The 65,011-nt window shown below is 45.6% G+C and overlaps 5 protein-coding genes across 5 annotated transcripts in view; 3 read left to right on the top strand and 2 right to left on the bottom strand.

Moving 5' to 3' along the window:
• reck (reversion-inducing-cysteine-rich protein with kazal motifs) overlaps window positions 1-3,301 on the top strand; it is a 33,863-nt gene extending 30,562 nt beyond the window's left edge. The window contains exon 21 of the mRNA XM_079754438.1: window positions 2,241-3,301. Coding sequence (XP_079610564.1) covers window positions 2,241-2,450 — 210 coding nt within the window. The 3' untranslated portion in view covers window positions 2,451-3,301. The remainder of the gene's footprint in view (window positions 1-2,240) is intronic.
• Window positions 3,302-7,064: 3,763 nt separating this feature from the next.
• On the top strand, window positions 7,065-36,576 carry tgfbr1b (transforming growth factor, beta receptor 1 b). Its single transcript, XM_079754407.1, has 9 exons — window positions 7,065-7,198; window positions 21,107-21,355; window positions 23,519-23,776; window positions 24,057-24,287; window positions 26,862-27,029; window positions 27,358-27,514; window positions 29,095-29,219; window positions 29,892-30,022; window positions 33,564-36,576. Exons 1-9 carry the CDS (start codon window positions 7,129-7,131, stop codon window positions 33,687-33,689), a joined length of 1,515 nt encoding a protein of 504 aa, XP_079610533.1. The 5' UTR covers window positions 7,065-7,128; the 3' UTR covers window positions 33,690-36,576.
• Window positions 36,577-42,136: 5,560 nt separating this feature from the next.
• Window positions 42,137-50,074, top strand: lancl2 (LanC lantibiotic synthetase component C-like 2 (bacterial)). Its single transcript, XM_079754333.1, has 9 exons — window positions 42,137-42,335; window positions 42,861-42,978; window positions 43,144-43,351; window positions 44,306-44,453; window positions 44,767-44,913; window positions 45,786-45,968; window positions 47,683-47,859; window positions 48,099-48,171; window positions 48,588-50,074. Exons 1-9 carry the CDS (start codon window positions 42,171-42,173, stop codon window positions 48,662-48,664), a joined length of 1,296 nt encoding a protein of 431 aa, XP_079610459.1. The 5' UTR covers window positions 42,137-42,170; the 3' UTR covers window positions 48,665-50,074.
• A 1,617-nt stretch (window positions 50,075-51,691) lies between these two features.
• Window positions 51,692-59,232, bottom strand: vopp1b (VOPP1 WW domain binding protein b; the record flags this gene model as incomplete). Its single annotated transcript, XM_079755068.1, has 5 exons — window positions 51,692-51,897; window positions 52,142-52,275; window positions 52,824-52,901; window positions 55,303-55,361; window positions 59,182-59,232. 5 exons carry the CDS (start codon window positions 59,230-59,232, stop codon window positions 51,692-51,694), a joined length of 528 nt encoding a protein of 175 aa, XP_079611194.1.
• A 5,464-nt stretch (window positions 59,233-64,696) lies between these two features.
• The window catches only part of LOC307089102 (E3 ubiquitin-protein ligase HECW1-like), a gene marked incomplete at both ends in the record, with an annotated part of 27,980 nt that continues 27,665 nt past the window's right edge, over window positions 64,697-65,011 (bottom strand). The window contains one exon of the mRNA XM_079755219.1: window positions 64,697-64,808. Coding sequence (XP_079611345.1) covers window positions 64,697-64,808 — 112 coding nt within the window. The remainder of the gene's footprint in view (window positions 64,809-65,011) is intronic.

The raw sequence follows: 65,011 nt of genomic DNA, 5'->3' as shown, positions 1-65,011 counted from the left end.
TGCGGTGTGTTTGGCCCTAACTCTGTACTGTATGTTTGGCCCTAACTCTAACCCTAACCCTGTACTGTTTGTTTGGCCCTAACCCTGTACTGTATGTTTGGCCCTAACTCTAACCCTAACCCTGTACTGTTTGTTTGGCCCTAACCCTGTACTGTATGTTTGGCCTTAACTCTAACCCTAACCCTGTACTGTTTGTTTGGCCCTAACCCTGTACTGTATGTTTGGCCCTAACTCTAACCCTAACCCTGTACTGTTTGTTTGGCCCTAACCCTGTACTGTATGTTTGGCCCTAACTCTAACCCTAACCCTGTACTGTTTGTTTGGCCCTAACCCTGTACTGTATGTTTGGCCCTAACTCTAACCCTAACCCTAACCCAGCACTGTCAGTGTGACGTCCTCAATGTGTTGGACCTTAGACCAGAGTAAAGAGTGGATACACTTATGTTCATTGACCTTCACTTCCGATTGTGTTTCCGTTCCACTTTAATTCCTTACATGGATTTGATCAATGTAAAGTTTACAGATTAACGTTAACATGAAGTCCTCCTCACCTATCAAGGTTGGAGCTGCTACTACAGCAGTGTCTATACTGCCAGCTGTATTTCATCCTGCTTGACTTTGTTGTGATTCAAAGGCAGCCTAACAGAATGTTAGGCTGCTTTTATAGATAAAGTAATCTTATGAAAAGAAAATGTTTTTGTTTTGAACAATAATCTACGCCTCACAATTTTCAAGGCTAGATATTTCCCAGAGTCTTTCAACATAAATGACAATGGGTTGCATTTGTACCGTTGGCTGATGCCTAGCTACACTCTACCTCTATATCTAGGTACATACCTATACCTCCACTATGTACCCAGGTTTGTCTAGGGAATCGAATGTCAAGACGTTAGATAACAGACGCTTTTATTTTGACAAGTTTGATGTTGTTGTAGACCAAGATGTGAAGTTGAAGGTCTTTTTTGGTATCACAGTTTAGATTGTCAAGATGAATATACACTCATTCTTATGCCCTTGAGAAATTAACAATTACAGTATATGAACCTAAATATTGATTCAACAGTGTTTTAGGGTTACATTTCTCTCAAATTCTTACTGGCAACCATGAGCATGAATGTACATAAAATAAAATGTATTATTGATATTATTATTATTTTATGTTTATGTTAAAAAAATGTTCATGTTCAGGTTAAACACACATCGCATACTTTACAAAAATGTGTTTCACTGCTTCTCAAAACATTAATTTGAAGTAAAATGTTACATATACAATCTATTAATTAAAATGATTTGAATGCTAAATGATTGAACTATGTTCTCTCTGATGAAAAGGCTTTTCATGAAGCCAAGTAGTGTTCCAACCCATTCCAGGGTCTCATTCGACAGACTGAACATCACAACATGGCTCTAGGCAAAGATAAATGAAATGTCATATGTTGTAGCGAAGATGGCAGTGATGATGAGCTGGCAGCTTTACATTCCCAGGTACATTTAAGATTAGGGTTAGGACCTTTTGGCTGTGAATGCCAAGTGTACTTTGGAGAACCAGTGGGTCCCACGCAGAACTACCTGTCAACGTGATGGATGCTAAAGGACAGATGGTTCATCCAATCATCTGCCAAGTATATGTTAAAGTGCCTGCCCTTTTCCAAACACTTTCCAAGGACAACTTCCAAAAGTTCTGTGAAACAAACTATCTGGGGCCTTCCACCTCCTCCATAACGGGTGGGTCAGGTGGGATAGGTGGGTCAGGTGGGCTAGGCGGGTTAGGTTTAGGCTCCACCATCCTGAATCCTATTCCACTTGGACAACATGATTCACCGGGGGACACTTAACCCCCAGCACGGTGATCTCCTCATATGGCCGTGGGCACAGGATTATCCTCCCTGTCTTCTGCCACAAATGTCAAGCTACGTTCTCCCTTTCTCTCTCTGTCTTGTCCTCTGTCCTCTGTCCTCTCCTCTAAGCTCTGTCCTCTCCTCTCTCAGACTGACGCAACCTCAGCTGTGCCCCTCCAAGTGTGTTCCTGAGTAATATTGTTACTCAGGAAGTAACAATATCAACTGGGGCAAATCCTCTCAAACCTGTTTAATTTTTTACTTTGTTTTTCAGTGTATTTAAAACAGTTTTTATTGTGTGGATCTTTTGAGTCTCTTGACTCAGCAGCGAGACCCAAAACACAGAGAATACATTCAGAGTCTATTGTAACATGTCGCACCCCTACTCTGCTACCCCAACAGGTGGAGGCCTGCAACAAGGAGGCGGAGAAGATGGACTCGCTCATCAACTACGGAAGCCCCACGCTGGTCTCCCACGTGCCGCTCTCCGCCTTCCTGTCCTCTGAGACCAGGGTGCCCGTCCTGCACCCGTCGGGAGCCACCACCTGCTCCCCGCCCTCACTGCTCAGCATGTTGCTCCTCCTGGGACTCCTCCTGTCCAGCACCATGTGACCGTCCACCTCCTCCTGTGACATGTAACCGTCCTCCTCCTGTAGGCCATGTGACCCTCCCCCCTCCTCCTCCTCCTCCTGTAGGCCATGTGACCGCCCTCCTCCTCCTCCTCCTCCTCCTCGTCCTCATGTAGGCCATGTGACCCTTCTCCTCCACCACCTCCTGGTGCTCCTCCTGTAGGCCGTGTGACCCTCCTCCTCCTCCTGTAGGCCATGTGACCCTCCTCCTCCTCCTCCTCCTCCCCCTCCTCCTCCTGTAGGCCATGTGACCCTCTTCCTCCTCCTCCTCCCCCTCCTCCTCCTGGAGGTCTTGTGATGGTCCTCCCCCCTCAGGGACCTTGGCTCTGCTGGACCACTCAGCCTCCAGGGATGGAAACAGACTGAGAAGATCCAGGAGACTCGGTTTCCATGGCAACGCGCTTCACACCAGACAGACCACAACGTTGAATATTGAAGGAACTGCAACAGGATGAAGTATTACTGTTACGAACATCCCCCAGAACGTCCGCAGTGCAACCTCAAGTTCCTTCTTATTTTGCTTTTATGGAGCAAGAAAAAATACCAAAACAACACCACCACCATCAGCTACGCGGAGCTTCAACTCTCCCTCTGATGTGGACTCGCTGGCGTATAACACAATCAAGTTTTATGATTAATAATAGAGCTGTTATTGCTGTTATGAAGAAGGGGATGCAGGACAGTTTCATTCAGAAACAAATGGTGTGTGTGTGTGTGAGTGTGTGTGTGTGTGTGTGTGTGTGTGTGTATTACATGTTGGTTCTTGTCCTCCATCTTTGTTTTACTGTCAACCATCCTTAATTCTCCTTGCATATGTGGTTGTTTTGCAAGAAACTTCCAAAATGCTGAATACAAATCTTCCCAGGGAATTTGCACATACAGAGATAGAAAAGCTCCCTGCAAACAGAGAGATGTTAGGAACAAATTTTTTATTTACGGTGTAGCAAAACAAATGTAACTACTTTTCATAAATGATATATTTGATTGTTTGACCTATATTGCCTAATGTAAATACGCGTAATGGCCGGATGTCTGAACCTCTAACCTCATCAGTGTTATTGTCCCTGGTCCAGGGCTTCTAGTGAAGATGCCAGATAGCTCAAAGGAAACTCATGCTGTAGTCAACCTTTGCTCTTTGGTTGCAAAGGTGAAAGCAGCCTTAAAATCTACGTATAAGAGGCATTCTTTAAATTGCTACTTTGCATTATTCCTTGCTTCAAGAGAGTTGTATTGTTGGCACATTTGAAGTATTAAGAAACAGCCGTTAAACTTTGTATCAAAAGAGGATCCACAGCCATTCAATGACCAATGACAATCACTTAATTCCTCTTATAGTGCAGAGGGGTCTCCAAATACATGTTTTATGAGTCATGAAAATGCAATACATTTTTACCGCTGTACTTTTGGTTTCTAATCGGTGTGTCTCTGAAATGGACAGCAAAAACAATCACCTATTTGCCACCTTACTTTTTTAAAATATAATTAGTTCTAATTGATGATTATTCTGTATGCATTGCAACAGTTATGAAATAATATTTTCCCAGAATGTATAATTTTGTGTTCATGCCCGTCCTCCCAACAGTATTACAGAGCTGCACAGTTCCCTAGAAGTCCAGCTATTATTGCTGTTTTTATTTTTGTTATTGAACTATGACCTGTGGTTTGTCCAGTATTCAAGCTGAACTGGATTAATCTAGTTGTACTCCATACAGTGCCTGAGTACATTCCATACAAAGTGAACTCTACTGAGAACCATCTTGCTTTAGCCAGTGAACAGCCCAGGAGCGGTTTGCCCTCCACATGTTGAGACAGTGCTTTAGCGGTCTACGGTTTTGGATTTCTAGCTTTCATGCGACCCGATGCAAATGTAGCACCAGTGTCGGCATTCAAGTCCATTCAGAAAAGAACAGTATGTTACAATATTGTACTTTACAGTGAAAGGTACAATCTGTAACCCAAATAAAAGAAAAAATAAATGTACTCAAGCGATGGATATAAGTATATTAATAATTGCAATGAAAAGACGAAATGGCATAAAGTATTCTTTATCGTTCCCTGTAAACAAAGAGAGGTACGCCAGCTTTTCATATTTTCTAAATGTATCAGGTATACTATATGATTTTATTGATAACATCATAGAAATCGTTATCGATTAGCATTGACTACAGAGATAAAACAACTTTTTACCTGTCACAGAGATATTCTAATGGTCAAATACTCCAGAAGTGGATTAAAAAGTGTATTTCTACAGTGGCCTGTCCAAATGTTGATTATTTTACACTCCAGTGCACTAGGGCTGGCCGAGTCGGATCTTTGAGAATACTCATCAATTTATCGTAGAGATCAATAAAATGAAACACGGTGACCCATTATGACAAATGAGGGATACAAGCCTCCGAGTGAGAGAAACACAGAAAGTTAGTGTTCATATTTCCTTTTGTGGATGGCAACGACCCATAACAAAGTATCTAGGTCTCCTTTTCTTCAGAGTGACCTTGAGCTGGACGTTAGCATTGGTTAACCACATAACAAGAGATATTCCCAAAGTTAGAGCACAGAGCCGTTATATCATCTGGCCGGCCTTGGCAACGGTCATAATGATGAGCTTGGGCACATACGCTGATATGCATGTAGGGTTAAGGTGTGTGTGTGTGTGTGTGTGTGTGTCTGTATTTGTGCGCGTGTAAGAGGGTGTTTATTAATTTCCGGAGGACATCTGTGTATATTTTGCTGCACACAATGAACAGCAGTACAAAATCCTGGTACTGAGTGCGTATTGTAAGAAAACCTTTTTTAAAGGGACTACACAAGTGATGATTAGGACGGTCATGAACTGTGCTGTCTGGTTTAGAATACTGATTCGTAATAACAAAATGCTGCACACAGTGTTCCCAGTCAATGTTTTATCTGGGTTTCTTACTAAAAGTTAGCAATTCCATTTGACAGGAGAAGGAAAAGAGGACGTTTCCGTCAGTTAATAGCTTTCTTAAATCTATCTATTCATATATCTATACCACCATCATAATCAATATGCAAAAGTAGACGTCTTCATGCACAGGTCCAAGATAATGTTCAGAAGTGCTGGTGACATCCAGGTCTCACTTCTCCACACTTGTTTCCTTTCATTCCAACATGGCTCAATGAAATATGCCAATATGTCCAGGGGGTTCCTGGGAACCCCTGGGGTCCAGACGGCGCTGTACGAATGAACATCTGATCCTCGACAGCCATTGTATCAGAAATGTGGTTGAAGATTGACCCTAAGACCTCCTCTTTAATGATGTGACCGGCACCATATCTGTAACATATGTGCTGTGTCAAGTTAATAATGAGATGTTCCATACAGGACACCTGTCTTTCTTTCTATCTTTCTTTACAAGCTTAGCAACAAACCGTCCCTCCCTTATCTGGAAACACACCACAGAAACCACCATGTTCCACAACCGGCCCTCTGTACCAATGGAGCTCACTCTGAAGGCCTGACACCACAGTGTGTGTGTGTGTGTGTGTGTCTGTGTGCTTGTGTGTGTGTGTGTGTGTGTGTGTGTGTGTGTGTGTGCGTGCGTGTGCGTGTGTGTGTGTGTGTGTGTGAATGTGTGTTTGGTTGTGTGTATCTGTGTGTTTGTGTGTGTGTGTGTTTGTGTGTGTGTGTGTGTTTGTGTGTGTGTGTGTGTTTGCCAGGCTGTGATGATGTTGAAGATGTGTATAATTATTTTATAACATGCTTGATGGGTGATTCCCTGATAATACAGCCCCATGCTACCACTGGTCCTCTATATAATATATATATATATATATATATATATATATATATATATATATATATATATATATATATATATATATATATATATATATAATATACAATCTATTTGGAGTAGAGGGGGTGAAGAGGCCTGCAGCTCGCTGAGTCTGCGCATGCGCATCAAATAACGTGAGGAAAAGATAGAGACAGAAATAATAGGCCATCATCAATCTCTGTCACACTCCCCAGGGGTTTAGAGGTCGGTGGGGTCTCAGAGCTAGTGTGTGTGTGTGCGTGTGCTTGAGTGTGTATGCATGTGTGTGTGTGTGTGTGTGTGTGTGTGTGTGTGTGTGTGTGTGTGTGTGCCCGGATGATAAGGTCAGAATTTGGGAGAGACAAAGGAAAAGCGGAGACACAATCTGCAATATGTGTTTATTTGTGTATGTATCGTCTTACACAAATCATTATAAGTTGTATTGACACGATTGGTCAAGTACAATTTAATACTTTGAGTAGTAGTGAAAGAGACACCGTGTGTGTGTGTGTGTCCGGTGTGTGTGTGTGTGCGTGTGTGTGTGTGTGTGTGTGTGTGTGTGTGTGTGTGTGTGTGTGTGTGTGTGTGTGTGCGTGTCCCACCGTCCCACCGTATTCAACAGCCTGCATTGAACAGCAACACTTTGTTGACAGCAGTGCTGCGTCGTGCTGGGCGGGGCGTGGCGGCGCTCTCAGCCAATCAGCCGCCTCTCTCCCTCAGCTAGGCGGGGCATGGTGGCGCTCTCAGCCAATCAGCCGCCTCTCCCCTCAGAACCCCCCCCCCCCCCTCCCCCCCCCCCCCACACACACACATGCACACACACAAGTTAAGAGCAGAGAAAGAGAAAGAAGCGGAGCTGCCAGGCGGTCTGGAGTCTCTACAATGGATGCCGTACCGTTTAATATCGCGTTCGTCGTCCTTCTCCTCGGGGCTTGGATCCAGGGAACGCAGGGTGAGTGATCGGGACCAACACTCCGCCTCCCGGACCCGGGGCCGGGTCGGGCTAGGAGAGCCGCTCGCTCTTTGTTCGTCTGAAGGAGAGCCTAAGATGGCGCAGGTCGGAGGAAGGGCTGGCTGTGGGGAGGAACCACCGGGGTCCGGGTCCAGGCTCCTGGCTCCTCGGGGTACTTTGGGTTCCAGGGTCCGGGTCCAGGCTCCTGGCTCCTCGGGGTACTTTGGGCTCCGGGTCCTGGCTCCGGGTCCAGGCTCCTGGATCCTCGGGGTACTTTGGTCTCCAGGCCGATTTACCTCCAATCGGCTCGGAAAACCCCCTCGAATGAGTCCGAGTCCCTCCCTCCCTGTTTGTGGAGTCAAAACAAAGTTGAGAGGATCCCTGGGCTGTTATGGCTCTAGTCCGGGTCTGGTGGGTCTCTTTATTTGGCTCTAGTCCGGGTCTGGTGGGTCTCTGTGTGTGGCTCCAGTCCGGGTCTGGTGGGACTCTTTATGTGTCTCTAGTCTGGGTCTGGTGGGTCTCTTTATGTGGCTCTAGTCCGGGTCCGGTTGGGTCTCTTTATGTGGTTCTAATCCGGGTCTGGTGGTTCTCTTTATGTTGCTTTAGTCCGGGTCAGGTGTGTCTCTTTATTTGGCTCCAGTCCGTGTCTGGTGGGTCTTTGTATGTGGCTCTACTCCGGGTCTGGTGGGTCTCTTTATGTGGCTCTAGTCCGAGTCTGGTCTGTGGTTCAGAGGTCTGCTGAGTCGAGTCCTAACCCAACATAGTTTAGCTGCCCCGGGGTTAAGATATTTCTTCCTGGATATTCCGGCTTGGTTACCGTTATCTTTCTGCTCCACTTATTCCCTCTTTCCACGGTGCTCCAGAACTAAAATCACTAAATAACTAGTTGTAGTATTAATTCTCCTGGGTGGAGGTCATCTCCAGTTCACCTTTTCTTTATGGCCACAACAGGAAGCGTTGTGTCTGTTGAATACAATGCTAACTATTAAACCTCCATGGTGGATATGACTGAATAAAATAAAGCCAGAGACATGTACTTATGGTTAGCCTCCTGGCGACCAGAAAGCTGAACAAACACTTTGTTGACACACTGAAGGTAAGGGTAGGTTAGAAGGGGTAGTAGAGTGAGGGTTAGTAGGGTCAGGGTGAGTGGGGTTAGGCATAGTAGGGTTAGCAAGGGTAGGGTTATTGGGGGTTGGGTTAGGCATGGTAGGGTTGGTAGGGTTAGGGTTAGCTGTAGAGTCACGGTTCTACATACTGAAGAAGCCTTTCATTAGCCTAGTGATGTTAAAAGAAAACAAGTTTCCAATTCTAAACAAATTCAGGATAGCTCCTTCTTGGTGTGCAAGGAGCAGTATATTCTGCTGTTATGAGGACCAGTCTATTCTACTGGTATATGAGGACCAGTCTATTCTGCTGGTATATGAGGACCAGTCTATTCTGCTGGTATATGTGGTTCAGTTTATTTTGCTTTATGTGCAGGGTTCTGACTCAGAAGGATGATGGTTATGTTTCTACTTTGCTTGTGATTCACAACACCAAATATAATCTATTAAAAGGTTTTAAAATGCAGTTGTTGAAATGCATTTAGTTATTTTTTACTCTTAAATATTTATAATATTTCAGTCAGAGTCAGCATCAACTCCATAGTTCCCACTAAGCACTGCTGTTGGAGGTGTGCTGTGATGCTAATATCCATTCTCGATATGTTGGGGGAGCCAGCCTTTAATGACCACAGCAAAACGGTTTTGTACTGCCATAGGTTTCCATATTCTGTGTTCTCAGCCTCACAGGTCTCCTTTGTAGAGGCTGTGTTCACACACCACCAGGCCTCCGAGGCGACCACCTTCTGACCGTGGCACCTGAGCATTAAATGCCATTTAAGTTCCACTCATCGTATTACCGTATCCATAAAGGCTGTATTATTTGGTAATAAATAATGAATAGCATTACGGCCAGCCATGTATTTAATGGCTATGAGATGTGGTCGTACGCCCCTGGCTGTCAGTACTTCACCGGAGACCTGGGAACCAGCAGCCAAGGAATGCAACGGGATCCTAAACGCTTGTCCCAGCCTAGGGAACCACAACTAATTGGACAGTTTGTAGCCATGGTGCAGGCTGTTGGATCTGGGCTGCACATCAAAGAGGATGCATCACCATGTAGTGGTTAATGTGGCCGTGGTAAAATGGCTAACATAATATGCTAATTATTTGTAATGATTCTTTGATTGGTTCTCTTTCAGACCTAACCCTTTGAATGACTATTACCTGATACACAGGACTGTGTGTTTGGTTAGTTTGAAAGTGAGTCGATTCAACATCAACCAGTATTCACTACTATTGCAGTATGATGTAATTCTAATGCTATGTATTATTAAACTTACATATGTTAAACCTACCAACTAGGTTAAACAACTGTAAACCATAATTCACTACTTTATTACAAACTTGTACACCTATGCATGTTGAGGTATGACATGATCAGCAGGTAGTGTGTGAACTGGAAGTTAACTCAAACTTTATAATAAACGTTTATTTATCAAGGTTTGAATTTGGCACAATATACTGAAATCGATCTCCTTGGAAGTCAAGTGGCCATACTAGGCTATGTCTTTAATCCTGCACTATTCAGCTGTGAATAACAAGCCCAGGGTTGGTTGATGGTGTCCCCATGTGTGGATGGTTGCCGTTCTTAAGACAAATCATCTGGATTCATTTTGAACAAAAGTTGTGCAGTAAAAACTTTAAAGGTTGTTAATATTTGTGAACAAAACATGCAGTGCATTTCTGTAGTGCGTATGAAGATTTTCCACATATGAGGACCATGTATCCAGATTGAGCCTCCTATTGTATTCAAACTCAACATCAGAAAGCAAAGGAGTATTGAGACGCAGAGAGTAGTTTTAGTCCTATTTGTGCACTATGATGCATGCAAGCAAAACCACACCCTGTCTAGTTGTGCTAACTTAAGCTAGGTTGTCAACACACTGGGAATAGAAAAAAATACATTTAGGATTCCTTTCACCCCTACATCTCAATCAGCTCCTCCAAACAGATCTGTTCTGACCCTTATAGCATGATAACCGTCCTCTTTGAGCAGAGTGCCCCTCATAGGCTGTTCTCCGTACCGTTGGTCTGAGAATGTTTCTGTATTATTAAAGGCTTGTTGTCTTTCCGGCCAGACCTGACTGTAAAGTGAAAACATATTATCTTCTGTCTGCCTTCAGCTCACGATTTCCTATTACCTGAAACCTTTTCATGGCCAGGGTGGAAGTTTCTCTGTGTGTTTTCCAGGCTTCTGCATTTGCCTGCACATGGAACAAGATGTTTGTTTGCTTGATGGCTGAGACACTGCCGCCTGCTCAGGCCTTGAAACTGGCGTCACTTCTGCTCAATAGAATATATCCACATTCAACTATTCATTCCTTTTCAACTCTTGAGTATTCATGTTATGTGTAAAATGCTTCTATCTATCACTTGGTTGAGGGAAGGCAACTGGAAGCCATCACATTGGGATAAAATGTAAATCAACACTAACAAACCCAGCGGCCTCAGGGCTGAGGAACACTAGTTCTGGATTAAACCCAGTGGTTTACAATTAGGGCATTTAGTTGACGCTTTTATCCAAAGCATCTTACATCGGTTAATACACACATTGACACACCGACGGCAGAGTCAACCATGCAAGGCGACAGCCAGCTCGTCAGGAGCAGTTAGTGTTAAGTGTCCTGCTCAGGGACACATCAACACTCAGCTAGGAGGGGCTGGGTATCGAACTAGCAACCTTTCGGTTACAAGACAACTGCTCTACCTCTTGAGCTAAACTGACCCAGGTTTATTCCAGGCCACTGGATTAAACCCAGTGGCCTCAGGGCTATGGGCTGAGGGCCACTGGTTCTGGATTAAACCCAGTGGCCTCAGGGCTATGGGCTGAGCACCACTAGTTCTGGATTAAACCCAACGGCCTCCTCTGGGCTGAGGACCACTAGTTCTGGAGCGTTGGGCTCCAGGTGTTTTTGCCCTTCTCTTTTGTGTGCCTGGTGTGTGTCGAAGTGGATCTCAGCGAGGTGGATCTCAGCGAGGGACATCTGCTTGTAGGATGGAACCGCCCTCTACAGCTCACCGGGTCATCCTCCTCCATATTCATGAAGCTCCTATCCCAACAACCTTTGCCCCCTGGCCCCATCCCTCTGCCCCTTGCTCTTATTGTGGGACAATGTCCGTTATTCAAGTGGCTAACAAAGGCCTCCTGAACTGATCCAACCCTGAAACCCTGGTGGTCGTAAGAGATCCAGAATTCATGATGCTATGTTGGACGAATGGCATCAATAAGGAGATGATTTTCCCCCATCAATCTGTTCCGCATCCTGATGTCGTTCACACAGAAGATGTGAGTGGATCAGACTTTTATTGTTAAATGGAAAAGCCCCATCCTGAGCAGAACAGCGCTGGCTTCAGAGGTAGTCTACCAGCTAGGTGACCTACCACCTACCAGCTTGCTCGCCTACCAGCTAGGTAGCACACCAGCTAGGTAGGTTGCCACTTATCGTTGCTTGGACCTCAAGTGAGGCCAAATGGGGGAGCACACAATTCTTTTTATTTTTTGTGTGTTTCCATATCTCATCCAATTGGATAAGGGGGTGGGGCCACCACTGGTCAGGCCCCCTGGGACGGCCAGGGGCCCCTTTTAGCCAACAAACACAGACGGGGACTAACATCTGGTGTGGACAAAGAGGAAGTCATGGTGGGGGGAGGGGGCCATCCATCCACCCACAGAGGGTTCGGGTCAACTCAGTCCGGGCAGAAGGAGTCTGGATTCGCCTTGTGAACAGAATCTCATTCTGAACCGGCACAGATATCTAGCTACTAGTTACTGTGGACCTGCTTCTGTGTAGAACATATTTGGTCCCTCTGCTAACCCGCGAGGTTCAAGGCTGTGTGTTCTACTTCTCAAACGTTACGATCCAACACGCTGAGTGGAGAGTCTCCGCTCGCTGCTCGGTGTTCGCCAAGGACGCTACTTGTTATGATGCGCTTGTCTATATATTTGGGCCCTACTCTGTAGAAACGGGTGATTGATTTCCCATTCATCAATATCGACCGAACAGGCATGCATCAATGTCCGCATCCTGAGATCGCGAAGGGTGTGGTCACGATGAACACGATGTGGGCGGAGAACCACTTCTGGATGAGTTCTCCCTTTCGGCTGTGCAGCAATTCATCAAGGAGACAGTAAACAAGGCCGTGCCCAGGTGGTGATGAGTTTGTGGTTGCCTAGGATACTGAAGCAATTAATTCAGCACACGTCCTTATGCGAGAGAAAGGTCTGGTGTGTCATCAGTCGCCTGCACTTCAGGGTCTGCGGTTGGTTGCTTGAGTTACTCGGCTCGGCAGGAAGTTTCATCCAGCCAATCGGCATCTTGTAGGCGGGACTTGCAAAAGAATGCTGACGGAATCCAGGTGGCCATAGCAACCAGAAAAGTAGGGAACAGAGAAAAAGACATGTCCCATGTGGAACCGCTATCCGGTGAGCAGTTGGTTAGGTGGTAACCAATAGGGGACTCAATCTCTGAGAACAGACAAGCTGTGAAACTAATTCTATATTTAGGAGATTAGAAGGCAGTTCCTACAGGTTATCAAATATTAGTTCAACGCACAGCCGTGTTCCTGGCTATAGTTCCCTAGAGCCCCATGTGCTGTCAATGGTTATCTTTAGTAATATTTAGCAAAGATAGATTTGTTTGTATTTGGAAATTAACATGTGCGTGTGTGTGTGTGTGTGTGTGTGTGAGTGTGTGTGTGTGTGTGTGTGTGTGGGGGGGGGGGGTGGTTATATATAAGAATATAAGACGGATATAAACATGCAGGCAAGGTGGAACTATTTGATCATTTGAGAGATGGCCTTTCATTTTACAAGAGAGCCTGGAGGAAGACAACAATTAGGAGCTACAGATTATTAATTGAATCAATATGTTAGCCACAATGAATAAGCGCAATAACAATATCAGGCTAGCAATTATCCTTTGTGCCATAGTCTTGAAGCCCTATTATCAATGATCTATAGTTGTCTATAATTATCTATTATATCGTTGTGTTTGAGTATAAGATGCTGTTAAGCTTCACTGTCTGGATAAAGCACCTTCCGGCCATCTCATAGTCTGGGTGCTTTTCTTATAAACAAATGGGATGGTGGTTTTTATTTATCTTTCTTTGCGTGACTGTAAATCCATGCAAACGAGCAGTGGTGCAAGGAGTTCTCGTGTGTGTGTGTGTGTGTGTGTGTGTGTGTGTGTGTGTGTGTGTGTGTGTGTGTGTGTGTGTGTGTGTGTGTGTGTGTGTGTGTGTGTGTGTGTGTGTGTGTGTCATGTAATCTAAATGGCATTGACTTTGAAACGTGAAGCCTTTCAGACCACATCACTCCTGCCTCTCTTTGGTGTGTGTCGGTGGATTAGATTCCTCTTTTCATTACCAGTGTCCCTGGGGGCGGGCGGGAGGTCCGCTCTGACCCTCTCTGTCCATTGGAAGCTCTCTTAGTATAAGACTTTAACAAAAGAGACCAGCACTATTTTTAAATTGTGAATAGGATGTTTTATTGTTTATTCTTGACCAATGACTCTTCAAACTAAGTAATATAGTTAGATTGATTTGAAATCAGAGGGTTGAGTACTGAGCGTATTCTGATAAGATGAGTTTCCTCAGGTCCCCTCTGCCTTGGCGGCCATACGGGAACCCAGGGCCACACGTTGGTGGGGTTTGGTTGGCGGCTCTACGGGAACCCAGGGCCACACGTTGGTGGGGTTTGGTTGGCGGCTCTACGGGAACCCAGGGCCACACGTTGTTGGGGTTTGGTTGGCGGCCATACGAGAACTCAGGGCCACACGTTGGTGGGGTTTGGTTGGCCGCTCTACGGGAACCCAGGGCCACACGTTGGTGGGGTTTGGTTGGCGGCTCTACGGGAACCCAGGGCCACACATTGGTGGGGTTTGGTTGGCGGCTCTACGGGAACCCAGGGCCACCCGGTGGTGGGGTTTGGTTGGCGGCTCTATGGGAACCCAGGGCCACACCTTGTCTGGGTTTGGTTAATGGCCCTACACGAACCCAGGGCCACACGTTGGTGGGGTTTGGTTGATGGCTCTACGGGAAACCGGGGCCACACGATGGTGGGGTTTGGTTCCACACTACGCCTACTGCCTGAACACATGTTGATGCTCCTCTCCCCAGAATCCAGGGGGTTCCCTGTATGGTTAGAGTTAGGGTAAGGGAACAGTGTGTGGCTATGGGTTAGGGTTAGGGGAGAGTGTGGCTAAGGGTAAGGGAAGAGTGTGTGGCTATGGGTTAGGGTTAGGCGAGAGTGTGTGGCTCTAAAACCATATTGTGGAGAATAATATCTTGCCTGGATGAATAACTTGGATGTGTCCCTAGCTGGATGTGTCCTCACCTGGATGTGTCCCCAGCTGGATCCGTCTGGTTTTGTCCCCAGTGGCGTTAATGATTGTTACCGAATATCAGGAAGGCAACAGAGACACCAGCATGGGTTAATATTCTGTCTGTGTCGCTTGGTGTGAGCTGTTGCTATGTGCTTGTTTTGTTTTGTTACTGGCATTTCAACATTTCTCCTCTGACATTGAATCAACCCTTACCCTCACATTGAATAAACCCTTACCCTCACATTGAATCAACCCTTACCCTCACATTGAATAAACCCTTACCCTCAGTCATGGGGAAATATATGTCAACCCGTCAATCAGAGCATGAAACACAGAGCAGTGACGAAGAAAAGGTTATTTAACGTCCTTATTTATTGCTTATTTAGCAATATGAATAAATGTAAACCGGCCAGAATAAGTCCGAAACAGCATGCTGCTTATGGTATACAGCACCACCTCACCTGTGTGGGGGAGCTGTTCTGTTGTGCACACATGAAGAGGTGAACGAACAGTGTTTAATGACTCGTGCAGAGGGAGGCTGGCTGGTGAGCTCCAGTCAGGACACTGACTCATGCAGAGGGAGGCTGGCTGATGAGCTCCAGTCAGGACACTGACTCATGCAGAGGGAGGCTGGCTGATGAGCTCCAGTCAGGACACTGACTCATGCAGAGGGAGGCTGGCTGATGAGCTCCAGTCAGGACACTGACTCATGCAGAGGGAGGCTGGCTGATGAGCTCCAGTCAGGACACTGACTTATGCAGAGGGAGGCTGGCTGATGAGCTCCAGTCGGGGCACAGGCTCACTCTGACTACTGAAGGACTCGGCGCTCAGGCAGCTCTTCAGCTGAGTCATTGCATCCTGCTTTATACATTTAGTCACTGCCAAATGTAAAGTACCACAGCAAGCGGGCCACAGAGGTGCAGCTAGTCGACCGTCTAGACTGATCTTCTAGCTCATAGAACATAAAATTAAACACAAACAGGGGGAGGGAGGGTGGAGTGAAGGGAGGGAACGGACCACACAACGTGGTGGTGTGTGTGTGTGTGTGTGTGTGTGTGTGGGGGGGGGGGTTAGAGCGAGGCGTGATGAATGAGGAGGTGGTGTACTGAACTAACTGCTGACTGCTGAGCTCCACTCTATTGTCTCTGGTTAGCGCTGCAGTATGTGAACCACTCTGATGGATTAAGCACCGATGCTGCGCTACAGGAATCACATCGGGTGGGGAGCAGCGCTCTGCAGAGCCTGTCAGCGAGTAGAGTTAGAGAGCCTGCAGTCATAGCGCTACAGCCATTCTGCTACAGCCATACTGCTAGTCATAGTGCTACAGCCATACTGCTACAGCCATACTGCTAGTCATAGTGCTACAGCCATACTGCTACAGCCATACTGCTAGTCATAGTGCTACAGCCATACTGCTAGTCATAGTGCTACAGCCATACTGCTAGTCATAGTGCTACAGCCATACTGCTACGATCATAGTGCTACAGCCATACTGCTACGGTCATAGTGCTACGGTCATAGTGCTACAGTTATAGTGCTACCTACAGTCATAGTGCTACAGACATAGTGCTACATTCATAGCTCTAAAGTCATAGTGCTACAGCCATATGTGCCTGCTGTAGGTACATCAGTGTGTGGGCTGATAATTAGTGTATTGACCCACACATCCACTCAGCTGCCTTCTTGTCATGTCTCTCCTGCCTCCCCCTTGGCTGAAGGTCTAACCTATGGAAGGGGTTGTCCCAGGGAGTTTAAATGTAATGCATCAAAACAAAATGTCTTCTTTTCAATGACACACACGCACACGCACAGACCCCAGGTTGCTGCCCTGAATGGGACATGCTATGAATGTTATGAATGTTATGGTGTTGTTAGTCTTTTGGGAATACAGAAACTTGTGGCAGTTGTCACTGAGATGCTCTGTACTGTAAGGACTGTGTTTACTCCGTACAACATGTACGGTACAGACAGGTTGGTATCTGAAGGAGGTACTCAGTTTGGTGTACAGATAAGAGGAATGTTGGTGTCTACACACTGACTAAAGGAAGTATTCGTTCAACAGAGCCGGCCGACCAGTGTGTGTCAGCCATGGAGGGTAGCTGCTCACGATTTAGTTCTCAGGTCTTGGCTTTTAATAATAGAGGGACAAATTGAAATCCTCTGGGGGCGTTTGAGCTGCCTACTGGACATGATGAAGAGACGTTGTTATGTTGTTATATCATGTTAAAGCATGTTATATTAAGTTATAACATGTTATAGAGTGTTATAGTATGTTATAGCATTTTTGCAGTTGATTCCATTTCTAGTAGCAAATTCCGCGATTCTGTCTGCGATTTCCACATCATGGACATCCTAAGGGGCCTCATCCAGGGAACCTGAGCCATGTGTTGGTCTGTCGGCCTCCATTAGCCCCTCGTAGCGCCACCTGTCCTTCAAACACATTGCCCTGGAGACGTAAGGACGCTTTGTGGGGTTTGAGATGTAGATTTGTTTTGATCTCATGCTCCAGTATTTGCAATCCGTTCGGTGTGTGTGTGTCTGGGTCTCCTCCCCTTGTCCGAGGCCCAAAGGGCCGTCCTGCACTGGATCCGTAAATATCCATCACGCTAATGAAATGAATGAATCTGGCAAAAACAAACCACCGTATTTTCAGTTTTATTTTCAACATCTGGTCGAAAACATCAAGGCCGACGCTGGCTTTTGATTCTCTATCAGGATTTTCGCACCGGCACTCAAACACTGTATCATGAGGTCCCTGGCGTTTCCAGTTGCTTATGGGTTCATGTGTGTTTGGGGTCGAAAACACTATCTTCTTCTTTCCGTACAGGTCTTCTATACAGAGAACTGTAAATTCAAACTGAAGGACATTGTTGTTTCAGGATCCCTGATTGACAGGAGAGGACAGATTACAGACATGTGACTCAGTCTGAGTCTAGACTCCACTGAAGTCACGGCTGCTCCATTTCCTTCCTCCTTACGCTATGAACACACCCCTGGGTGTGCGTGTGTGTGTGCGTGTGGGCGCGTGTGTGCGTGTGTGTGTGTGTGTGTGTGTGTGTGTGTGTGTGTGTGTGTGTGTGTGTGTGTGTGCGTGTGCGTGTGCGTGTGCGTGTGCGTGTGCGTGTGCGTGTGCGTGTGTGCCCTACCCGGTTCTGCAATCTTGCTTTGAGCCTGTGGTATCAGCATCATGTAAACGCAAACACTATTTAAAGTAAAGTAGTATTTCCACTTAATTTTCATTTCCCTTCAGTACTACTTCTGCGTTTGCGGTACATTCCTGGGTTTTCTCCGTCCAAATTTTGTGCGTCCAATCAGCCAACAGAGGGAGTGGCTGAGAACGATGACGTTAAAGTCATGTTTACAGCCTGAGCGCAACGTGATTCCCGGCCAAACGTCAGCGATTGGTTATGGCAGATCCAGAGTGGCACTGGGCAGATCCAATAGTTTTAAACTTCAACAGACACCCGCCTTCAAGTGAGTTAACGTTAGTCAATGGAGTGGGTCCAGACTCTCTGTGCAAATGAAATGAAGTACGAGAGTCTGGTAGGGCCAGGCTAGCCCATCCCTAGATCCAGGTACAAAAACATATCGCTAGACCACTATATAGTTCCGTCTTTGTGTAGCGCCAGGCTGTGTTGCTGTGCTGATAGATACTCTTTCTGAATCGGGTGTTGTGCGTTTCCGAGGCCTTTCCTCTGAATCGCCTCTTCGGCGATCTCTTCTCTGAAGGGCCTTTTAATCTTGTGATTTTGTGTATTTTCTGTTCGTGCTCTCCTGGTTCTTCTGTCCTTCACTTCCCTCTCTTCTGGAGATGGCCTCTATTTACAGACGCACTAAATCGTGCAGCCTTGTCCGGCTATTGATGAAACTTTAAAGATGAATCAATCCGAATAAAGGTTCCTTTCATCACTTTCACTCCCTTTGCAATGCTCTGCTATGAGAACTTAATATATATTTATTTTGTCTTGTACCTTTCAAACCTTAAAGGAAGCTTGTGCACTCCTCCCATTCGGTAGCTATCTGATCTTCATTTACTGCCTAGAGTATAATGGAGCACTTTGAGTTGGACCTAAAGAAACTTAGTTGGAATGAGCTGCACACCTTCACGACCGTCCTCTCCATCTGTGTGGCATCAAGGCTCTAGAGCAGGGGCGTTCAGCGTTTTCCAGGCCAAGGACCCCCTAACTGATGGAGAGATGGAGCAGGGACCCCCTACTTATACATTGTATAAAATTGTGTTTTTTATTAAACTGGTCCTATAGTGCCATGTATTATAAATGTACCTTGTTATTTTGCATTCAATGCAAAGATATTCAAATAATACACAGGTTCATATATGAGTAGGGTGGCCATGCCACTGCCATTCATAAACATAACATAACTTAATAAACTAATTCCTGCCAAGATCACCAATGTCTGTCAATTGCATGTAATCATGCATGAAAGCTATTCAAATAGACATTTTTAAAACATAAATGTGGAAACGAAAATTAGTGATGTTTGTTTGTTGTTTGTCTTTTTTATCACTCCGCAATAGTCTGGTAACTTATCAACCGTGTCCGGTTGCTAAGCGACGTCAACGTCTTTGGTGGACTATTTCTCTGCTGATCGCTTATTTTCCCGTTTCCCGACGGCGTTCTCTACATTATCCCTTGCATAACAGCACTCTCTCTCTCCCAACAGTCTTGGCTGCGCACTCTCATCCAAATACGTATTGTTTGCGGCGGAGGAGGGGGTAGATATAAAGACCGGACGAGAAACTGACGTCGCTGTGCTGTCTTTCTTCTTAATTGAAGTAGCAGGCAGAGGAAAGCTCTCCCTGCTGGGCTTTCATTAAAATCAGATACATGAAAATGTCGCAGCCAGTCCTGATGTGTCAGGTGTGCGCAAGGGACATACGAACGTACGCCTACCACTTTTGTAAATGCCATATATATATTACATTCGGATCGCATGATAGTAATAGATCTATTCCGATTAGAAATCTGATCAAAAGTGTCCATGTAAACGTGGCTAGTGTGTTGGATTCATGTTAATGTGTATTTGAAGACATTTCGATTTGTGGAAAAAATTGCGGGGGGAATTTAAAAAAAAAAGTCTAATCAACTAAAACTTTCCCGACCCCCCCCTGCTGTACCTCCGAGGACCCCCTGGGGGTCGCGGACCCCCTGGGGGTCGCGGACCCCCTGTTGAAGACCTCTGCTCTAGAGAACTGCTGCCCGTTGTCTGAGGAAACATGAATCAACAGCTCTGTCCCCCAAGCGAGAGCAAGACAATAAGACAGTCATTACACTGTCAACAATGTTAAAGGGTCATGCACTATAGTGAAAACTAGTTCTCCAATCCACATGTCTTCTGTTAAAAAGCCCCACAATACGAGTGATATTATAGTGCGACACATTTCATTTAGTTGCATTCTTTTCCAGTGTGTTGTTGTTTCACAGTGGGCTCTTGTATTCTCTGTGCACAACTAGACCACTTCAGACAATTTGTACTTTGCATATTTCTATTTCAGCCTATCTTTATTAACTTTATCTTGTATTGTTGCTGCTATGTGGCTGTTGAGGAACCAAGCCTAATAATTTAACTCTTGTGTACTTGTACAATAAGATGTTATACAAGTAATTCTGATTCTGTTTCTGATTCAGATTCATGCTGTGCAGTGCAGTCCATCTGTAGGGTTAGGAACACACCTACATACAGTACATATGCCCCGGGATGGATTGCTGAACGTATGAGGCTGATGCTCTATCAATGGAAACATGTTGACTCATTGCCGTTCCTCTCTACATGTCAACGGACAGTTCACTGTCATTGAACCCTGAATGCATCACCGGGGGGGGTCAAACCTTACCTCCCACAAGCCAGGGGGCAATGTCGAAAGATTTGATGTAGATTGTCGATGGCATAACGCATGTTTTATGTATGCGTGTGTTCTAAAGGGGATCACTGGGGTAGAGTGCGTACCATTAAGGCACAATCCTGATCGCAGTGACCCGAGTTCGATTCCTGCCCGTGGTCATTTGCTGCACGTCCTCCACTCTATCTCCCATACCTTCCTGTCTTTCTCACTCTATCATAATAAAGCATATAAATGCATAAATAAATCTTAAATAAATAAATAAAGGGTACCACTGAAGTCCTCCCTGTGTTGTGACCGTGTCCTCTGAGTCGGGTCGTCAATATCTGGGCACCGTTGGACTAAAGCGTGGCTCCATAACCTCTGCCCTTAAATCATCAGGAAACATGAATCAACAGCTCTGACCCAACAACGTTAAAGTATACTATTGTGAAAACTAGTTCTCCAATCCAGACGTCTTATGGTAAAAAAGGCCCACAATACGAGTGATATTATACTGTGACGCATTTCATGTATATGTTATAAAGGGGATCACTGAAGTTGTCCCCGTGTCGTGGGTGTGCGTAGACCCGGGCACCATTGTACTAAAGCGTGGCTCCATGTCTCTGTCTCCCCTCAGCCCTGCAGTGCCATTGCGACCGCTGCACCGGCAACTCCAGCTGCACCACGGACGGCGTGTGCTTCGTGGCCGCCCGCAAGTCGGGTGGCAAGGTGGTGATCGAGCGCAGCATGTGCGTCCCGCTGTACGAGCTGATCCCCCGCGACCGGCCTTTCATCTGCGCGGTGGCCGCCCGTGATGAGAAGGGCATTTACCCCAAGTGCTGCACCATCGACTACTGCAACACGGCCGACCCTAGCATCTTCCCTGGTAGGGTGGAGGGGGGGGTTAGTGTGTGTGTGTGTGTGTGTGTGTGTGTGCGTGTGTGTGTGTGTACTTAAAGGTCTGGTTTGTAGAATTGCATCCTACGGAACGGACTCAGATACGGAATGTAACATTCATGTTTTAATTTGTATATAATCCCATGAAGATAAGAATCTTTGTTTTGTTACTTTTAGAATAAGTTATTTTTATCTACATAGGGAGGGGGTTGACTCGTATTCCATGGGAGCTGCCATGTTTCTACAGGAGCCCAGAACGGACAAATAGCGAGAAACGAGAAAACCGTTTTCAGAAAATTGGTTTTGGGCTGTATAATGGGTGGGGGTGGGTTATCCCCATGACTACGACCCAGTTGTGATTATTCTTTAGTACCGTAGTTGTGTAGGATTGATCTAATGAGTGATGTTGTTTACGAAATGCGCCACAAACCATAGTGTTACATGATGAGTGTTCTGGAAGCCTAACCCTCTTGGACACGGACATCCACCGCTGACGGGTTATTGTTAGGGAAGGGGCAGGGCAGGGCAGCCATGACGGATGGTGTGGGTGTCTTTAATCCATCATGTATTGGAAAAGTTAGTTTTTGAGGTAGTTTCCCTGTTAACTAAAAGAGGCCCTCACACTCTTTCGGATAAAGTCGGTATCCAAAAGGGAACAATTCTACAACGTCATGTTATCAATAGCAACCAATATTCACGGGTTAGTATATTATATTCACGTACCGCTGAGCATGTCTACGCCGGCTGGTAGCGCAGACTGCGATCGAGATACATGGTCGATACCTAACAGATAGTTCTAGCTCTATGAAGTTTACCACCAGGATGCAACTGGAGGACGTGAGGAACGTGGAAGGCTGTGAACCGTTACCTCCGCCGGGTCCTTGCATATTAGTTGTGTTCTGTAGGCTGCCGGTTGAGGTCCTCCACCGTAGCTCATGGGAACAACACACACACCCCCCCCCCCCCCTAAAGCCTGCTGCGTGGCGCTGTGACTCTAGCCAGATGTTGCTCTATGCTGTGGTGTTGCTTTATGCTGTGACTCTAGCCAGATGTTGCTCTATGCTGTGGTGTTGCTTTATGCTGTGACTCAAGCCAGGTGTTGCTCTATGCTGTGGTGTTGCTTTATGCTGTGACTAGCCAGGTGTTGCTCTACTCTGTGACTCTAGCCAGGTGTTGCTCTACGCTGTGTGGTTCTGTGACTCTAGCCAGGTGTCGCTCTATGCTGTGACTCTAGCCAGGTGTCGCTCTATGCTGTGACTCTAGCCAGGTGTTGCTCTATGCTGTGGTGTTGCTTTATGCTGTGACTCTAGCCAGGTGTTGCTCTATGCTGTGGTGTTGCTTTATGCTGTGACTCAAGCCAGGTGTTGCTCTATGCTGTGGTGTTGCTTTATGCTGTGACTCTAGCCAGGTGTTGCTCTATGCTGTGGTGTTGCTTTATGCTGGGACTGTAGCCAGGTGTTGCTCTATGCTGTGGTGTTGCTTTATGCTGTGACTCTAGCCAGGTGTTGCTCTACTCTGTGACTCTAGCCAGGTGTTGCTCTACGCTGTGTGGTTCTGTGACTCTAGCCAGGTGTCGCTCTATGCTGTGACTCTAGCCAGGTGTCGCTCTATGCTGTGACTCTAGCCAGGTGTCGCTCTATGCTGTGACTCTAGCCAGGTGTTGCTCTATGCTGTGGTGTTGCTCTATGCTGTGACTCTAGCCAGGTGTTGCTCTATGCTGTGGTGTTGCTTTATGCTGTGACTCAAGCCAGGTGTTGCTCTATGCTGTGGTGTTGCTTTATGCTGTGACTCTAGCCAGGTGTTGCTCTATGCTGTGGTGTTGCTTTATGCTGTGACTCTAGCCAGGTGTCGCTCTATGCTGTGACTCTAGCCAGGTGTCGCTCTATGCTGTGACTCTAGCCAGGTGTCGCTCTATGCTGTGACTCTAGCCAGGTGTCGCTCTATGCTGTGACTCTAGCCAGGTGTTGCTCTTCGCTGTGTGGTTCTGTGACTCTAGCCAGGTGTCGCTCTATGCTGTGACTCTAGCCAGGTGTCGCTCTATGCTGTGACTCTAGCCAGGTGTCGCTCTATGCTGTGACTCTAGCCAGGTGTCACTCTATGCTGTGACTCTAGCCAGGTGTCGCTCCTCAGTTCTCCTCTGTTGTGTCCCCAGTGCCCGCAGAGAAGGCCCCCACCCTGGGGCCCGTGGCCCTGGCGGCGGTGATCGCGGGGCCCGTGTGTGTGCTGTGTCTGCTGCTGGTGGTGGCCTTCTACGTGTGCCACAGCCACCGCATGGGAGCCGGGGGGGTCGGGGCCCACCACCACCGCGTGCCCAACGAGGAGGACCCCAACATGGACCACCCCTTCATCACGGGCGGGGCCACCCTCAAGGACCTCATCTACGACATGACCACCTCCGGCTCCGGATCAGGTGGGCCGCCCGTCTATCAGTGTAGCGTCCTGTTAGCCTGGTCCTGTTAGCCTAGTGCTATTAGCCTGGGCCTGTGATGCCACATGTGATAGCCCCTCTACCATCGCTGAATTGTAAGTGCGTGTTATCCGTTTGCCTGGACTTTAGACCGTTCTTCTGACCCTCCCCTGGTTCTTCTGACCCTCCCCTGGTTCTTCTGACCCTCCCCTGGTTCTTCTGACCCTCCACTGGTTCCACTGGTTCTTCTGACCCTCCACTGGTTTATGTCTGCTCCACACAGGGCTGCCGTTGCTGGTCCAGCGGACCATCGCCAGGACCATCATCCTGCAGGAGAGCATCGGGAAGGGGCGCTTCGGCGAGGTGTGGCGGGGGAAGTGGCGTGGCGAGGAGGTCGCTGTCAAGATCTTCTCGTCCCGGGAGGAGCGCTCCTGGTTCAGGGAGGCGGAGATCTACCAGACGGTCATGCTGCGGCACGAGAACATCCTGGGCTTCATCGCCGCCGACAACAAAGGTCTGGTCACTACTAGTTAAGGACAACTACGGTCTGTTCTCCAGGGCTTAAACTAGTTAAAGACAACTAGGGTCTGTTCACTATGGCTTAAACTAGTTAAAGACAACTAGGGTATGTTCACTAGTGCTTAAACTAGTTAAGGACAACAAAAGTCTGGTCACTACTAGTTAAGGACAACTACGGTCTGTTCTCCAGGGCTTAAACTAGTTAAAGACAACTAGGGTCTGTTCACCATGGCTTAAACTAGTTAAAGACAACTAGGGTCTGTTCACTATGGCTTAAACTAGTTAAGGACAACAAAGGTCTGGTCACTACTAGTTAAGGACAACAAAGGTCTGTTCTCCAGGGCTTGAAGTAGTTAAAGACAACTAGGGTCTGTTCACTATGGCTTAAACTAGTTATGGACAACAAAGGTCTGTTCACTAGGGCTTAAACTAGTTAAGGTCATCAAAGGTCTGTTCACTAGGGCTTAAACTAGTTACTAGAGGTCGGCAGATTTAAAAATATCCCAGAGGAACAGAGACTTTGTGAACTTGGTGATTTACGAGAAGTGGAGAATGAATCCCATTTTCTTATATACTGTCCCTTCTATGATGAACTAAGAGTACCTTTTGTAAATGAACTGTTTGCTCAAAGCCCTGAAATATTTTGGAGTAATGATGATGTCAGGATGGAATGCTTGTTTACCTTTTAATGTTTATAAGTTAGCCTCTTTTGTTACTAAAGCCTGGATGAAATGTCAGGATGGTTTATATTGTTGATGTTAGTATTGTTTAGCATCTACTTTTGGTTTTTGGTCTGTCTATGTTGTTTTATAATGGTTTCTTGTAAGCCCTTGTGGGCTGGGCATGCTAATGCATGACACAATAACAATTTAAATTAAAAAAAAAAAGTTAAGGTCAACAAAGGTTTGTTCACTAGGGCTTAAACTAGTTAAGGTCAACAAAGGTCTGTTCACTAGGGCTTAAACTAGTTAAGGTCAACAAGGGTCAGGCTTAAACTAGTTAAGGACAACCAGGGTAAGGACACAAGTTTCATGTTTACTCAGGCTTCCTACTATTTAACAAACGTTCAAATGTCAGCTGACAAGACAGGTTACCTAAACTCAAATTAATCCTCACATTCTGTCCTCGCTTTTGCTTCCCTGCGTATCGAATAAAGAATAAGTGAAAATTGCTTCCATAGTTTTTATATTCTAGCATTATATCCCTTAAAGTTAAGTTACTTTAAGGTTTTCAGTGATAAGTGGTTACTATATCTTTTAGCCGTAAACAGCCACGCTCTATTTCACATCTTACATCGTAGCACTTTGAGAAACGGTGAGGCAGATGAAGCCTTCAAGATTAGTTTTCACTGTGAGCGCTTTAACCTACCGCCTGTTTTATGCTAATCAGAACCCAGTTCTCTAGAGCTGATATCATCATTGATATCATCAGTTAGTTATGATGAAAACTATCAGTTCTGTTTGATCACACTGGCTGCAAATGCTCACACAGGCCCAGACAGCGTTGGATTTACCAGGATTAGGTGTTTAACTATTTAAATACAGCTTCTGAAAAACGTAACAATCATTGTTGGCAGCTTGGCATTTTAAGTATGCATTTGGGACAGCCCTCCCTTCAAAGAAAAGAACAAACATGAAACAGTTATCACCGCCAGCAATGAAAATGTATGAAGAACATTTAACTCCTCAAACCCAAACCAAGTTGATCAGTCTTCCCTAGCACACAGTATTTATGAAGGCATTTTTTTTTTTCATTTACATTTAGGGCATTAAGCAGACACTTTTATCCAAAGCGACCTTAAGCGGTTAATTCACACATTCACACACCGACGGCAGAGTCAACCATGCAAGGCGACAGCCAAGCTCGTAGGGAGCAGTTAGGGTTGGGAGTCTTGCTCAGGGACACCTCGGCACTCAGCTAGGAGGAGCCGGGGATCGAACCAGCAACCTTCCGGTTACCAGCCAACCAGCTCTACCTCCTAAACTAAGCCGACCAAGCTCATCGCCTCCCAGACATTGAGTTCTAGCTGAGCTCTTTGCAGGTTATCAGCTCTGTTTGAGTGGAGCGTGTGTGTAGGTGAGACATAAATAGACAGTTTGTAGACAGTGAGTGGGCACAGTTGGCTGGAGAAGAATAACAAGCGGCCCTGTTTCCACCAACACTACCGTCTGGCAGGCTGTCTGGATGCTGGGTCACAGCGACCAGGCTGTGGGGGGAATAGATGAAGTATGGATGCAACATTATCAACAGTTTCAGCTGTCTGTAACATTCGCTAAGAAAGAGCTTCAATAACTGGGATCTACAAGGTGAAAATACCAAACGTGATATAGCGCATTTAAAGGTGAAAGGGAATATAATAAAAATAATAATTTAAGATATATAATAATATAATAATATGTTTCTCTTTCTCTCTCTTCTCCTCTCTCCTTCTCCCACTCTCCGTCTCTCTCTCTTTCTAATGTAATAAGAAATATAAATATTGGACACATCCTTTTAGCTATTGTGGGTGTGTATTTATTTGATTGCTGTGACCTTTCCTTTGATGTTCTCCCTCTGATCCGCGCTGTAGATAACGGGACGTGGACCCAGCTGTGGCTGGTGTCAGACTACCACGAGCACGGCTCCCTGTTCGACTACCTGAACCGCTACACAGTCACCGTAGAGGGCATGATCAAGCTGTCCCTGTCCACCGCCAGCGGCCTGGCCCACCTGCACATGGAGATAGTTGGCACACAAGGTAACAGACACACTCACACACAGAAACGCGCACACAGACACGAACACACGCAGACATGATCAAACACGGATACGCACGCACGCACGCACACAAATACAGATATATATACACACAATATAAGTTAATACTTATTTCTCTCAATAAGGCCATAATGAATCATACTTATTGAATGTAATGATGACCTGGTCAGGAAATAACAACTCAGAATGTTCTGTAATATCTACTCTCTAATGATACTTGAGTGGGAATGTTTGTGTCACTTGTAGTCTGCTTCCATCTCCATCGCAGATGGAATCATGTGCATGATACTTCTGTCTCTGGTTTCCAGGAAAGCCTGCCATCGCCCACAGGGACCTGAAGTCCAAGAACATCCTGGTCAAGAAGAACGGGACGTGCTGCATCGCCGACCTGGGCCTGGCTGTCCGCCACGACTCGGCCACGGACACCATCGACATCGCCCCCAACCACCGCGTGGGCACCAAGAGGTACGCACACACAGATGGGGTCAGACCACAGAATGTCACCTGGCCCACAGCATTAAACGTTGTTATTGCAATAACATAAGGCTTGAATGTCTACTCTGGTCAAACCTGACCCATACTATTCTTAAGATGCTTCATGTTGTGATTGCTGTCTGTTAGCTTGTGCTAAGTTCAGTCAACCATCTGCTGATCTTCTGGGATCCTACTGCTCAACGAACACACCACTATGGACCCAGGGCTTTCGCACCACATGCTGTAGCAAACACTGAGCAGGCGCTCCGCTGACTCCATCCTAGCCTCGCTAGATCGCCACAGGCAGAGGCCTTCCCCACTGAATCAATCAGTGAAATAAGGGTTCTGATCCGGGAACCGAAGCTATCCTAGTGAGAGGAGGTATGTGTTGATGCAACCTCCGTGTTGAGCTTGATTAATTACCTAGGGGACTAAGAAGGGTTCTGTTCACTCTGTTGTTCCCTGCCCATCTCTCATCTCCTCTCCTCTCCTCTCTCTTCTCTCCCCTCTCCACTCGTTCCTCCCCCCTCTCTCCTCTCCTGTTTCCTCTCTCCCCACTACCCACTCTCCTCTCTCCTCTCTCCTCTTTCTTGTCTCCTCTCTCTTCTCCATTGCCTTGGGCTACCGGATGGATGCTGAACCACTAAATCATTCAGCAGGCTTCAGGTGTTGAGGAGACCAGTGGCCCTCAACGGAAGTTTATTATTGTATTATTTTATAAAAGTATATGAATAGTTAGATCCTCTCCACTCCCAATCCCCATGTTATTGCTCGTCAGTGCAGCCTGAATAGAACATGAGGCTAGCTGGAGTGGGGGCCATGTTTGGGTATTTTGATGGCTGCGATAACCTGCTGCCTCTGATACCCTCAGAGAGATCTAGCATGTGCGTAGTCGTCCTGTCAAAAGAAAGAGCTCCGTAAGGCGGAGAAGGGTAGAGCAACAGTGGGTCTTGATGCACGGTTGTAGTGACGTCCGGTAAGGTTGGTTTATTATTATCAACGCTGTTGGAATACTGCATAAGATCACCATTTGGTGACTCTGTAGTTCTGTCACTGGCTTGGAAAGTGGCAGGTGAACTGTGTGTAAAGGCCCCGATACACTTGGAATAAAACCAAAACTGGCGTGTTTGCATAGACTGACCCAACGGCTGTGGAATGCGGCGATTTGGACTGTAAATACAAATGTGCCTATCCCCTCACAATATCAGCCAGTCTTGCTTCGACTGGTTCACATTGAAATTAACAGATTAGGATGCAAACGTCCATTCTTTCCAATGGTCATAAACCGGCAGTTTTCCCCCCGTGAACAAAGAGTTTTAGATGAGGATTTGAATAAATTGTTGGCTAAAGGGTGCCGTCGGTAAGATCAAAGGCGTTTGGTGGGTAGAATGCGCTGTTCGGAGTGGACAGCTCATGCAGTCCTGTTGATTTGCAAAGCTCTTTTAATTGGACTCCAGTCAGTCTGAAGACCATTGTCTGCAATAAGACACAAATTTATCCAACCCTAACCCTCAGCCAACAGAGTGCTGCTCTAGGCGACCCCATGTTATAATCCTTTTGTCTCTCTTCAGGTACATGGCCCCAGAGGTGCTGGACGACTCCATAAACATGAAGCACTTTGAGTCCTTCAAAAGGGCAGACATCTACGCCATGGGGCTGGTCTTCTGGGAGATCGCAAGCCGATGCTCCATGGGAGGTATGACGGGAGCAACGCATTCGACTGAAGCGTTGAAGTGGCACTATCGGGGCGTTGTTGCTCTCATGTCCGTTCCTCACTTCAGACAAAGAGCTTCTAGGTGGGCTGGGTCTGTGGCGACCTCGGGCCGCAGAACGGCAGGCTGTGTCGCTGGCTATGCCTTCCCCTTCGTGGCGATCGTTCCTCTGCCAGCTCTGTCTCGCTGAGGGCCTCTGCCTCTGAACCAAAGAAGAGATCTTGGGTGTGAGGCCTGTGTGTCTTACGTGTCACATGGAATTAAGAGCAGGTCTTTTGTCAACTCACAGATGGTACATTAGGAGCAGGTCTTTGTCAGCTCCCATATAGTACATAAAGAGCAGTGCGTTGTCAGCTCTGAGATCGTGCATTAAGAGCAGATCTTTGACGGCTCAGAGATGGCACATTAGGAGCCGACCTTCGTCAGCTCCGAGATGGCACATGGCATTAAGAAGGCTGTCGCAGAAGCCATTTACATACAGTCCGAGCACGGGCCCCACGGGGACCACGTTAGAGATACAAAAACCGCCCAGGGGCCTCTCTACCCAAACACCCCTTGCAAGAGTTTGAACTTCAAACAACAGATGATTGCAGAATATAACCGGGTCTGGGATTCCCGGTGATTCTCTGTGATTCAGCCTGTTGTTTTTTCGACAGGCATTCATGAAGACTACCAGCTGCCGTACCACGACCTGGTGCAGTCGGACCCGTCGGTGGAGGAGATGAGGAAGGTGGTGTGTGAACAGAAGCTGCGGCCAAACATTCCCAACCGCTGGCAGAGTTGTGAGGTATGGGCGCGCCTGTAAAGGAGATCTAGATCTTTCTCACCTCTGACTAACGTACCAGTGGTGTGTGTAGCGTCTACTGGTGCTAAATGGCGTCAGACAGCAGTCTGCTGTGAGAAACAGTCTGGTTGTGCTGTTGTACTGTTCATGCTTTAGCCTTCTTTCTTGGCAGCTAGCTTGGCTGCTAGTTCCTTTAGCTATATTAGTTAGGGGTTAGGGTTAGCAATATATATTAATATTTTATGTGTGTGTGTGTGTGTGTGTATATTTATGTAAGTATATAGTAACACTCACTCTTTACTGTATAGTACTCTATATAGTGTATCATATAGTATAGTTACTTTATAGTAGTCTGTATAGTGTATCATATAGTACAGTTACTTTATAGTAGTCTATATAGTGTAGAATATAGTATAGTTACTTTATAGTAGTCTATATAGTGTAGCATATAGTATAGTTACCGTATAGCATGCACTTTATTCTGTTTTAGGCATTTCCTCCCAGTGCAAATATGTTTAAATGAGTTACTGAAAACAGTGTTCTGAAATGGGGTCAATTAATAGTATGTAGCCTAAACCTATGTTGTGAGTAATAGAGAAGAAAATATTTAAAATATTGTTGCAAGTGGCCTGTATGCATCGCCTTCACATGGTTTTGCAAAGCTTTACATGTCTTAAAGATATGATGTGGATGGTTCCAACATTCTCATATATTCTCGTTTTTTACATTTCTCACATAGCAAATATGTTTTTGAATGAGTTTCTGAAGGTGGTGTTTTAAGATGGGACATATGTAATTATAATTTGTAATCCCATGTTGCAAATATAACAACAACAAAAAACAGTATACAATTCCAGGTCTTCTGGAAATGTTTTTGGTCGCTGTGTCATACTTCAGCTTAATATTTAATATATTGTTGCTTAAGGCACACTCATTGATGAGAAAATTTCAAACTGGCACAGCATGTTGAAAAGGTTGCTGACCCCTGGTATAAAGTAGGCTCTACTGTTTGGTGGGCTTAAGGACTTTGTCCTCAGTACTTCTTTCTAGCTGTTGTTTAGTCTGGTTCAAACCTGTTCAACCTGTAGCCTGTCTGGTTGTGTATCGCTATTGTATCCCGACGTCCCAAAGGGTGGGTGTGTGTGTGTGTGTGTGCAGGCATTGGAAAACAAATCTCTTTATTTGATGAATCAGAAGACTTTGATTTGTGATCTGCTGTAAGAAACGGCCAGTAAATGTGTTGAGGAAGTGACACACACACACACACACACACACACACACACACACACACACACACACACACACACACACACACACACACACACACACACACACACACACACACACACACACACACACACACACACACAAACATATATACACACTCACACACAAATATATACACACACACACCTACACGCACACACACACCTACACACACACACACCAAATATACACACACACACACGTATACACACACAAATATATATATACACACACACACACACACACACACACACACACACACACACACACACACACACACACACACACACACACACACACACACACACACACACACACACACACACATACACACAGAGCTTAGAATGCAGTTCTTTTGTTGATTCTGCTGACTTCATCAAACACGATCCCGGCCTGTTGAATAAAGCAGCCTCTTGCCTCTGCGGCTTTACCCTGAACTGCATAGTGTCGAGTTTGCTGCCAAGACCGAATTATGAGAACGTTGCTTTAACCACATTCAGAATTCATGTAAATAGTAGTAATATTCATGTGCAGTGGACAGCAGGCAAATGGGCGGTTGTAACAACAGCCTGCCTGTCTGGCATCATATCGGCTAAAACCACTAACACAGACTCAATGGTTATAAAACCGTCTCCAGATCTGGGGAGGCTTGTTCTTTTAGATTCAACCTCACCGACCAAATGCTGTTTGATAAATAATAAATAAGAGTGTCTGACTAGAGAGAGGGATTGACATGGGATGACCTTAGAGTTAGGGTTAACCCTAACTAGTTAACCCTGAGTCTAAGCTCTAACTAGCCCTAACTAGTTTGGGTGTTAACCGTCACTATTTAACCCTAACTAGCTAGGGTTAACCCTAATTAGTTAATCCTAGTTAGGGTTAACCCTTCAGACCTTTGTCATACTGGAGAAGCTGTGTCTAATAGTTAGTAACGTGTTGGGTGGTCTTTCATGATGATAATAGTAACGTGTTGGGTGGTCTTTCATGATGATAATAGTAACGTGTTGGGTGGTCTTTTATGATGATAATAGTAACGTGTTGGGTGGTCTTTTATGATGATAATAGTAACCTGTTGGGTGGTCTTTTATGATGATAATAGTAACGTGTTGGGTGGTCTTTTATGATGATATTAGTAACGTGTTGGGTGGTCTTTTATGATGATAATAGTAACGTGTTGGGTGGTCTTTTATGATGATAATAGTAACGTGTTGGGTGGTCTTTCATGATGATGATAGTAACGTGTTGGGTGGTCTTTTATGATGATAGTAGTAACGTGTTGGGTGGTCTTTTATGATGATAATAGTAACGTGTTGGGTAGTCTTTTATGATAATAGTAACGTGTTGGGTGGTCTTTTATGATGATAATAGTAACGTGTTAGGTAGTCTTTTATGATGATAATAGTAACGTGTTGGGTGGTCTTTTATGATGATAGTTAGTAAAGCTGTTAGGTGGTCTTTCATGATAATGATAGTAAAGATGTTGGGTGGTCTTTCATGATGATAATAGTTAGTAAAGGTGTTGGGTGGTCTTTCATGATGATAATAGTAACGTGTTGGGTGGTCTTTTATGATAATAGTTAGTAAAGATGTTTGGTGGTCTTTCATGATAATGATAATAGTTAGTAACGTGTTGGGTGGTCTTTCATGATGATAATAGTAAAGATGTTGGGTGGTCTTTCATGATGATAATAGTTAGTAAAGGTGTTGGGTGGTCTTTCATGATGACAATAGTAACGTGTTGGGTGGTCTCTCATGATGATAATAGTATCGTGTTGGGTGGTCTCTCATTATGACAATAGTTACGTATTGGGTGGTCTCTCATGGTGATAGTAACGTGTTGGGTGGTCTCTCGTGATGATATTAGTTACGTATTGGGTGGTCTCTCGTGATGATAATAGTTACGTATTGGGTGGTCTCTCGTGATGATAATAGTTACGTATTGGGTGGTCTCTCATGGTGATAGTAACGTGTTGGGTGGTCTCTCGTGATGATATTAGTTACGTATTGGGTGGTCTCTCGTGATGATAATATTTACGTATTGGGTGGTCTCTCGTGATGATAATAGTTACGTATTGGGTGGTCTCTCATGGTGATAGTAACGTGTTGGGTGGTCTCTCGTGATGATAATAGTTACGTATTGGGTGGTGTCATGGTGATAGTAACGTGTTGGGTGGTCTCGTGATGATAATAGTTACGTATTGGGTGGTCTCTCATGGTGATAGTAACGTGCTGGCTGGTCTTTCATGGTGATAACCAGTGGACTCTCTCCTCTCCACAGGCCCTGAGGGTGATGGCCAAGATCATGCGTGAGTGCTGGTACGCCAACGGTGCGGCGCGCCTGACGGCACTGCGCATCAAGAAGACGCTGTCCCAGCTCAGCCAGCAGGAGGGCATCAAGATGTAGAGCCACACACACGCACCCCCCTGTTGTTTTTATTATTCAAAGCAATGTCTTATATTATCATGATCAACCTGTCCCTGCCCGGGAGACGACCTTTTCTTTCTTTACTGGGCAGATGTATATGTATATGTATATTTCCTTCATTTTTTTGGTTTTGTCTTCATTTTTGAGTAGCCACACAGCACCCGTCAGCACACACACACACGTGCGCGCGCGCGTGCGCGCACACACACACACACACACACACACACACACACACACACACACACACACACACACACACACACACACACACACACACACACACACACACACACACACACACACACACTCTGGTGTGGGCCCTCCCAGCCTGCGCGGACCACTGGGGCGTGGGCATAATGGATAGGCTGGGAGACTAATCCTAAAATCTTGTGAGAGAGTGAAGGCCAGGCCCCCCGGTCTCCTCCGCTCTCTGGAGAGGTCCCGGTGCCCCAGGACTGGGAGGGTCCAACAGAGACCCAACCAATGGTGCTCCAGCCTGAGAGCCAGTCCACCACAGAGACACCAGGGAGGCCTGGTCTCTCCTCATGCTGCTGACGTCACTCAGCAGCCCTTCATCAGCATGGGCAGCCGAGCTCCTCCCACTGGTGTCCCCTTCTGCCACTGGTGTCCCCTTCTGCCACTGGTGTCCCCCTCTGCCACTGGTGTCCCCTCTGCCACTGGAGTCCCCTCTGCCACTGGTGTCCCCCTCTGCCACTGGTGCCCCATCTGCCACTGGTATCCTCCACTGGTGTCCCCTCTGCCACTGGTGTCCCCTCTGCCACTGGAGTCCCCTCCTGGGAGGCTGGTGTTCTGTGTGGCGACGCCCCCTTGCTGTCCATTTTGTTATCTGAACCGCCATCAGTATTACCGGCAAGACGGGTCACTTTATATCATTTCTTTCTATGACAGAGTATCCTATTCCTCAGCATCTTATTTTGTTATTATTTGTGTTTCTCAATTTCTTAGCTACATTTGGACTTTTATTTTGGACAGCATCTCATCCATTCTCCGCTAACATGCTGCAACATATGCAAAATAATGATTTATGCTATACAACACAAGCTGACAACAACAATAGAACTACAAACTGAGATAACGACAGGACTACAACACTAAACGACAATGGAACTACAACACAGGTGACAACAGAACGACAACACTAGATGACAATTGAACTCCAACACAGGTGACAATAGAAACACAACACGAGATGACGATAGAACTATAACACTAGATGACAACAGGACAACAACAGGTGACCGCTGCCGCCATGCCTTCCAGGCTACCCTTCGAGTGCCACAGCTTTAACCGACAGCTCGCCCACCTCCAGCGTGCGGTAGGAGACTGTGTGTGTGTGTGTGTGTGTGTGTGTGTGTGTGTGTGTGTGTGTGTGTGTGTGTGTGTGCATGCACACGTGATCATGTATGTTCTGCCTCTTCTCCTGTGTTTCTGCTGTGGTGTGTGTGTGTGTCCACACCGTGGTGCGTGTGTGCGCATGGGCTCTGAGCAGCGACGGCCTCTAGGAGCACTGAGGAGCTCCCATCATTCTGCTGGCCTCACACTATGCACACCAGACGAGAGGGGCTGGCGGAGGAGTGACCAACACACACACACACACACACACACACACACACACACACACACACACACACACACACACACACACACACACACACACACACACACACACACACACACCAAACTCAACCTGAGCCCTCTCCCTGGTGCCATCAGCCAGCCTGCAACTCACCCAGCAGCTCACCCTGCGGTCTCTAGGGGCCCCAGCTCCTCCGCCAGGGCCGAGCAAACAGCCGCTCTGGCCCCGATCGCATTGGTGCCGTTGTTTACAAAATTGGGGGGGGCAGGCATGTTGTTTTCAAGCATTAACTTTTATCAAATGATAATCAAAACTTTAAAAAAAACTTGGAGTGATGTACATTCGTTTTAAATATAGCAAGTGGATATTTACTAAGCCATAGGTTTTTCCATTGATTTGGAGTAACGTGGTTTAGTTGATTTATGTTTTGTCCTTTTAACGGCAAGATCTTTTTCTACTAGAATGTACATTTCTGAAGATGCCACCGCAAAAACAAAAGAGAAAACTGCAACTTTGTCATTTCAGCTTTGCAAGCCTTAAGGGACCAACAAAATATGCTTTTGTTTCTTCTGTAAAACATATATATGAATGATTACTTTGTTTAAAACTGATCATATATAATCTTAAGGACAAAAAATGATATGTAGCACAGTCTTATTTATTGTCTCGGGGGCCATACTGCCACACAGCTAAACCAGTTCAAACCCGTCAAATACCATCAAATAACATTTAAATAACAACTACTTGGAATACTGATACACGGTCTGTGAGTTTGGTGTTTCTTCAAATGTCACTTAAAAGAATATCTGGTTATTCAGCAAGTGCACTTCACGGTTTAGATGTGTGGCCCTATGGACCTAGTCGACTAGTTAATTAGCTAACTAGTTAAGTTTGTCTTTATTTTCTTCTTCTTTGGTTTTAGACGATGTATTGATGTGCTGCTATGGAGTCTGGCCGTCCTGCTGAGAAGGAGGCCAGCTTCGGTTGGATGTACATATCCTCATTGCCTGACTTCAATCTGTGCCATGTCGCTATTCTGTGGCTCCTCAAGTTCACTTTTGTATCGACTGGAGCCCATAATAGTCCTCCATTTTGAAAGCCTGTTTTGTATGAAAGTTATCAAAATAGTCTGTGTGATTGAATAATCAACCACAGCAAACTCTCCACAAGTGCATCAAAACAAAAAAGTGAATTTCTGTGCCATATACACCTGTATAGAAATTGAACTCTCACAAATGTTGTTTTCCCATGGAATGAATTTCAACGTGTGTTGGGTGGGAAGGGGGGGGGGGGGGTCTACGGTTTTAAACCGGTTTGATATAAAAGAGAAGAGAACCGTCAATCGTTTGCTGCTATCTCAAAGCAAAAGAGGGTTCATTCATTGCCTCTACTGAACCCTGACCCTAACCCCCACTCCAACCCTGACCCTCACCCCATCCCAGGGGTCAGGGCTCACCCTATCCCTAACCAAGCCTTCAGGGTCCCAAGAGGGGGGGGGGAGGGGACAGTAGACTATCAACATTCATTCAGCTACAGTTCTTGATTGGACTGTGTAGTGTTCATGTTCTGCTAGTCAAGTCATACTCTGGGACATTAACAACAACAAAAGCTCAACTCAACAGCACCTCCCCTGGTACGCCTCTACCAGGGCACCTGTTCATTCTGTCTTAATGATCACCAGCAGCCTTCCTCTTTTCTTTCTTCACTTGTAAAAAGACTTCTGACTCTGGTTTTATACACCGCATTTGATTTCCTCTTCTAGTCACATCATGGAACAATCGGCTTTGTTCTCCTTCAGCCCTTCCTGAGGTCCAGGTCTCGGCCCGGGACCCCCAGGTTAGACTAGAGCTCCAGACTGCTGAGACCTTCCTGAGGTCCGGGTCATGGCCGCTCTAGACCGTGACCTGGACCCAGAGCGCTCTAGTTGAGCCCTTCAGAACCAAACTCGGCTCCAGTCTCGTGACTAACCCACCCACAAATGAAGTAGTATTATTTCAGTCTTCGGTTACTCTTTAAAGGACCAAACATAGCAAGCTTTTAAGTCAATAAATGCATATAGAAATGTGTGAACGAAATTAAGAAACATCTGAATACATGTCAGAAGTGAAAAGTTGTTCTCATAATCTGATGGTTTCTGTATTTCTTTTTATTCCCAATTATAGCAATTATTGGAGTATGTTTCGCTCAGTATTCTGTGTGTGTACTACCCCTATTTCTTTGTTTCCACACTCTGTATATTTGCATTCATTCATTTCCATAGTTCTTTGTGACGCATAAGAGAGAAGCTAGTGATGAGCTTCACTGGAGTATGTACGTTTAAAGGTTCTTCAGAGGTACCTTCTCTGTAGTGGAGAAACGGTCTTCAGTAGGAATCCAGTAGAGCGAGGAAAGCAGAGGTCTGCACATGAACGTCCGTTCAGCAAATGGACTCATCGCTGGTTTACTGACACAAAGAAATACTGAAGTCAAGTAAAGAGCGGACATACAGCGGGAATTGATAAATAGATGAATTCATTATCATAGAAATACCACCGCCAATGAGTTAAAACAGAACATTTATTGAACATAAATTGGACAAAACATTTACAAAAAATATAGAGAATTTAGGAAGAAAACAGCATTTGCAATCACTTGTTTTTATTAATTTCTTTATTTAAAAAGCACATGTATTTATTAATTAGATATTGTTTTCATTTGGTTCCTTCATATGAACATGCTTAGATATGGTCCGGATTCAGGTGTTTAGGGGGAACACTTCTTTATACGTGGTTAATGCCTTTGTCATTGAACTTGATTCTCAAGCGAGATGACATTTTAATAGAATATAAAATAGTATTTTTTTGTTGAATTTTCTACTCACTTAAAAGGGCCAATACTCTATAAGATTCTGGTCAGTTCCCCAAAGCAAATCCACCTTAATTGAAAGGTAGAAGTAAGCTATGTCCACTACTTGAAGAAGATTACCACCCAAATTCTTATCTGGTTCTTTGTCTGCTCTAAGCGTTAAATATCTGTGCCCTTCTGTGACTCAAACCTAGGTAGGAAACGCTAGTATTTTGTCATCTGTATAGTGACCAAGGCCGTCTGTAGTCTTTCATCACTTCTCAACGCAAGCAGATGCAGACTATGTGGACAAAGTGTCCCACTAGTGCTCCCCTCGCTCTTGGCGACACAACAGGTCCTGGAGCAGCTGTGGATGTATTGGAACACGTGTCAGTGTCTCCTCCAGCTGAGCCAGGGTTCCACCCAAAGGGTGAGGGTTAGAAAACAGCACAGCTACAGCACTTGTTGGATATGCAATAATGACGTACATATGCACCCCCAACGGTGTCTTATGCAAATCCTCGGCCGGCCCTATAGGATCCCGCCGGTCAGATGATCTACCTATGCTAACACGATCCACTCACTGTGACCATATCGTCATGGGGGCAGCGTGAGTCACAGCCCCGGGGAAGCAGCTAGGAGACTGGTTAGGAGACTTTTGTGCCCAGTGACAGCAGACACGCCCCAGTTAGGAGACTGGTGCCCAGTGACAGCAGACACGCCCCAGTTAGGAGACTGGTGCCCAGTGACAGCAGACACGCCCCAGTTAGGAGACTGGTGCCCAGTGACAGCAGACACGCCCCAGCGCGGTTGGTGGCTCTCCTATGGTATTGAGGAGAACAGGAAGAGCACAAGCTGTAGCCTTGCAATTCCTGTTCCTGATTGGATATGAATGAACGAATTATGTGATACAATGATTACCAAAGCTTATATGACAAGTTTAGTAACAAAGAAAAAAATAAGCAAATGAGATGCAATTTTTAAAATGTGTGTAAGTTAGGTTTAGTGTTGAGGGTTCTAGAGTTGGCTAACTTCTAAGCAGGCTTAGCCAAGGTTGTGTTGATTGGTTTGGGTCACTGAAGGGCTCTGCAGAGCGACCAATATAAACGTCTGCTTCCTTGAGAGGCTGCTTAGCAACCAGACTAACTCCTTTCATTTGGCAGAACTCACCTTTTTTTTCCTATTCCACCCTGAAGGACAAAACCGCATGTGATCGTGTTTCTGTATTGAAGTCTGCATCACTTGCTTTAAAGAATGAAAATGAACAAACTAAAAGGTTATCAAAATGAAAAGAAGATACCTCCTTTAAGACCAATGTGTTTTACCTCACTGTAAATATTTTCTCAATTTGTTTACTCCAACTTTGCAATTTATACTTTTTTGGTTTGATTTTTGTTTCTATGAAATGCTTAAAAAAATGTAAGAGAATAAAACTTTTGTCATGGTACTTAAATGTCAGAAGGCATTGTATTGTGTTTGTGTTCGCGCAGTTTGCTGCTTCTGTTCTTACTAAGCTGTCATGACGATCTGTACTGACGGTCTGTACTCAGTCTGTACTGACGGTCTGTACTGATGGTCTGCACTCGCCCTGTACTGACGGTCTGTACTGACGGTCTGTACTGATGGTCTGCACTCGGCCTGTACTGACGGTCTGTACTCAGGCTGTACTGACGGTCTGTACTGATGGTCTGCACTCGGCCTCTACTGACGGTCTGTACTCAGGCTGTATTGACGGTCGGTTATGACGGTCTGAAGTCCGTCTGTCTTGACGGTCTGTACTCAGTCTGTACTGACGGTGTGTACTGATGTTCTGTACTCGGTCTGTAAAGCCAGTTCCTGCTGAGTCTCTGCCCCACTGAGTCCCGGTATAAATGCCTTGTGTCAAATGTTCCTTTGTTTAAAATAAGAAATACAAATGAGGCAGGAGGGAAAGTAGATGCATTCTCAGATACTGTGCCCAACCCTTTACTACTTCTACCATATTATAACCTGGACTTTACCATATATAGTGTGTTCAGACGGAGGGAAGACATAGGACATAGAGGGCCGATACCTTGTTCACTTCTGATCAAGCTGGAGTAGCAAATGGTTTGAATAAAGAGGCTAAGAGTTTCATAAAGAATTGTGTCACTTACTTGTCTCGTCGGCATGAAGACGTGTTCAGCAAACAGCCTTAAGAAAAAAATATGGAAATAAAACTTGATACGTGCAACATTGAATCAGTCACATCCGTCATAGTTTCAATCGAGATCCCTGCAGAGTTTACCGGGTCGTTTCCAGGCCAACTGTCACACTCAAACTCCAATATCCAGTAGTGTTATTGAATAGTAATAGTATTATACCTTCCTCTTTTGTCCACCAAAAGCCAAGCAAGATGTACTTGAGTTAATCCAAACAAAACAAATTAAATATTTATTCAAACAAGCTTTATTTATTTGATCAAACCCAGCAAATCAGAATCCTGCCAAGTAGAGGGCAACATTGATAGCACTTTATTCACGACACAGGATAGTAATCAAGCTTTATTGCAATTACAAGACGATGAAATCTGACATTAGAAAAAATGATCCTCTCACATCACCGTAAAGAATGTCCGTTAACCAAGCTCTCCAGCACTTAAAGAGCTCATGGGTCAGGGTGAGGTACGTATTGGTTTTATAGGCTTCATTATGTCCTTAGTGGTGCAGTCTGACTGGTTATGTCTGACAATTACGAGACTGAAACTTGAACTTGAAGAAGTGATGACGGCTTTCACAAACCTTGTCTCCCATGCGGTCCACCCAGACCGGTGCTGGGGGGGAGGAGGACAATGAGCAAGGCATCGGAGAAACATGGTCTCTGTAAAACAACAAAAATGAGCTGACAGAGGATGGGTGTGGTGCTTAATCCGAGCCTGTCGGAAATGATTGAGCATTAAACAGATAAACACACACACACAGGCTGCTCTGCATCCCCACCAGCTGACTCGATTCTTAGAAATGGGAATCATAGTCCGAACAGATGGTGTGTGGGTGTGTGTGTGTGTGTGCGTGCGTGCGTGCGTGCGTGCGTGCATTTGAGTGTGTGAGTTACGGCGGCGGGGGAGAATATTTCGGTGTATTGGTTGTGCGTAAAAAATAAGCGATGACAGCGCAGAGGAACACGACCCAGGATCCCGGATCCTGTCGATAGGACCGGACCTCTATACAGGACCTCTCCAGGTCCTCTCGATAGGACCAGAGCTCTATACAGAAACTCTCCATAGGTCGTCTCTATAGTATCTCTATACAGGACCTCTCCAGGTCCTCTCTAGAACCGGACCTCAATTCAGGACCTCTCTTTAGGTCCTCTCGATAGGATATCCATACGGGACCTCTCTATAGGTCCTCTTGGAGCGGACGACGGACGAGGGGCTGCAGGATTTCGTTGTGAGAGAACAGCGAGCGGAGATGGAGTGATGGAGGAGCGGCTCGGCTGACGCTGCGGAGCTTAGAGATCCTCCAACCCTCCGGTGAGTTCCGGGGTCCAACCCTCCAGTGAACTCCTCCACCCCTCCGGTAAGCTCCGGGGTCCAACCCTCCGGTGAGCTCCTCCATCCCTCCGGTGAGCTCCAGGCTCCAACCCTCCGGTGAGCTCCGATGGACAAACGCCTTCTGTCCTCTCACTCCTTCTCATGCAGTCTTCATGTCGTTGTTCATGAACCAAAGACTGCCGTACTAATTGGCGACACACTAGCTGCATCTCATTGTGTGATGTGTTTATTATGATCCGTGATGTCCTGTCGGTCCACATTGATCTGGATCTGTTGAACAGATGTTTTATTGAGGGTTCGGCTGTTTCTGCAGCAAACCAAGTGCTCACCTCCTGGTTTCGCCCGCCTGGTTTCACCTCTCTCATGGTTTCACCTCATGGATTCCACTCATGGTTTCATCTCTCTCATGGTCTCACTTCATGGTGTCACCTTATGGTCTCACTTCATGGTTTAATCTCCTGGTTTCCCATCATGGGTTCATCTCGTTCAGCGCGGCGGGTCTTCTTGTCCCGGGCGGGCCGCCGTCGACATGGGCGATCACGTGTCCAAGCTGAAGCTGCTGTCGGCGACAGACGGCGACATGGAGGAGCGCTACTTCCTGAACCGCTGTCCCGACTGGGCCCCCACGGGGGTCGCAACCTCCGACCCCGAATCCGACGGGGGGTCCAGAGAGCCGCTGGACGCCGACGGAGAGGTGAGAATGATCAGTAAAACAATTATTATTATTATTATTATTATTATTATTATTATTATTATTATTATTATAACAGTGCTGATATAGCTACCAAAAAGAGCTCACATTCTATAGCTCACCAATAGAACTAACATTCTATAGCTACCCAACAGAGCTAATATGCTATAGCTAGCCAACAGGGCTTACATGCTATAGCGAACCAACAGAGCTAACATGCTATAGCGAACCAACAGAGCCAACATGCTTTAGCTTACCAACAGAGCTAACATGCTTTAGCTAACCAATAGAGTTAACATGCTTTAGCTATTCAACAGAGCTAACATGCTTTAGCTAACCAACAGAGCTAACATGCTTTAGCTAACCAACAGAGCTAACATGCTTTAGCTAACCAACAGAGCTAACATGCTTTAGCTATCCAACAGAGCTAACATGCTATAGTGAACCAACAGAGCTTCCATACTATAGCTAGGGTTAGGCTACGGCCTGATAAGAATAAAAGTTTAACGGTTTGAACCCAATGTGCAGGTCAGTGCTGCGTTCCAGAAGAAGGTGCACAACAAGATGACGGATCTGCTGGAGCAGATGGAGGAGGGGCTGAAAACCGCAGACCCCCATGACTGCTCCACCTACACTGGATGGACAGGTGAGGCTCACTGCCTGCTCGTCAACACCCGGCAAACTATTTGAAGCAATGTCACAGCTACACGCCACCTAGGTACTTTTACTGGCCTCCTCCCCTGTAGTAGGATCCTTCGAATGGCTCTTCTTGATGACATCTGTGTCTTATCTGTATCTATTCTCACCACAGGTATTGCCCTGCTCTACCTGCAGTTGCATCGGGTGTCCGGTGAGGCCTCCCACCTGCAGAGGGCGCTAGACTATGTGAAGAGGAGCCTGAGAAACCTTAACGGCCGCAAGGTGACCTTCTTGTGTGGCGACGCCGGACCCCTGGCGGTTGGGGCGGTGGTCTACCAACGGCTGAACCACACAGAGGACAGCAAGCAGTGCATCACCAAGTAGGTGGCAGAGCACCATACCAGAACATCGTTCCTGAATCAGTAACATCGCTCCTAAATCAGTACCATACATCACTCCTAATACAGTACTGGACATAGCTCCTAATTCAGTAACATCACCCCTAATTCAGTAACATCGCTCCTAAATCAGTACTGGACATCACTCCTTAATCAGTAATATTGCTCCTAAATCAGTAACATCGATCCTAAATCAGTTCCGGACATTACTCCTTAATCAGCAGCGGAACATCGCTCCTAAATTGGTAACATCGCTCCTAAATCAGTAACATCGTTGCTAAATCAGTAATATCGCTCCTGAATCAGTACCAGACATCACTTGTAAATCAGTGACATCGCTCTTACATAAGTACCTTTGTTGCAAAATCAGTAACATTGTTGCTAAATCAGCAATATCGCTCCTGAATAAGTGACATCGCTCCTAAATCAGTACTGGACATCACTCCTAAATCAGGAACATCGCTCCGAAATCAGTAACATCGCTCCTGAATCAGTAACATCGCTCCTGAATCGGTACCGGAACATTGCTCCTAAATAGGTAGCATCACTCCTGAATCAGTAGCAACACTCCTAAATCAGTAACATCACTCCTAAATCATTAACATCGCTGGGCTCATAGGAGGTAGCAGAACTCTCCACTGGAGAAGCAGTGCTCAAGTAACATATCCCAGAGACGGGAGGAGAACCACTAGAAGGCCGCAGACAGGAGGGGCTCTTATTGGTTATTAGCTTTGGTCAAACTGAAGTGCACAGCATTCGTTACTGTGCACTCAAAGCTTGGTGCTCAGGAAGCCTGGGCCGTCGCCAGCATTAGAGTTGTTGGTTAAAATCCTCAAGGGCATTCTGACGACGGCCGGAAGTCCAAAAAGTCCACTCTTTCAGAGCGTGTGTGTGTGTGTGTGTGTGTGTGTGTGTGTGTGTGTGTGTGTGTGTCAGACTGCTCCTTCTGCAGCCAGCGGTGGTGGGTCCAGACTCGGAGCTCCCTGACGAGCTGCTCTACGGCCGGGTGGGGTACCTCTACGCCCTGCTCTACGTCAACAAGGCGCTGGGGGCCGGCACGGTGGACGAGGGCTCCATCAGCCAGGTGACGTCTGCACACACACTGCAGGGGGAACGGGATCCAGTGGTCGTCGCCCACGGTGATCTAGTGGTTTGCCATGGGGGTCTAGTGGTTGCCCATAGTGATCTAGTGGTCGCCGTGGGGATCTATTGGTCGCCATGGGGATCTGGTGGTCGCCCATGGTGATCTAGTGATCGCCACGGTGATGTAGTGGTCACCCGTGCTGATCTAGTGGTCGCCATGGGGATCTGGTGGTCGCCCATGGTGATCTAGTGGTCACCCACGGGGATCCAGTGGTTAACCCGTTTGTAACCATCCCCCCAATGTCCTCCATCAGGTGGTGTCGGCCATCCTGGAGTCGGGGCAGAAGCTGTCGGCGGGGCAGAAGAAGGCGGAGCGTTGCCCCCTGCTGTACGAGTGGCACGGCAAACAGTATGTGGGTGCGGCCCACGGGCTGGCCGGCATCTTCTACATGCTCCTGCAGGTCAGAGCCTCTCAAAGCTCTGGGGGGGGGGGCGTTAATGGAGATGATGTACGCCGGTTCGTGAACTTTTGTCAAACTGCATGCAGCCTTCAACCGCTCTCTTCTATTAGTCAGTCTTTCAGGAAAGTGTTTTCGGCTTCCCTTCTATTCTTTTGTGGACAACTTTTGGTTCTGCTACACTTGCTAGGTACCTCACTGCGGAACATTGTGAACATTCTATAGACCAGAACAGCTGATTAGAACAAGGACAGAAATAATGATTTGATCTTACTGTTTCCAAGGAAACGAGCTGCAGATTTGTTAGATGTCTGGACTCACAACAACACCCAATGTCGCTTTTGCAAATGTCCCTGCGTTTATTCACACTTCTATTGGTGCATCCACAGCAGATAATTCACTGGTTAATAACTCTAAAATGGGGCAGACTAGAGCTTTAACACACTCGGCAAGTACCGCCAGAGGCAGCAATAAGACAGGGGATCAACTCTCCGGCCGGAGAGGTTTCTTCACAACACTTTCCTTTTCAAGCTTTGTATTTTGTTGACAGAATTCATACGTTTATATTTACATACTGTGAAGATGGATATCTATATTTATATATATTTTTTTAACAATCCCTTCATCCATCAATCAGCACCAGCAGGCCACATGGAGGCCAGGAGTGACTGTAAAAATGTATTGGGATTATATCGGTATATATGTGTTTCATGGAACAAATGAAAACTTTGTATTCTTTTTTTTTTTTATTTTACTTTCGAATATTCTCACTCTCTTCCATGCACACACTTACACATGCATACACATATATATACACACACACACACACACACAAACAAACACAAAAATATACGCACACTTACACGCCCTCACAGCCAGGGGCGCGGGTGCCGGCGGACGTCCTGGCGGGCCTGGTCCGGCCCAGCGTCGACTACCTCCGCCACAAGAGGTTCCGCTCGGGCAACTACCCGTCGTCGCTTAGCAACGAGAGCGACCGCCTGGTCCACTGGTGCCACGGTGCGCCTGGCGTCGTGCCCATGCTGCTCATGGCCTACCAGGTGAGAGACGATGGTATTAACACATGTTGCTGCTCATGGCCTACCAAGTGAGACGATGGTATTAACACATGGTGCTGCTCATGGCCTACCAATTGAGACGATGGTATTAACTAGGGCTGACCGATAAATCGTATTTTCATCGTCATCGCGATATGAACATGCGCGGTTAACACATCGGAAAAGATGCCTGAAACGCGATGAATAAAAATCATTTTATTTACACGCGCCATGTATTCACACCCAGCATGCGAACATTTGACCTATCAGATGGAGCCCTGGATACATGCGCCATGCATTCACACCATTTGGCCAATCAGATGAAGCAACAGCTAGCCGTCGGCGCCGGCAGCGTCCCCGGGTCCTATGTTCCCCCGGGTCCTATGTGTTCCGGAGCCACCCTCAAATTAATTGGTGTTAATTTTGTGGCGACTGCGAGGCTATGTAACACGATGGCGGAGAAAGGAGAGAATAGCGAGGAAAATGTGGTTGACGAAGACCTTGTGGTGAAAAAGAACTGCACTTCTGCAATTTGGAGTTATTTTGGATTCCGTAGCGACGACGTGTTACAAACACAGGTACTGTGTAAAACATGCCGAACAGCTGTGGCAACTTCCAGAGGAAACACAACAAACCTCCATCACCACCTGCAACACAACCATAAAGAACTACACGAACAATTCAAAGCTAGCCAAACCACAAAACCAAAAACGTTGAGTAGCAGCAAATCTAAAACCTTGCAACAGTCCATTGCAAATCCATCTTGATTTAGTTATTTCAATTTTCCCCCGCATACTATAGATCCTTGCACCTTGTTGGGAGGAGTCGAGGGCCTTGATGATTGTAATGGGAGACATTAGTTATTTTAAATTGCCATGCCCATGTTTAATTTATATTTATTTAATTATTTAAGTTGTTTTCCCCCAGATATTTTTTTATTTCAAGAGTTCAATGTTTTTGTTCAGTTTAGAAGAAAATATTTTAAATAGAGCAGGGGAAATTAAACTTCGTTGGGTGTTCATGTTGTGCACTTTGTTCAATAAAAGTTAAATAAAATAATTTATTTCATTTCTTTATTCAGTGGGCATAGGCTATTCAATGTTTGGGGTCTATGTTAGCAGTGTACCTATTATAGCAGAAAGACAGGAACTGTATAGCTAATATGCACACTTCAATATTTGTTTATTTATCGCAAGTCATATCTCATCGCAATATTGAACAATGGTATCGCACATCGCAGATTTTCCTCATATCGTGCAGGCCTAGTATTAACACATGTTGCTGCTCATGGCCTACCAAGTGAGACGATGGTATTAACACATGGTGCTACTCATGGCCTACCAGGTGAGAGACGATGGTATTAACACATGTTACTGCTTGATGGCCTACCAAGTGAGATGATGGTATTAACACATGGTGCTGCTCATGGCCTACCAGGTGAGAGACGATGGTATTAACACATGGTGCTGCTCATGGCCTACCAGGTGAGAGACGATGGTATTAACACATGGTGCTGCTCATGGCCTACCAGGTGAGAGACGATGGTATTAACACATGGTGCTGCTCATGGCCTACCAGGTGAGAGACGATGGTATTTAAACCAGTGGATGCAGTCAAAGCTCCTCAAAGGTCTAACATTTGACCTTCTTGCTCAAGGATGTTGGAGGTCTGCTTCCTCGTGACGAACCCCTCCCCGTGTCTGTCTCTTCTTCTCCAGCTGTTTAAGGAGGACAAGTACCTGAAGGAGGCGGTGGACTGCGGCGAGGTGATCTGGCAGCGCGGGCTGCTGAGGAAGGGCTACGGGATCTGCCACGGCACGGCGGGGAATGGCTACGCCTTCCTCTCTCTGTACCGCACCACCCGGGAGAAGAAGCACCTCTACAGGGCCTGCAAGGTGACCTCCCAGCCTCTGGTTCCTCTGCCTCTCTTTCTCTTGTGCTGTGGGGTCCAGCCTCTACTTCTTCTGCCTCTCTTTCTCTTGTGCTGTGGGGTCTAGCCTCTAGTTCCTCTGCCTCTGTTTCTCTTGGGTTGTGTGTGTTGCATAGGACCACTTTTAACTCACGGCTAGTTTAACTGATCTTGACCACTAGTTGTTCATACCTTCTAACGTACTGCTTGTCGTTCTCCCTCCAGTTTGCTGAGTGGTGTTTAGACTACGGAACCCACGGCTGTCGCATCCCTGACCGGCCCTACTCGCTGTTTGAAGGTATCTCCACCCAGACAATGAATAACTACACCCACACAGACACTACTGTTTGAAGGTATCTCCACCCAGACAATGAATAACTACACCCACACAGACACTACTGTTTGAAGGTATCTCCACCCAGCCAATAAATAACTAAACCCACACAGACACTACTGTTTGAAGGTATCTCCACCCAGACAATGAATAACTACAACCACACAGACCCTACTCTCTGTTTGAAGGTACCTCCACCCAGACAATGAATAACTACACCCACACAGACACTACTGTTTGGAGGTACCTCCACCCAGTCAACGAATAACCACAACAACACAGACCCTACTCTCTGTTTGAAGGGAGTGAATGGCAGCAGTAGAAAGGTGACAGAGTGCAGGTTTAAGTAAGTCGGAGTAACAAGCTCTCATCTGGTCTAGGTATGGCTGGAGCCATCCACTACCTGTCAGAGATGACCATGCCGGGAGACTCCCGCTTCCCAGCCTTTGAACTTTGACCTGCCTTGACCCTGGGCCGTAGGGGTGAGGAACTATGAGTGACGTCTTCCTGAGAGGACATTGGATGAAGGAGGCCACTGAAATACTGGACTCTGTGGCCTCTCCTAGCAATGATGGTGGAGGGAAGGCGGGGAACCTGAGGAGCAGAACCGGTGACTTTCTTTCAGGCGGTTGGGACGCGTCGTCTTGGTGATCAAAGAAATGTGTTCTAGTATTTTGTTTTGGTCCGTCTGTTTGGAAGATGGAAACCCTTTACTTTTCAACAGGCATTTAGCCCAGCTGTTTTATGTCTAACACCAATAAATATAAGAAACAGCTGTACATGGAAGGGGAACCTTTTTAAAGGCGCTTTGTTGCTATTTCATCACACATGTTTACACCGTATTGTGCTTAATAGCTGTGAAGTCTCCCAAAAGTTCATTTTTTTCTTGTAGTAGTAGAATTGTAGTTTAAAGTCTGATGGTTCCTCTTGTGTTGAACCTGTTTTGCGTTGTGCTGCCCTGGCTGTCTGTTTGGTTGCCTGTTACTAGAAGTCCTGTAAAGAAAGTTTGTCTCTGAAGCTTGCATGCTTCTTGCTCATCCATTTAGTGCTATTAACTCATAGTGTTATACTGCAAGTCACCACACATCGTCTAAACGACTTTCCTTCTCTTGCACTTTCGTCATGTAAAGTAAAGAAGGGTTTTTTTGTTTGTACTTCAACAGCCACTAACCCTAACCCTAGTAACTAACCCTACTAACCCACATGTTGGGGTTTGCTGCCATCTAGTGATGCTGTTATGATGTTGTAATGCTGTCATGTTGCAGGTGTCTATGTATAAACATTGATCTAAGCTGCCCAAAATGCATGATGGGTAATATTAAGGATCAGCTTGAAAACAGACAGTTCATATCTGGAACATCAAGAGACAATGAGAAGAAAATAACAGAAGAAATTCAACTTTGAATCTTCGTAGTTGGAATCAAACTCCCAAACAGGGTTGAGTCCATAGTGACGGTAAGAACTTCGGACGTTGGCTCGTCTGTTACCGAGCGGTGCCTTGACTGGCCTCCTGCTGGCCCCAGGCAGCTCCATCAGGACCTGAACAGATTCCCTCACTGGGTTGAGTTTAAAATCCCTTTACGTGTTGAAAACAAACCTGGGATGTTTTTGACACCAAATACTGGTGGTTGTGTTGTGGTTTTCTCAAGTTCTACTAGCCGTGAGGCTCAGTGTGTCTGTCTGTTTGCCTGTCTGTCTGTCAGTGTGTCTGTCAGTGTTTCTACTGGCTTCAGCTAAGCCAAAAAGAAGGTGAGTTTATTTTGCATTCCTGGAGTCAACTTTAATATGTAAATTTGTTTTAATTTTAGATTGTGATGTTCGTCCATCTTATTCAAAAGAGAATGGTTAGGCTTAAAGTTGTTCATGAAAAAACCCAATATTAAAACGTTAATAAATATCACTCCTCACAGCTGTGTTGTGTATTCACATGCATCAATGATGGAAATCATGGTGTCAATATAGAAAATAAATTCCAAGAAAGGAAGCAAATAAGTGTACTGTGCTTCAGTAGAAGATACCACTAAAGTCACATCTTACGATCAACGTTAATCATATCAAACTGTCTCTTATTGGAGGATTGAGCTCTTTCCCTCAGTTTGTTTACAGATTCTGGATGTCCCAGAAGCCCTGGTAACCCCGGTAACCGTGGTAATGCCCTCCTAGAACAGGAGCATCGTCCCAGGATCCGGTGTAAACCGGTCCACAGGTAACCGCTCATTCTGCTCATCAGTCAGGGACAGACGAGCACTTCCGCTCACCAAGTCATCATCCAATAGGAAACAAGTTCATCAGAGAAGTGACCTTTATTTACATATTTCACAGATGGATAATGACGGTTAAGACTATTCTACCACCAGATCCCCCTGTCCCCCTTCTGGGTTAGGGTTAGAACTACGGTTCAGCAGAATCACTACTCTGAAGAGTAGAATAACTAATCTAGACAACATGAGGAAGACTACGTTACCAAAACAGCCTCCTGCTGATTTATAAATTATCTTTTGCATAGTTACAGGATGAAACGTTTCCCCATGAACTTTGGGTCCACAGTTGACAAAACTAACTCCAAATCCCAATCTCTAGTGTAAGAGGGGATGTTTTAATTTCAACAGAAGGCCAATTAGAAAAGGGTGACTTGATTATATGGACTCTCAATGCCAGCGTTGGTGTTGTGCAAGTCATTATTCACAAAGATTCTGTGTTTTAAAGCAGAAGACGTAGGAAAGAAGGAGACATCCAAATGACAAAGCTACATCATGGAGCGACACAAACTACGGACCGGCTCATCTACGTTTAGCAGCACAAATGTTCAAAACACAACCTAAAGAATTATACATAAAGACCACCTGTCGATGTGGGTGACAGTTGAAGATCCCGGTGTGGCAAAGGTCCCTTTTGTTCATAGAATTACATTTCCAGGCCTGCCATCTAAAACAGGACAAATCTGTTCTTTTCAAGCAGAGGGTCGAAGCACAGGCAAGCGAGGGAGTGTGAGACTGTGTAAAGCATGTCTAATCTGCCATTTCTCTTGGACCGGCCCCTTGTCTTACTGTGGCCAGAGGATTCAGATGTGTTCACTAGTCAGACTCGCTGTTTCTCCGGTGCGCTCTCTTGTTTTGGGTGCCCTTGTGCATGTGCTACATGCTGTGCTGCAGGAGAAGGACAGCCCCACATTGTTCACAAAACATCACAAACACAGATGCATGCCTGCGTCGCAAAGCCAGACCCCCCCCCCCCCCCCCCCCCCCCCCTCCCCCCTCTCAGGTCAGAGGTCAACATGCCTAATGCCACTTGTTGAATTACCGATGAGTCAGTCATCCTGGTGTATGTCAGCGTGTTCAGAGTCCAGGGCCATCGCTCTGTACGTCCTGCAGCCAGACACACAGACAGACGTTGTGTTGAAGCACCACTCTGAGGGGTGGGGGGGGGGGGGGTGAGGGTGGGTGAGGGTGGTGGTCTCTTGTCCTCCAAACCCCACGGCGTCCTGCTACTTCTTATCGGCGGCGTCGTGGAACAGCTGGTCGTACGACGGCGGGGGGTGGTTGCAGTAGGACGGCGGCGGAGGGTAGGAGCTCATCATGGGATGGGCGGCGCCCGGTTGGGATGGATACGCCGGAGCTGCCGTGGAAACGCCCGGGTCCCCCATCCTGCTGTTGACACCGAAACCCTGCAAGGTTCCTGGTTGCTGCAACACTGGAGCGGACAGAGAGACGTGATAGGGTTGTTAGCTTAGGGTCAAAGCGGTTAGGTTCATAACCCTGCAGGGCCAGGGTTATGAACCTAACCCTAAGCATGCAGGGTACGGGTCAGGGTCATAACCCTGACCCTGACGCTGCATGGTCAGGGTCACAACCCTGACCCTAAGGGTTAGGGTCGCGACCCTGACCCTTAGTGAGTGTCACTGGTTGGTATCAGAGGCAGGGCGCTCGGTGGTTACCTGGCGTGGCGACGGCCTGCCTGGTGAAGGACACGTTGAAGGCGGGCTCGTCGCTCAGCACTGACGGGTACATCCTCCGGCGGATGAAGAAGCCGGCGCCACAGCAGAACAGAACCCCCATCATCAGCAGCAACCTGCACCCAGTGAGACAGTTACCTCAGGGTGCCTGGGGCCCCGAGCGCTAGAGCTCTAATAGTCTTCATGTCTCAGGGTTAACATTGGACATCACCCCAAAGTATTAGAGCTCTAAAGATCTTTATGTCCCAGGGTTAACCCGGGACATCACACTGAGTATTAGAGCTCTAATAGTCTTCATGTCTCAGGGTTAACATTGGACATCACCCCAAAGTATTAGAGCTCTAAAGATCTTTATGTCTCAGGGTTAACCCGGGACATCACACTGAGTATTAGAGCTCTAATAGTCCTCATGTCTCATGGTTAACATGGGACATCATCACAGAGTAATAGAGCTCTAATAGTCCTCATGTCTCATGGTTAACATGGGACATCATCACAGAGTATTAGAGCTCTAATAGTCCTCATGTCTCATGGTTAACATGGGACATCATCACAGAGTAATAGAGCTCTAATAGTCTTTGTTTCTCATGGTTAACATTACGCATGAACACCGAGTTAATTCGATTCAGGTGATAAACCCTCAGAAGGTGTTGGGAGGACTCACCAAAAGTACCATAGTCTCTGGATGGAGAGAGCTCTCACACAGCAGCGGGTCCCACAGCAGTCCTCATAGGAACGACATCTGACACACACACACGCGCACACGCACACACAAACTCTGGTGTTACAAAGGAAACTCTGGTCTTGTTGGTCAGAATGTCTCGTCCCTGATGGTCATTATTGAGGCTCCTCATTATGGAGGCTCCCAATGCCACCCTGGTCCCCCTATTCTCCTAGTCCAGTTCAAAGCTGCTGCAATCAGCAGCATCCTCTATTCACACTCACTGGAGTTCTCCTCTACAGAGAGTACCTCTCTTCTACAGAGAGAGAGTACTTCTCCACTACAGAGAGAGTACTTCTCCACTACAGAGAGAGTACTTCTCCACTACAGAGAGTACCTCTCCTCTACAGAGAGAGAGTACCTCTCCACTACAGAGAGAGTACCTCTCCACTACAGAGAGAGTACTTCTCCACTACAGAGAGTTCTTCCTCAAGTGGTCAGAGAGAGGGGTTGGAGAGCTTTGTGTTGCTTTTGTTCTATATAACCATTATACATAACTCATTGTATTTCTTTCTAATGTCCCTCGGAGCAGGACGCTACGTCAAAGGGCTGCTGACCTAAGGCCTCCTTGTGATTAGATTATAACAGAACAATCAGAGATTGGTTTACTGAGCCAAAATAGTCATTTTCTTCAGCTTATAGGCAATAAAGTGGGTTGCAGTAACGGGAAAGTATTGGCATTCCCAAATCCTTACATTGCTGTCAGCAGTATCAGCAGTAAAGCCTGTGTCAGCATTTCTGCACTATATTAGTTAAACCGACTCACTCTTCAGCCTCATCATTGGGCCTTTTGTGTTGATGCCCCACAATCACATTAGTATTTAAAGGTGTGTAAATAACAAGTTAGCCAGTCATTCAGTCTACATTTTGAGGTGGCAAATGACAAATTCCAGTAAAGTAAATTAAAAAAAAATTAAAAAATATGTGACTAACAAATTGATTCAAGTCATAATAACTAATATTTTAAGTGATATGTGTGGATTTAAGTCTATTTATATGATATTAACTGTAATGAGGACCATACTGGTGTAATGAGGACCATACTGGAGTAATAAGGACATACTGGAGTAATGAGGACCATACTGGTGTAATGAGGACCATACTGGAGTAATGAGGACCATACTGGTGTAATGAGGACCATACTGGTGTAATGAGGGCCACACTGGAGTAATGAGGACCACACTGGTGTAATGAGGACCACACTGGAGTAATGAGGACCATACTGGTGTAATGAGGACCATACTGGTGTAATGAGGGCCATACTGGAGTAATGAGGACCATACTGGTGTAATGAGGACCATACTGGTGTAATGAGGGCCAAACTGGTGTAATGAGGGCCATACTGGTGTAATGAGGACCATACTGGTGTAATGAGGACCATACTGGTGTAATGAGGACCATACTGGTGTAATGAGGGCCATACTGGAGTAATGAGGGCCATACTAGAGTAATGAGGACCATACTGGTGTAATGAGGGCCATACTGGTGTAATGAGGACATACTGGAGTAATGAGGACCATACTGGTGTAATGAGGACCATACTGGTTTAATGAGGACCATACTGGAGTAATGAGGACCATACTGGTGTAATGAGGACCATACTGGTGTAATGAGGGCCATACTGGTGTAATGAGGGCCATACTGGTGTAATGAGGACCATACTGGTGTAATGAGGACCATACTGGTGTAATAAGGACATACTGGAGTATTGAGGACCATACTGGTGTAATGGGGGCCATACTGGTGTAATGAGGACCATACTGGTGTAATGAGGACCATACTGGTGTAATGAGGACCATACTGGTGTAATGAGGACCATACTGGAGTAATGAGGACCATACTGGTGTAATGAGGGCCATACTGGTGTAATGAGGACCATACTGGTGTAATGAGGACCATACTGGTGTAATAAGGACATACTGGAGTATTGAGGACCATACTGGTGTAATGAGGACCATACTGGTGTAGTGAGGGCCATACTGGTGTAATGAGGACCATACTGGTGTAATGAGGACCATACTGGAGTAATGAGGACCATACTGGTGTAATGAGGGCCATACTGGTGTAATGAGGACCATACTGGTGTAATGAGGACCATACTGGTGTAATGAGGACCATACTGGAGTAATGAGGACATACTGGTGTAATGACGGCCATACTGGTGTAATGAGGACCATACTGGAGTAATGAGGACCATACTGGTGTAATGAGGACCATACTGGAGTAATGAGGACCATACTGGTGTAATGAGGACCATACTGGAGTAATGAGGACTGTACTGGTGTAATGAGGGCCATACTGGTGAAATTAAGACAATACTGGTGAAATGAGGACAATACTAGTGTAATGAGAGCCATACTGGTGTAATAATAATGATCTGGAGGAATGTCTAAAGCACCACAAGGAAAGACTCAGTACTTACATGAAGTAGATGGGGTATCCACCTTCGAAATACCAGCAGTACTTTTTTCCCTCCACACACTGGACACAAAGGAAGAAGAAAAGGTTTCAGTGAAAGAACACAGGAGGGCCTGAGACCAGTAGCAGATACGTTTACATCAGAACACAGGAGGACCTGAGACCAGCAGCAGGTGTAAGGTTACATCACAACACAGACCTGAGACCAGTAGCAGGTATATGGTTACATCAGAATACAGGAGGACCTGAGACCAGTAGCAGATATAGCTTGACATCGGAACACTGGAGGGACCTGAGACCAGTAGCAGATCTACGTTAACATCAGAACACAGACCTGAGACAAGTAGCAGATCTATGTTTACATCAGAACGCAGGAAGACCTGAGACCAGTAGCTGGTCTACGGTTACATTGGTATGTGATGGGATCCTCATCAACCAGTTCAACACCTCCCTTAAAAACGGGGCTGGAACTCTAGACGTGAGGGACCGGCAGAAGAGGGGGAATGGGTGAGGAACAGCACATTCTGCTCAAGTCTGGAGATGTACCAAATGAGACCTTTCTTTCACAAGATAAGTGCTTGGATTTAAATTTCAAGCATACAGATAACGAGTCTGTGAAAGATACTCATGCTCTTCAGCTGAACTCTGTTAGCAAACATGAACAAGCTTTGCAGCAGTGTCTTTATGTGCCAACACATATCACATATACATCGCATATATATAATGTGAATAATATGTGTGTCGGGTCTCCAGCTCCCCAGAAGTGTGAAATGTGAGATGGAAACAGCAAGAAAAAAAATGACAATGATTTAGTTGTTTGTTTTGGTCGTCCAAAGTGCTAGAATAAAGGGAGATAGACCTTGGCCAGAACATCTCCCACGCTCTCCAACAGGGTCTCCAGGTCAGGAGCGGAGAATGGGAGCTTGGTGGAACACTGAGCATGGGAAGTAGTGAAAGGAAGTGAAGGAGAAAGAAAGGACGTGCCAAAGCCCTTCTCTCTCCTCCACACGAGGGATCAGCAGTTCTTCAGCCTCAACACTTCACATCAACCATAGGGAAGAGATACACAGCAGAAAACAGACAGAGTCAGCAGCCAATCAGCATGTCTCACCAGGGCAGCCGTTCTAGATGTGAAGTGTGTAGAACGGAACCGAACAGCTTTCATGCCATCTACCTAGATCTAGAGATATATATAGTATATATAAATATCTCTCTCTCTCTCTCTCTCTCTCTCTCTCTCTCTCTCTCTCTCTCTCTCTCTCTCTCTCTCTCTCTCTCTCTCTCTATATATATATATATGAAAATAAGGATTTGTGGTTAATGTCACACTGATATTGAAATAATGGGACTTATACCCAGGACATCGTGTGGCACACGGGAAAATATGTGTGAAGCATTATCTGATGTGTGAACAGGACTAATATGGAAGAAATCGTCGCTCGACATTCTCTCGAGATTAGGAAGCAGAAAGGGGGTATATTAAACAATACACTTCAGTCTTCATCGCAGATGAACAACAAAGCTTGTATAACATAAATTATGTGTTACATTATATACCCTTTATGCATATCATATACTCAAATGTATTATTCCTGTCTATGAGTTTCCGTAACGTGGTTCCACTGAGCATCACACACAAGGCTACTTGTTAAAACTCCTTGTTTCCTACAGGAAGCTGCTTGGCTCAGCATAAAGAGAAGAGAGGACCTCTGAAGGCAGTGAGTCACATCTCAGAGACTGCGCTTGCGTGGGTGTGTCCCATAAGGGGTATGTATGGCCAGCAGATCACCTTCAACACCCTGCGCCAGGCACAACCTGATCAACTGGAACTGGTTCCCTTCTCCATGCAGAGATATATCAGAATAATCTTGTTGATAATGCAAAACGATGACACCCTTTGTTCGAATAATGTGTGCCCCTGCATCAGCTAAGCTGTATGTAAGGTTCTACTGCATGGGACTATTGTACTAACTATTGTATACATATACATATATTATATACATGACGGATCATTTGAATCATTTATCAGGTTTGTTAGGTTCTGTGGCACCCTTGGTAATTAAGCGCACAATGTTTTTCTAAAAGTATGTTAAGTATGTTATGTAACGTACAATAATACATTACATTTACAATGCCCTATGACAAATTGTTGCCTAGCTTAAGTAAAGGATATCTACGCAATATACACCGACATAACAACAAAAACATTACATTTTTATTTTTGAATATTATATATATAAAATGTATATATATAAAGATTATTGGAAATTGAGCAGGGGTAAATTTGACTACATAGTTCAATAACCTCAATAACTTACTCAATAACTTCTTCCATCAAATTTAAAGAAAATCAGTCATCTATTTGTTAAAAGTTATTTCAACCCAGAATTCTTAACTAACAACCAGACCCTGACATAAGGAAGATTAAACCTCTAGACCCACCCAGCACTTTAACTCTCTGAGTTAAAGCAGCATTCACGTGCAGCGTGAGACCAATGTCCATATAAGGCTGTGGAAGAACACCATGCTCTCACCAGCTGGTCCTGGTGCTCATCATCGGGGCTCCCCAAGAGCAGCTTGAAGAAGGTCTACCCCAGAGCAGCTTCATGAAGGTCTACTCCAGAGCAGCTTCATGAAGGTCTACTCCAGATCAGCTTTATGAAGGTCTACTCCAGAGCAGCTTCATGAAGGTCTACTCCAGATCAGCTTCACGAAGGTCTACTCCAGAGCAGCCCTGATGCCGAACAACTTCATGAAGGTCTACTCCACAGCAGCTTCAAGTAGGTCTACTACAGAGCAGCTTCAAGTAGGTCTACTACAGAGCAGCTTCAAGTAGGTCTACTACAGAGCAGCTTCATGAAGGTCTACTCCAGAGCAGCTTCATGAAGGTCTTCTCCAGAGCAGCCCTGCATGTAGCTTGTCCACAGCGAAGTGACACTTTTATGCTCTGTCTCTATCCATAGGAACAGGTTATTTATCAATGACTTATTTGTAGCTTCATTGTGTGAATTTGTTTCTCTATACCAGTAGTAAAAATAAATAAATTGTAAATGAAAATAGTTCTAGCATTGATCATGTCGATACTTAAATAAGTTGGTAAGTTACTGTTTAGTACTAGTGTTTTTTTTTTTTTACCATTGGTAGTATCAGTTAGTTAGTTCATGTTTAGTACATGTAGCAGTTGGTTAGTTCCTGTTTAACACTTAAATTAGTGGGTAAGTTCATGTATGTATGTGGGTAAGTTCATGTATGTATGTAGCATAGATCATTGTTTACTAGCATCGGTTGGTTATTTCACGTTTAGTACTGCTAGCATTGATTATGTGTTTACTAGTATCGGTTCGTTAGGTTATGTTAACTACATGTATCAGTTAGTTAGTTCAGGTTTAGTACATGTATCAGTTATTGAGAACATAGATCATTTGTTTACGTTCAAGTAAATAAAGGTTATGTTTACGGACACGTATGTGTATGTTGATTCAGAAGGAAGGTTGTATCCGCCAATAACTTCCCATGAAACCCAACTATGCAGTGCTATTGGTATAGAGCTCATCACCATGTGACTCAGGTGAGCATCCAGTCCCCTGTGGGGGTTTACAGACAAAGGATCTCAGCATCTCAGAAGACAACAATACCAGAAGACCTGAATGGCCGCAGGAGGAGCTCCCATCAGAAGAGCTCCCATCAGCAGGTGAACAGTGGTGTTACTTGGAGGTGAACCCTCTGTTATAATAAACATGAAGACCTCACCTCCAGCAGATGAACAGTGCTGTTACTTGGAGGTGAACCCTCTGTTATACTAAACATGAAGACCTCACCTCCAGCAGGTGAACAGTGCTGTTAGAAGGAGGTGAACCCTCCGTTATACTAAACGCATCCTCACCTCCAGGAGCAGCGAGCAAGTCAGTGCCACGCCGGGCAGGAGAGACCTCATGTCTCGACTGTGGATGGAGTCTGTCCTCCACTCAGAGGACCTGAGGCTGGTCGGCAGAGTCCTGGTCCTGAAGCTGGTAGGACAGCAGAGCTCCTGGTCCTGGGGCTAGGGGGAATGCAGAGTACTGGTCCTGAGGGGACAGCAGAGCCCTGGTCCTGGTCCTGAGGCTGAGGCTGGGAGGACAGCAGAGTTCTGCTTCTGGTCCTGAAGCTGGGGAGCAGAGTCCTGGTCCTGTACCTGGTCCTGGGGGAACAGAATCCTGGTCCTAGGTCGACGTCATCACAGCACGAGACAGGCGGCACGAGGCCAGATCAAAGACCCAGGCGGCGCGCACCGCACGAGCGTTCCTCCCGCGGTCCTATTCAACGGTCCTCTCCGCGCGCTGACGACCATGAGCCGTATCATTCAGTATTAAGATCTAACATAATACATCATATATATATTATATCGTTATACAATAATATAATAATATAATGTCTTCTAGAAACGACCTGCTCCGGCGTATTAAATAAGGCTCGTGGTGGGTGTTTTCCCGCCCTTCCCCCAGCCGCTCGCCCTCTCTCGCGCGACCGAGCAGATGTGCGCGCGCATCCAGGACCTAAAGGGAGGATGGAGATGAGATGAGATGACCTAAATAATCATCCACATTATGCAGCTCACTAAATGACCGAATATCTAATACATTACAATTAATATGTCAGTACAGATGTTCGTACTCTTTGTTTTAAGTTGAAACCATCATATTATGTGCAACTATATGAATTGATTGTAGTTTAAACTGTTCATGACTTCCGTCCTTTGTTTGAAATAATTAAAGAATGTGCACACCGCGTCATCTAAGACCAGAATCTAAAGGGGTTATGCGATAAACACACTAAATCAACCCGATATGAATAAGACATAGTAGCGTGCATTTATTAAGTGAGTTTATTTATTACATAAGTGTCAGCAAGAATTTGAACCGAACATTTTATAAAAAGTACACATATTGGTCAAATAGATGCTGGTCATCAAAACATACCAAAACAAACAATATACTATTTCTACAATATATCTATCTATATCTATATCTATATATATACTGTGTATATCTATATATATATATATCTGTCTGTCTGTCTGTCTGTCTGTCTGTCTGTCTGTCTGTCTGTCTGTCTGTCTGTCTGTCTGTCTGACTGACCTTTCTGGACCTATCCCGATGCCGTGGGCAGTGAGGGACCACCGGGTCTGCCTGCAGGTGGCTGATGGCTGCCTGGGCAGAGGAGAGTGGTCCTCCCCCCGGTCACCGTGGTTACCCCGACCCTGATCCGACCTGACATCACCAAGTCCCCTACCTGACAGACAGCTTGGCAATAACCAGCATTCATGGTGAGACTAAGAAACACATCACTACCCTCCTTCTCCTACAGACCACCAATACACTCTCTACATAGAGATAATGTATCTCCTTCGAGATAGAGATAGATGTATCTGTCTCTATATGGAAATAGAGATATACACTCTCTATATAGAGATGGAAGTATCAATATAGATAAAAGTATCTCTAGAGATATACACTCTATATAGAGATATAAGTTATCTCTATATAGATATATACATTCTCTCTATAGAGATGGATGTATCTCACTCAGATATACATCTATCTCTTTATAAAGAGTTTATCGCTCTATGTAGATCTATAGATATATATCTATTCTTCTTTTCAAGGATAGGCCCTCAGGCTGCGGCGGATTGGTTGGGGTTCCAGTGGTGGTGAGGGGCGTCTCCTTGGAAACCAAACGTACCGATGAGATTTTGGAAGAATAAGTAGGTCAGGTGAATTGTAATGTCCAGTATAACCTCTGAACAGACCAAGGTAGCTAGTTTATGGTGTTGTATATTAGTAGCTGCTACGCCCTCTTCTGCCACAAGGTGGAAGCAATGGTCTGCATTCCCCATTCTAGCCCATAGGTAGACATAAAGGCTTTGTATTTCACTCCTCTAGGCTTTCAATGCCGATCTAAAACCTCACAGATGTTTCTTTCATCAAACATTGACATGAGCTGTAGGCTGATCTTATATTACATTCCTTTCTGTGAGACCAAAGTTGGAGAGACTTTGTTTTTATTTTTATACAGCTATAAAATACAGTTATATATAAATTACCAACAAATAGTTTGAGTAGAGCAACTGTTGTTGCTGGGAGAGCTGAGGTGGAGCGTGGGGTTGGAGCTGAGGTAGAGCGTGGGGTTGGAGCTGAGGTGGAGCGTGGGGTTGGAGCTGAGGAGGAGCGTGGGGTTGGAGCTGAGGTGGAGCTTGAGGAAAGGAGCATGTGTTTCAGGAGGCTGGTGGTGCAGTGATCTGATCCTGGAGATTAGAAATAGGCAGTAAAATAAACGGCACCATGCAAGGACATGGTCCAGAGATGAAATAACTCAAGGTTTAATCTACACGGCCTGTTCGACGGGGGAAGGGAGGTTTTCTTTCTGCAGCCTTTCAGCACAGCTATAGCAACTGTGAAACAGTTGGTCAAGGAAAGATTGACAAACATAATTGAATAAAAAAGGATCTTTAATGGATATTCAGTAACATGTGTAAGGTTAGACCACAAGCATCATGAGTATTCATTCACATTAAGTCACGTTCTCAGAAACAATCCCGAACTTTGGCTTTGAAAACAAAGCCAGGATTCATTGCCGATTCTCTTCAAAAAAAGGCGTTTGTCGTCTAAAACAAATATTTCCCCTTTTTTGTTCAACATTAACATCATACTTAAAATATGTTCGCTGCACACTCCTACATTAAATATTACTTAAAAAAATACAAATAAAATTCAAGAGATGTTTGTATGTCTGGTAAAGATTCATCGAAAGCTTCCTGAAGATATTTTCTGTTCACTGTTCAAGTTCAGTATAGTATGTATATAATGGTATATATACTATATATATAATCAGTTAAAGTGGCATCACAGCCTTCATGTGTCCTCCGTCATAGTGTTTTTATATCACCCCCGATACTATTACAGGAGATTCAAACAAAAATCTGTGTGGATGTGTGTGGATGATGGCTGGTTAAGCAGCCTCACCTGGCCCGAGTCAGACTGATTGGACTCTGGGGCTGCTTAGGCACACCTGCTGCTCATTGAGCAATCAGTGAGCACAGGTTGAACCCGCCAACCCGCCACCCACACACACACACACAGAGAGTGATCTCCTGTATGGCAGCATGGAGCACCAGACCATGTATCATTGTCTAAAATAAACCAGATTTCAAACACCACAACCCTGCGTGCTTGTCTGCAGGAGCCGGCTGAAGTCAGCGAGGTGGACTGTAGCGTGGGCTTTGCTAAAGTAATTCAAAAAAGAGAAGTCATTTGTTTCACTTCAGACCAGTGCCCTGAATCTTCTCACATCATCAACACGATGTGTCCGTTATTTGTTTTATAAATACACCAACAGTACAATTACGGTCTCACCACAGAATGGCTGGTGACAGACAGTTTGTTCCAAATCAATGCATAAAAAAAGTAACAATATTAAACAATAAATTACCTGTGTCACACACAGCAATTAAAGAGGCATTAACATGTTTATCGAGAAAGATTAAAAGGCAAACTCTTTCGTGCGGAAGGCTGTATGTTATGTACACAATGTTTAGAAAATGTACAGCGTACATTTACTAAAAACATAACATTCAAAGAGTGTCATCCCATTGTCTTACAGGACTGTATATATACATATATATATATATATATATATATATATATTCCAGATATCATAGAAACCACAGGTTGAATTTCATGAAGTCCCAGTCACTCCTTTTTAACAGAAGTGTTTGCATCATTTGTGGTCACTATAAAATAGACGGGTCGAGATGTCATCTGATTAATAGAAATAGAGACAAAAACACTAAATATATCCTCCCCACACTATTCAGAAATCATGCTTATGCAGAGCAATCACAAGAGCCTTGTCATTATTCTGCAGCAATATACACTCGGACACTCCCAGGAGTTGACTGAAGTCGTTCCCCCTTAGTAAATTGAGTTAATTACTAAAGGATATAGTTTATTTAAAAACCGATGCACCAATGAATGCCTTGATTTTAATTGAAGCATTGATGGATCATATCAGACCTCAACCATCAAGTCCCGAGAAGACCTAAATCCAGATGTACAGGATCATTCATAGGACGAGATGGTCCCCTGGTTGAGGTGGGACCAGACCCTGGAAAGTGAAGTGGTCCACACCAAACAAAGAAAACTTGTCCCTTTAGAACACAAGTCTTAAGAACCAAGAAGGAGCTTTTTTAAATCTATTGTTCCAGATCACAACCTGGAAGAGCATTCCACACATCAAAACATTAAGATTAAATGTTCTTCATTTGATGGCCAATCAAATGTTTTATGATTGACAATTATTTTAAATATGTTGTCATTAGCTATTATTTAATCATATTACATATAAATATACATAAATAAATTATATATAAATAAATAAAGGGTTATCCTGAAAGCCTCTTCAGATTTACAGTCTATTGAGTGCCTTGATGGTCCCTTTGTTTCTTAAATCAGTTTCCCTTGTAGACTCAAGGAGCAGGAGCCTCAGTTTCTTCTTTTAGTCTAAGCTGGAGCAGCCTCAGTCTCCTCACCGTAGCTACGAACGGTCTTGTTGTTGCTGTCGTTGTTGTTGTTGTGCCATGTCTTTGGAAGGCACAGAGGGTCGGCTCTCAGTCTACTGACCTTTTCCTCCTGTCTCTCAACTGGGATCTCTTTCCAAGATGAGATGATGGTGCAACTTTTGCTAGGATTTTCTTTTTCTTTTAATGACATTTGATAGGAGTATGTTCTATGAATTATTAGTTATTGCTCGCTTTTACATTTTGCTTTTATATTCGTGTTTTGCTGACATTGTTCTTCTGTCCCATTTGTTCTTTACAGTCCTTGAATATGGAGATGATTACGATTGCTCATGATTATGGAGAATAACGATAACAATGGAGATGAGACGATGCTTCAGTGCATGCAACAGAATAGGAGACGGATTCCTTGGTTATGCCGTATATGAATATCAAATATATCAAAAGACACCAGTGTTCTTATGTGTTCATAGGTCCGACACACACCCTGAACCAGGACTGACATCTCTATGGTTTCCAGTGTGAGGGGTCCACTCCCTGAACCAGTACTGGTATTGGGACTGAACCAGGCCCAGGGTGAGAGGTCCACTCCCTGAACCAATACTGGTATTGGGAATGAACCAGTCCCAGGGTGAGAGGTTCACTCCCTGGTACTGGTACTGGTCTCGAACCAGTGGCGGGGTGAGAGATTCACTCCCTGAAGCAGTACTGGAACTGAACCAGTAGCAGGGTGAGGTTCACTCCCTGAACCAGTACTGAGTTCACCAGTACCAGTAGCAGGGTGAGGGTGAGGTTCACTCCCTGACCCAGTACTGGTACTGGACCAGGACCATTAGCAGGGTGGGGATCACTCCAGGCCGAAGGTGCTGGTCTCCTCCACGGCGGTCAGCAGCTTGTCGTGCAGCGTGGTGAAGGAGGGGTACGGGGGGAGGTCCAGGCGGTTGAAACACGTGTGAGCCCTGAAACACATCGTGGAGGAGGAAGACGATGTGAGCAAGACTTTAAGATAAGTGAGCCCTGAAACACATTGTGGAGGAGGACGACGTGAGCAAGACTTTAAGATAAGTGAGCCCTGAAACACATCGTGGAGGAGGAAGACGATGTGAGCAAGACTTTAAGATAAGTGAGCCCTGAAACACATCGTGGAGGAGGACGACGTGAG

The sequence above is a fragment of the Pollachius pollachius genome, assembly GCF_949987615.1.
Source record: "Pollachius pollachius genome assembly, chromosome: 17".
Taxonomy (NCBI): Eukaryota; Metazoa; Chordata; class Actinopteri; order Gadiformes; family Gadidae; genus Pollachius; species Pollachius pollachius.
Note: the sequence above shows the minus strand (reverse complement) of the source record. Positions and strands in the feature narration are given on the sequence as shown.

What these genes read in the sequence shown, in the direction of transcription:
- tgfbr1b (XM_079754407.1), top strand. Translation starts at nt 7,129, where the DNA reads ATGGATGCCGTACCGTTTAATATCGCGTTCGTCGTCCTTCTCCTCGGG. An exon ending in AAGCCGATGCTCCATGGGAG is followed by an intron (nt 29,220 to 29,891) that starts GTATGACGGGAG and finishes TTTTTTCGACAG; the next exon opens with GCATTCATGAAGACTACCAG. An exon ending in ACCGCTGGCAGAGTTGTGAG is followed by an intron (nt 30,023 to 33,563) that starts GTATGGGCGCGC and finishes TCCTCTCCACAG; the next exon opens with GCCCTGAGGGTGATGGCCAA.
- lancl2 (XM_079754333.1), top strand. Translation starts at nt 42,171, where the DNA reads ATGGGCGATCACGTGTCCAAGCTGAAGCTGCTGTCGGCGACAGACGGC. An exon ending in TCTTCTACATGCTCCTGCAG is followed by an intron (nt 44,914 to 45,785) that starts GTCAGAGCCTCT and finishes ACGCCCTCACAG; the next exon opens with CCAGGGGCGCGGGTGCCGGC. An exon ending in GCCCTACTCGCTGTTTGAAG is followed by an intron (nt 48,172 to 48,587) that starts GTATCTCCACCC and finishes CATCTGGTCTAG; the next exon opens with GTATGGCTGGAGCCATCCAC.